Here is a 72,089-nt window from a genome sequence, read left to right on the forward strand (position 1 = left end):
GTTCAGCGGTAAAGAACCTGCCTGCCAATGCAGGAGGCTCAGGTTCCAATCCCTGGGTCAGGAAGATCCCCTGAAAGAAGAAATGGGAACCCACTCCAGTATTCGTGTCTGGGAAATCCCATGGAAAAAGGAGCCTGGTGGACTACAATCCATGAGGTGGCAAAAGAGTTGGAAGCAATTTAGAGACTAAACAACAACAGTTACAATTGCTTTATGACTTGTTATAAAGAAACCACAACTAAGCTTTCTCATGATCTATGCCATTTAGGAACGCATGTATGATTTGGTGGTAAATCTATGTCACTTGAACTACAGAAAATGCATCTGAGTTTAGAAAAATGCTGTGAAAAAACTGCCACTTGGCTTCACGTAACTTACTGAGTATCTGGCAGTTGTTTTAAAAAAAAGTTTCTGAATTGAGCCATCTAGGGACTTATGGAGTGACTCTGAACCAGAATAAGAAGAGAAAGCAGTATAGAGTAGCAGAAGTATGGGGAATTATCTACGCATTTTCAGTCTTCCTTCTAAATTAGACATCTCATTGGGTCTATTGTCACCAGGTGTCATAAACCTTAAATATGTGATTTAGTTTTTTTTTTTTTTCAGAGAAATTCGGGGAGAGTTAAGGAGAACTGGCAAGTCAAGACTTTAAGCATTCCGATCAGGTTTCCTCCAGGGTCCAGCTGCTGAAAGAATGTCTTATGGAAAAATTTCCAGTCTCTCGGTGGGGAGCATTTTGCATGAACCGACTCCCAGGAGAAAATGTTATTCCATAGAACAAAGCCCAGGCAGTGACTTATATTAAACTGCCTGGGATGGGGGAGGGGAAGCCTTGACCTGGAGGGAGTGGAATGGTAGGGACACAATTTACTTGCTAAAAACTGACTATGGCTCTCTGGGAAATGAAAAAATCCCTCTGAAGTCTCTGTGTTTCCCTGTGATGCTTTTATATAAAAAGTATTTGCAACGTGTTATAAGGATTTTCTAGGATGAAATGAAGATTCTCCGTCAAGGGAAGAAAAACCAAGACTGTCTTGTAAAAAAGAGGAACGGAACTGTCTTTCTCACCTAGTTATAGTATCAACCTTAATTGATAGGCTGGACATGGCTAATTTCATCATGCTGTTTACTGCTCACCACTAGAAACAAGACTTAAAAACCATGCTGACTTTAAAGGGGAGCCATTTCTTGCTTGGATTTGCATGATTTCAATATGACGCAACCTAAAAATGGATTCTTTTCACATTTGCTGAAACAACTTGAATCTCAAACGCCTTTCTTTTCCACCAAAGTTAGAGACGCACAGACCATCACTGCCCTGATGTTTCCTATTGTTGAGAGGCAGCTTTCTCGATGGAATGATACAGCTCTGCCATTCGATACTTTTAATTATCTTTTTTATTATGGCAACATGCACGGGGTCCTACACTTCCGAGGATTTATTGATAAGGGCATCTTCCACTTGTATTGTCTCATTTTCTTGCTGTTTTTGTAATGGTTTCTAACTAATAAAATGTTATCTCGTTCATTTTGTTTATGTATAATAAATCAGAAGCTTTTTCTCTTCTTCTGCTATGCAGATATGGGTGTGTGCGAGCAGGGGAGATTGTCTCCGTGTGTTAAACCGATGACGTCTTTTGCATACAAATAGAAATTAGTACAAGAGCATTTCATTAAGGAGAATATCGCTGTTTCTGTATGACCTAGGGAAAATTAATATTCTAAATATAAGGTCATGTGACTTGGGTTTTTTGCCTCTTTCCAGCAACTGAAGCTGTGAAGAGATGTCTGGAATGAAGCCTAGATTTCTTCTCTGTTCCTGTGAGCCATATTATTTCCTTGACGAAGGAAATAGATATGATGAAGAAAACAACAACAACAACAAAAGTGCGTGTAGATTTTAGGCAGCTCTTAAATCCCTGGCTGTTGTATTCATTCAAAAGATATTTATTAAACCCATGGAATGTGTTAGACACCTGTGTTAGGTGCTAGTGAACAACAGACATGGTCCCTGACCCCACAGAGCTTATATTTTTATGGGGCCATAGATCCCACGCGAATGATTTCATCACTGGGTATGTAATTTGAACTGTGATAAGGGTTGGGGAGGAAATGCTTGGGAGCTCAGAGAATATATTACATTAGGATTCATTCACTCTTTTTTCTTTGTTTTTTAAAAATTAAAAAATAACTATTATTGAGGTATAATTGATCTATAATCTTTATCTCTTTTGTTTTTAGAGTCACACTACCTGCTTTCGGAACACTGGCTCTGCCTCTCCTCCCGGGGGTGGGGGTAGGGTCGGGGATGGGGGCGGGGGTCTCCAGCGCAGGGATGGAGGAGGATCTGTGCGTACCCTTCATCGCGCCCCGATGGAGATACTGGGGAACTGCAGCTCTGGCCGCACGTTGGCTGGTGGAGCAAGGCGGGAGGTGCTGAGAAACGCCTGAGTCGCCATTCTTACTAGCTTTCCAGGCGCAGGATGGGACAGGCAAAAAGCAAGGGAGTGGATTAGCAAAGCCACACCCTCGGAGAAGAGTGAATAGTTCTAAGAGGCTAGGACCTGGGACAGAGAGTGGCTGGAGGTGAGCCTGGAAAGGCACGTCAAAGGTGAATGGCGATGGACGTTGCATTGCCAAGGCATTTGGACTTTGTTCCTAGAGTTGTGGGGAGCAGTCCTAGATTAAGGAAGAGTTACAGTGGACACAGTCAGTTGCCTGTGGAGCATCCACCCTGCCCATTACCCCTTCCTGAGTGTCCACCAGTTTACTTTCAGGCATCTATCCAATAGTTCACATGCTCCAGGGGAAGTTCAGCCTACCTCCAGATGCAGGGCTTGACGCTGTTAAGATTACCTGCCACCCCCTTATACTTCCCCAGACCTGGTTTGACCTGTAACTTTGGAGACAATCAACTCACATATTCATGTTGGCGACAGGGCTCCATTAGGAATAGAAAGAAAGTGAAGTCGCTCAGGCGTGTCTGACTCTTTGCGACCCCATGGACTGCAGCCCACCAGGCTCCTTCGTCCACAGGATTTTCCAGGTAAGAGTACTGGAGTGGGTTGCCATTGCCTTCTCCAAGGGATCTTCCCCACCCAGGGATAGAACCCGGGTCTCTCACATTGTAGACAGACGCTTTTAACGTCTGAGCCACCAGGGAAGTCCAATTAGGAATTAGGAATGGGCAGGACCAATTATAGGCATCCCTGGTGGCTCAGATGGTAAAGAATCTGCCTGCAATGACAGAGGCCCGGATTGGATCCCTGGGTCAGGAAGAGCCCCCAGAGGAGGGCATGGCAGCCCACTCCAGTATTATTGCCTGGAGAATCCCTTGGACAGAGGAGCCTGGTGGGCTACAGTCCATGGGGGTCACAAAGAGTCGGACACGACTGAGGGGCTAACACTTTCATTTTCTTGGACCAGTTCCTATAGATGGTAAAGGGGGGGTCCATGGCAGGGTGGGGGGGCATTCTAGGAAAGACATACATCTCTCTTAAGACACAGAGGCATTGAAAGGGATGACCTCTCTCCCCTAGGGAAGCCGTGAGGTGCAAATGTGAAGCCCTGATTGCTGTACCCTGCATGGTCGCCGGAGGGAAGTCAACCTGGAGTTGAACCCCTGGCATAAGTAAGGTGCAGGCTGCAGAGTTTGTACTCTAACTCTGCCTCCTCACCTGCCTGTGATCCTCGGCAAAGACCCTGGCTAAGCTGCAGCATCCACAGTGGAGATCTTGATAGTACTTTTCTCTTGAGGGCTTGCCAGAGTGCTTGGCTCATGGTAAGGGCTTAATGAATACTAGTTATTTTTATCCACCTATCAAATATTTACCAAGAGCTCTCTAGGGGCCAAGCACTGTGAAGCACTGAGAGATAAGTTGAGCAAGAAAGACATAGTCTTTGCCCTTGAGGAATTTTCATCACATGACTTAGCTAGTATTTGTCTATTGCAAGTATTTCATTACCCTCCATATTGTAGTTAGAGGTGGACGTGAGCTTTGCTACATGAAATGCACCCTATGATGCCTATGATGATGGTTTATCTGTATGTAGTAAGAACTCAAGGTGGCCCTGATCCAGGCCACCTGGCAATGTTCACAGAGAAGCGGTGCGGTGTAGTGGTGAGGGGCATGTGACAGACTTCCACTGAATTCTGGCTCTGGTGTTGACAAGCTGTGTGACCCTGGACAGATGACTCATTCCTTGCCCTAACCATGAGGATGCTGATGTTTGTCTCATTAGAGTTGTTATGTAAACGAGATAAGGAGGATTATATCTAGTACGTAATACATTTTTTTGCTCGCTTGTGTGCATGCTCAGCTATGTCTGACTCTTTGCCTGGAAGAAAGTAGCTGCTCAATAAATTATAGTTATTGGTTATTGGGATATTTCACTGACAGGATATTCATTTTTTATTCTTTCTGGGCATTTTATTTTAGCAGATGCTGTAGGCTTTAGTCATTTAGGCTGCCCAGCTTCTGAACACTGTCTTGTCGGAGCAGAAGCCCAAAGAGGCACAGGTGTTCTCTATCCCCATTGGCTAGTTGGTAGAGACTGGGCCAAGATGTAAGTGTGGCTAATCAGAAACTGCTGGGCTTCTATTTTGGAGATGATGACAGAAGAGACAAGAAAGTTAGACTTTATTAATGGCAGCTATGCTAGACTTAAGAGTTTGATGCAAAGGTGAGCGTCCAGGGTAACTGAGTCTAGCAGTGTAGGGCGTTGGGAGCAGGTGGTTTGTGGTGATGGGACAGGATCCTGGCTATTCCTAGTCCCTGTTAGTATCTCCTGTGCCTATTTTTCCAACATGTATATCCAGTCCTTGAATATCTCAATGCCTTCCTATAAATTCCCTTCCTATTTACATCAACTGGAGCTGATTTCTGTTGTGTGCAACCAATGACCCTGTAGAACAACAACTGTTAACGTTTTTAAATAAGAAATTTAAGTTTCATATTTTTATGGCATTGGTGGAATACTTCATCAACTATTGAAGGTTGTTTGTGTTATTAAAAAGTACACTTGGAAAAAAAATCAATATGAAATCTTGTGTCTTACTCTTCCTAAACCATTAAAAGCCAGATACCCAGCCATGAGGCTACCATAAAAAACAGCTTTTTATATTGCTTGAGCTTGGCTAAAATCCAGACATGATACTACTCACATAATGTTATTTTCAATGTGTCATTTTATTTCATGGCAATCTTTACTGTATGCGTAACTCAAGAAAATGTTGACTATAAGCCAGCCCGTGAGGCCAAATCAAAAATCTGTCCCAACTTTTCACTTTAGCTTGCCTTGGGAATACAGTCTTGGTCATAGGTACTGTCTTAATCTTAGAGAAGGGGGTCTTTTTATTGACAATATTTAGATGACTTGTAGTTAAAACATTATTTTCCATCTGGAAGGTAGTCCAGGATATCCCCGGAGTCTGAAGGCTTCCTGGTTCTTTCTTATGCTGCTGCTTTCAGATGACGTTGGGAACTTTCCTTGCTCGTGGTATCTTAGTGTGCCAGCCTATAGACACGGCAAGATAGACACAGTGATGGGATGTTAGAGCTTACTCAGTCTGGAGAAGTCAGAGAGCCTTTCCCATGCGTGCCAACTTTTTAAAAATCTTATTTTTAATTGAAGGATAATTGATTTACAAGATTGTGTTGGTTTCTGCCATGAAAGTGAAAGTTGCTCAGTTGTGTCCAGCTCCTTGCGAACCCATGGACTATACAGTTCATAGAATTCTCTAGGCCAGAATACTGGAGTGGGTAGCCATTCCCTTCTCCAGCAGATCTTCCCGACCCAGGGATGGAACCCCGGTCTCCCACATTGCAGGCAGATTCTTTACCAGCTGAGCCACCAGAGAAGCCCAGACACCTACATGAATCAGCCATAAGTACACATCTGTCCCCTCCCTCTTGAACGTCCCTCCTACTTCCCACCCCACTTCACCCTCTCAGTTGTTACAGAGCCCTGGTTTGAGTTCTCTGAGTCATGCAGCAAATTCCCACTATCTATTTCACGTACGGTAGTATATATGCTTCCTTGCTACTCTTTCCACCATTCTACCCTTTCTTCCCTCCTCACTCCCCATGTCTGTAAGTCTGTTCTCTGTCTGCATCTCCATTGCTGCCCTGCAAATAAGTTCGTCAGTGCAATCTTTCTAGATTCCATATATGCATTAATAGACAGTATTTGCTTTTCTCTTTCTGACTTACTTCACTCTGTATAATAGGCTCTAGGTTTAACTAATGGGTGAGGCTGCATGGAGTGCTGTCAAGAATATTTATGAAACTGCATCCAAGTTCCATGGGAAAGAATGCTGTGATCAATGAGTAATGTGTGTCATAGGAGTTAAAGTGGAGATTGGTGGCCCATGTGCCAATTATTTGCCCAATCCCTTCATCTCACTGAGGAAGGAAGACAGAAGCCCAGGAATGGGAGGAGGTTCTCCGTAGCTTATTAGCTTGGGGTGTTCCTTTTCTCAGATGAAAGCCTCATTTGCTCAGTGATTCTTTGTAGAACATGATTTCAAGTTCACTGCATACACTTCTCTGCATACACCCTGGTCTGTTGTCAGAGGATGGCTTATGATCCTCAAAGATGTCGGCTGTGGCATCAGGACACACCTGGGTTTGAATCCCAGCTTGTCTGCTCCTTAACATCCTCTGAAACATAGCTTCTCCAGCTTAAAACAAGATCAATGACTATTCTGCTCCCTTTGAGTTGTAAAGATTCTTTCCCTCATTTCTCAAGTATCTCTGGTGAACTTGCTATGTGTAAGGCATTGGGGATAGAATAGTGAAAAAAACAGGCAAATATCTTGGCCCCCATGGAATTTCTAATATCCTGGATGAGATTTTATTTGTGTGTATGTGCATGTGTGCATGCATGTGTATCTCCCTATACAAGTGCCTGATATGTAGTCATACCTGATAATCACTAGTTTCCTTCTACGTCTTGCTGGCCCTTAACTATCCACTGCTCTGGTGTGGACTGAGGAGGCCTGAACCTGATAATATCATCTTCATCAGGGACATGACCTAAATTTAGTTAAGAGCAGCCTCAGTTTCAGAAGAGCTTTTGGGGCATTTTCCCTTTGCTCTGGGGGTCCTTTCCAGCTTGAGTGGGGTATCATTAGCATCCAGGGGTGGCCACAAGCCACTGCTGCCCTCTCTTCAAATGGTGAATCTAGGCAGAGTTCTCTGCTACAATGAGTTGGGCACGGATTTCTTTTTCTCTCTCTTTTTTCTAATATTCACTTTTATTTTATTTTATTTGGCTGTGCCTGGTCTTAGTTGTGTAAAGCAGGATCTTTGATCTTCACTGTGGCATGCAGGATCTAGTTTCCAGACCGGGGATCTAACTTGGGCTCCGTGCATTGGGAGCATGGATTCTTAGCCACCGGACCACCAGGGAAGTCCCGGGCACGGGTTTCTTTGTCTCTCCTTCTCCTAATTCTCTCCCTCTTCACCTCCTTCCCCTCCACACAGCAAGGGAGGGATGAAACTCATGATGGATAAAGCTCATCAGCTCTTTGAAAACCTCTCCCTGTCTCTTTTTCTTATTTGCAGGAAGGAGGACTCCAGCTGCCCACCTCTCCTGCTTGAGCTCTAAGGGGATTCCATCGGGAGCAAAGGTCAAGGCAGCACCTCCCTCCCTCACCAACCCATCCTGCAGCTGTGATGTGCATGCATGCTCAGTCGTGTCTCTTTGCAACCCCATAGACCATAGCACACCAGGCTCCTCTTTCCATGGGATTTTCCAGGCAAGAATATTGGAGTGGCTTGCCAAACCCTTAACCAGGGGACTGTGCATATCTCCTTCCAATCCTTGTTCAGCAAGCTTGGGAATATCAAAGGTAGCCAAACATCAAGAAAATCTAGGTAGTTTCAGTTCTTGTTGGGAAAAAGGAACCTAAATACAATAAATTAAACTGACAAAAGATCTCAGTGGATGATTCCTAGATTCTAGAGAAATATATATGTACAGAAACAGTTCAGGTAATATGATCCAGAATGGAATGTGTCTCCTCCCCTCCTATATTTGACTATTTTCCCCAGGTGGCCCCTGCTCTCACGTAGTGAAGAGCTAGATGCCAAAGGAAATTTTTGGTTCCGTCTCTTTCCTGCTGGTTTTGGGTGTGCCATGGAAAACAGTGCCTGTGGAAAATTTTGTTGTGTTCTGTTACCTGTGGTGGGCAGCCCAAGAAAAGCCAGTTGGAAATTAGATTTCTGTTCAGCAACTGGACAGATTTTTTTTTTTTCTCCCTCCAATGCAAAGATAATGATGCTCTTGGTGGAGGGAAGTTTCCTGGGCACAAGTATTTGGGGGCAGGCATGATGTCTGAGAACAGTTTCCACATCTGGTTTTTCTCTTCTCCATTGTGTAAGCAAAGAAAGCAGTAGGGCACATACCTTTCATACCCACGATGTCTCGCATGTGTGGAAGACTTTATAAGCTTCCCATATGTTTCACCGCCATCAGCTTATTTTGAATCCTGTACTGGCCTTTGGATGCAAGTGGGTAGACACTGTTTTCCGGACTTCCGGAATTTGAGAAAATCGAGAGACAGCGGAGCAAAGTACAGCGTTCATGCTCATGGAGTAAGATGGAGCAGGGCCAGGGCTGGAGCTCACAGCTCTTGCACTGAGATCAGGTCTCGTGTGGCCTTTTTCTGCTGCCGCTTCTACACAGGTTCAGGACTGGGAGGCCCCAAACTTCTTGATAGTTGACTGAGCTGTTGGTCTTAGCCTTAGGTGGTTTGCCATCCAGTCAAAGGGCTGAAAATTGGAAAGAGTTGCCAGTTCTTAAAGCTGGACCAAACATGGACTTCTCTCTGTCCAACCAAGCCCCCACAAATAAAAGAGGTAATTTGGACTTTAAGTCACACACTGATCACAGGGTCGTAAGACCTGGATCTTCCATTCACTGGTCTCATACAAGTTGACTTGTTGAAGTTCCAGTTTTATTATGTATGAAGTAGGGATGAGAACTATTTGCTTCATGGGGTTGTCCCGATAACTAAAGGAGAAAAGTAATGTGAAAATGCTTTGCGAAGAATAAAGTGCTGCATGAATGTAATTTATTCATGTATTACATAGCCATTACTGTGAGTCAAGCCCTGTTTCAAAATCTCTACAAATATTAGCTCAAGTAATCTTCACACTAACCCTGTGAGGTAAGTTTTATCATAATAACAATCCTCATTTTACAGATGTGGAAACTGCTTGTCCAAGTCACACATTTGGCAAAGGTAGAGCTGGAATATGAACCAGGCAGTTTGCAGCAGACCTGAGTCTCCATGTTTGTCATGACCCCTGCCTGTGATTATTAATATCATGATTACAGATGCAGCTAGATTGGTGTTAGCTATGAAAGGCACAGACAGAGACCACTTTTTTCTCTTTTAAAAGCCTGTGAAAATTAAATTAAGCAAAGAATGAATTGAGGAATCCTGAAGATAAAAGCAGAAATGAATACATTAGAAAAGAAAAAATGCAGAAATGATAGATACTTCAAGAACTGTTTTTTTGAAAATAAAAAACACATAAAAGAAGGAAACTTCTTGAAGTCTAATGAAGAAAAAGAATAAGTAAAAGCACAATGACAAACATGAGAAATGATCAAAGATATGATCACAGATAGGGAGAAGGCAGTATATGTATGAGTATATTATCTGCAATTCTATATAGCAAAGCGTGTGACAACAATGTTCTTAGATCAACTTCCTAAGTTAATTGTGGCAATTTAGATTAATCGATCTAGGAATTCTTTTTTCATATTTTCTTGGACTAGAACATCCAGTATAATCCTTAATGATAAAACTTAAAGGGATTCTCATGAACATGAATATTTTCATTGCCATCACTATATTTCAATTTTGATTTGGCAATAAGGAAAAAAATAAAACAATTTTCAGAAAAGAGAAAAATGTTTGCAATGACATTCTTAATAATGTAAGCATCACAGGCTAAGAACCAAATTAATAGGAATTCAGCAAGGTGGTATGTTATGTCATTGTTCAGTTGCTCAGTAATGTCCAACTCTGTGACCCCATGGACTGCAACATGCCAGGCTTCCCTGTCCCTCACCATCACCCAGAGCTTGCTCACACTCACGTCCATTGAATTGGTGATGCCATCCAACCATCTCGCCCTCTGTTGTCCCCTTCTCCTCCTGCCTTCAATCTTTCCCAGCATCACGGTCTTTTCCAGTGAGTCAGTTCTTCGCGTCAGGTGGCCAAAGTATTGGAGTTTCAATTTCAGCATCAGTCCTTCCAATGAATATTCAGGACTCATCTCCTTTAGGATTGACTGCTTTGATCTCCTTGCGGTCCAAGGGACTCTCAAGAGTCTTCTCCAACACCACAGTTCAAAAGCATCAATTCTTTGGTGCTCAGCCTTCTTATGGTCCAACTCTCACATTCATACATGACTACTAGAAAAACCATAGCTTTGACTATAAGGACCTTTGTTTGCAAAGTAAATATCCAAAGTTTAAGTTTCTTGCATACTGTTGTTTAGTTGCTAAGTCATGTCTGACTCTTTGTGACCCTGTGAACTGCAACCCCTCCAGGCTCCTCTGTCCATGGGATTTGCCAGACACGAATATTGGAGTGGGTTGACATTTCATTCTCCAGATCAAACCCGGGTCTCCTGCAATGCAGGCGGATTCTTTACCACTGAGCCATTCTTTACCACTGAGTTCAGTTTGTTGCTGGAAAGCCAGCAACAATTAATTGTAAATGACACAGAAAAAGCAGCCCATTAATAATATCAGCCCAAATTTTAGAACAGTTATGAAGAATGAAATAAAGAAGATATGTGCACTACAAGACTAACCTATTAAGAATACTAACCTATTAAAAATGCTAAATGGCCATGGAGGGTCTCCTCTCGGTGCTTCCTCCGCGCCTTAGAACTTGATGCCTGTATCTGCCATGCCTCGGGCTGGATAACTATCCACCTGATGGAGGCCACGCCCCCGGCTGCTCCCAGCAAATGAGCGAGCCCGGTAGGGTACCTAGCTACTTGCAAACAGTTCAAGGCTAATTCTGCCAGATGCGGGTGCCTGCTAAAGTTCAGTCCTTGCACTGAGTCTTCCTATCAGCTCGATTGAGACTTTCTAAAAGCTTCGCGGCAGTCAGAGGCTCTTTATACTCATTTCCTCCTCCCTCTGTGTTCCTTCTTCTCTTTTTTTTTAATGGGCATCAGATTTTCATTGTTGTCTGAAGGTGTTTCTGCCTTTTCCAGCTACTTCATTCTTCATGGGCTCACCTCTACCGCCCCAATCTCTTAACATTGATTCTCTTAGCATCTGCTTCAAAGAAAAGCTAAATGAAAACCATCGACAATGATATTTCATATTTCCCTTCCCAGCTTTATTTTTTTTCTTTCATTCTTACCACTATTTAATAAGTTCTATTGTAGTTGTTTATCTTGTTTATTGTTTTTCTCTTCTTAGAATATAAGCTCCCTGAGAGCAAGGAATTCTGTTTGTTCTTTATTATATCCTCAATATATAGAAGGATTATTGGCTCATAGAAAATAATAAATACGTCTAAGTGAATTAATGGAGAAAAGACATAAAATAAGACTTGAATTCTATTACTTGGAAAGATGAAAATCCTAATGGAATTTAAAAATTCAACTTGAAAAATAAATACTAAAAATAGACAAGAAAATGTCTCAAAGAATAGCAGAATATTACACTTATACATTACATCAATACAATATAAGATATTGAAGAGTATAAAGATACAATAATAAAGGCAGCCTGATACCAATTTTGACATTGACAGATTGGTCACTAAGACAGAAGTCCAGTCTCAAAAATTCTTCAGAACTTGTGGTATGGATAAACGTGGTATTTAAAACTTGTATGGAAAGGAAGGATTTTTCAATAAGCAGTGTTAGAAAAACCAGCCATCTGGGGAAAAAATAGATCTGAACTTTATTCCATATTCAACTTATATACCATATGGATCAGAGATTTAAATATAAAAACAAAATCATAAAGTACTAGAAAAAAAATGTGACTATTTATATTTGAGAGATAAAGAAGATATTTATAACATGCTACTGGAGGCAAAACCTTAAAGAAAAGCAGTAATAAATCTAATAACTTGAGAAACAACACAATCAACACATCTGTATATTAAAAACACATAAATAACAGTGGAATTTTTCCAACCAAATTAATGGTTGGAAAAAGTGTACAGAGTGCATGTGGCAAAGGTTAATTTTTAATGAATGTATCATTGTTTCATTAATATTTATAATTATATACTTAACAAGTGGAAAGATAACAAGAAATCAGTAAGAAAATGATTTTTAAAAAGTTCACAAAAGAGAAAATACAAATAACCTATGCAATTATGAAAATGTATGTAACTCATTGAATTGCAATCGGAAACCATAGGGCGCCATTTTCATCTTTAAAAGAAAGATGACTAGATAGAGTATATTATGTCAAATAGATAAACCGTCTATTCTTTATACATTGTTGATTTTGCCAATAATCTTTTTTTAATAGGATGACTTGGCACTATATTTTAAAAAAACACATGGGCTTCCTTGGTGGCTCAGACGGTAAATAACCTGCCTGTGATGCAGGAGACCTGGATTGGATCCCTGAGTCAGGAAGATCCCCTGGAGAAGAGCATAGAAACCCACTCCAGTATTCTTGCCTGGAGAATCCCCATGGACAGAGGAGCTTTGTGGGCTACAGTCCATGGGGCCGCAGAGAGTCAGACACAAGCTGAGGGACTAACACTTTCACTTCCATGGTTATTTATGTCTTCTGACCTACGGCTTTCTTTTCTATAGTTGCAACATAAGGAAATAATCATAAATAAAAGCAAAACATGACTAAAAATGTGTTCCTTACAAAATTGGTTATAATTGGGAAATAATTTAAATATTCAACTATACGAGTCTAGTTGAATTCATTATAATAAAATATAATTCTACCTTTTAAGGCTCTTTTAGTATAATGTTTAATGTCAGAACACTGCTAAAGATTGTTTTTGTGGGGATAAACTCAATTATGCTGCAGTAACAACCCCTGAGTTTTTAATGTCTTACAACAGAGACCATATTGAGCTGGTAACTCTCAAGGGCAGCTCTTCTCCATGTGTTGACTTAGCATTTCAGGATATTTCCACCTCCAGGTGGCATGTGAAGCTTCAGCTTCCATTTCATTTGCCAAAGTCAATGGCTGCATCCTATGTCAAAGGACAGAGAAGGAAGTCATCTAGTGAGTCAGAAAGTAGAGGATAACTGGATATTGATGAATACTAGTATTGCTTACCATAAAGATGTATTGTTAAGAGTCTAAAATGACAATACAGTTTGTAAACTGGGTTTAAAACCAGTTTAAAAACTGGATGTTTGTATGTGAATGTGTAGATATAGATAGATAGGTAGACAGATATACAGATAGATAGAGACAAATGCAAATGTGCATCTATGGAATCCACAGAGAATCGCTCAGGGTGGCAAGACTATGAATAATTTAAATTTGCCTGCTTTTCCTTATCTGTATTTTCTGAATTTTCTACAATGAGTAAATGTTATTCCAACAGTGTCATTGACCTTGAAAAGAAAAAGCACCAAAAAACCTGTTGGATATGTTTCTTTCCCTCGGTAAATGTACACAATGCTCTATAGACAGAAGCCCAGATATTACAGGTCTTTTGAGAGAGTCAAGTTCTTTAAATTTTACTCTCTGCCATTTTCGCTTATCCCTCTCTTTCTGTACTGCTTTGCTTGGGTCCTTAAGCAGAAGAAATTGTTAAACTTCGGTTGGAGATGATTGTCCTTAATTTCCATCCCATTCCAATAAGATGGTGCTCCACTGGTGAGACTGAACTGTGATGACAGTAGCATCACTCCTCTTAAGGAGACACATGGAAAGAACAGATGGAGTTAAGTGTATTCTTATGGCAAGTGTGTAATTGCCACTAAAGACACTGAAGATAATGACCTTTTCTCTTTTATTCTCAGCCATGACTATTATTACAGGGGAAAAAAGGAAAAAAAAAAAAGATAAGGAAGAACTGTGTGCATCTGGACAATCATAGCTCCTGACCTCATTGTACAAGGGTTGAACCTGTGTCTCCTGCCATCTCCTGCACTGGCAGGTGAATTCTTACCACCGTGACACCTCTTCCCCCCTTAGAATTCAAATGTCTGCATTTGCTGAAGGTGAAAACCCTGACTGACTTAGATCTACCTGCAGTGCAGGAGACACAATTTGGATCCCTAGCTTGGGAAGATCCCCTGGAGGAGGGCATGGCAACCCACTCAAGTATTCTTGCCTGGAAAATCCCATGGACAGAGGAGCCTGGTAGGCTACAGTCTATGGGGTTGCAAAGAGTTAGATGTGACTGAATACATGGCAATGGCAACAGAAATGGCCCTAGGACTCTAGCTGAGCAGGGCCCCTTCAGAGGCTGCTGGTCATTGCTCTGAGCTTCCGGAACTGTTCTGCAGGCTGTAAGGGTGGTGCTTATTGTAAAACATTAAGATTAACATGTTGAATCTGCCTTTGATGACAGGGTCTCCAGCATGCTTCCAGACCAGCCCACACACAGGACTGCTTATGTGTGTAAAGCGGACTCCTTGCAGAGATATATTTGGACTTTCACACATTCTGATAAGATCCTCGCTTTCTTTCAGATTTGAGGATCCAGGAGGACTTCTGGGTATATAAGCTTGCATCTCAGTTGCTCCTGGAAAATGTTGCTAATCTGTCTATTTTGAATCCTGACCTTATGATCTTTTCATCAGAATCTTTAAAGTAAACAGATCCTATTCAATTTACCCAAGCAATGCCTCTGCTGTCAGTCCTTCAATCCGAGCCAACAATTTACATTCATCAATAAGGAGGTCATGGAGGAGCAGAAACCATCTTGAACTCAGGTGCACATAAAAAAGATTTCCTTTAAGGATATACAGTTTTTATTGTTTGTTGTTTAGTCACTAAGGAGTGTCTGATTCTTTTACCACCCCATGGACTTCGGCCTGCCAGGCACCTCTGTCCATGGGATTTCCCAGGCAGGAATACTGGAATGAGTAGCCATTCCTCTTCTCCTGGAGATCTTCCTGACCCAGGGATTGAACTCACGTCTTCTGCATCGGCAGGCAGGTTTTTCATCACTGAACCTTCAGGGAAGCCTGGATATACACAGAGACACCCAAAATTTGTGTTCCAATTCTGGAAGAGAATCAAAATGGTGTTTCTTGAGTCAGAGGACTTAGGACTCAGTGGCTAATAAGCCAAAGCTTTGGGACAGTGTAGTGAATACAATTGTATCAGCTGATACCCCCAGTGGAGGATGGGAGGCACTTTTCAGATTGTGGATTTCTAGTAAATTACTGTGCAGTGAGCGTGTTATTGAGAACACTCTAGAGGTTCTTGTGGAAGGGATACCAGTGTCCACCAACGTCCAGTCCTTTGCCCATTCCTGGTGTATGGACTACTGTACTCCTCAGCTCCTTTGCAACTAAGTGAGACCATGTGATGTGTTCTGTTGTGGATGGAAGTGAAAAAAGTGTCAGTTCTTGGTGGAGGCAATAAAAGGACCAAGTGTCATTACCCAGTTTTGCTCTCCCCTGCTGAATTAACCAAGGGGAGGTGGGTGCAGATAACGGTAGCATTTCAACAGCCTGGAATTTGAGGTCATCTCGTGGAGAATGGTTGCCCTAAAAGAGATACCTGGGCCAGAGGCTGAATTTTTTTTTTTAATCAGTGAGAAATGCAGCTTTGTGGTCTCAGTCCACTCAGATTTGGGGATTGTTACCGCAGCAAAGCTAATGACCTCGATATACTCCTTCTAATCCATGGGAAAATTATAGGATTCACAAACAGTGAGGTCCTGCACGGGTGTGAGGTACTGGCAAGGGATCTTTGTGTTTTAAATGTTTATTTATTTATTCCTGATCTTCACTGCTGCGCGGGCTTTCTCTAGCTGTGGTTCTTATTGCAGTGGCTTCTCTTGTTGTGGAGCCTCGAGGGCACGCAGGCTTCAGTAGCTGTGGTGTGTGGGTTTAGCAGTTGGGGCTCCCAGCTCTGAGCACAGGCTCAGTAGTTGAGGCTCACGGGCTTAGCTGCTCCATGGCACGTGGGACCTTCCTGGGTCAGGGATCGAGCCCACATCTCCTGCATCAGCAGGCAGATTCCTCACCACTGAGCCACCAGGGGAGTCCTAGCAAGTCATCTTTCGAAGCTCTGGCACCAGGCTTTCTAAGCCTGGGCCTTGAATAATCAGCTAAATATCCATGCCGTCTCCTCCAGGAAGGACGTCTGAGAAAGGCAGGGCTTCTTGGTGGTGGCCTGGAGCAGTCCCCTCCACCTCCTCCCCTGCCTCCTCACAGAACAGGAAAAGCTTGTTCCATCTTATCAGATTTCAGAGACGTGGACACGGTACAACGTTCCTGATTCAAAACTGTCGGCTAAAAAGAGAGGGCTGAAGTCCCAGGTTAGTAATTTGAAAAGATATTAAGTGAAAAGAGAAGAAAATGGTTGCAAGGCTGAGGGAGATTCTCCAACGAGAAAGGCCTCTGTGTTTCTCACCTATTATCCTTATTAAAAAAGAAATTGATTATGCCTCAGTACTCTCCTTGAAGAGGTCACTGATGTGACTAGTTTGAATGGAATCGGCTCGGGGTTTTCCTCTGAGCAAGGAGAAAGAGGCAGATGGGGATTTTTTTTTTCATTTGGATATGAAAATCATGTAAAACCTTGATATATAAATGGGCAAAGGAAACAAATGAAAAATTCACATCAAAGGAAATTTAAGTCATAAACATGCTAGAGCAGGTTCATCTTGCTTTGCATAGCCCACCCAGCAGTAGCTATGGAATGGTTAAACTGTCAGCCCCTCAGCTGTGCAGATGGGGAGGGTTTTTAATAAAGTTTCTGGGGAAATGCCCCTAGGATCCACATTCCTGCCAAGTTCAGCTTCAACTATGACTTCCCTCTCCTACCTTCCTCCTTTGGAGCTAGGATTACCTTCTTCTGGCAAGCCCCTCTGTTTCGAACCAGCTTGTCACTTGGAGCTCTTCTTTCATTGCAAATCAACTGCGGTCGTACCAGCTCTCACCTGGGGCCCACATTTCATATTCTAAGCATTCCCTTTTAATTTCATTGCCACCACCACCTACACTATAAGTCTCCCCCTCCTCTTCCTCTAAACTCTCTTCCTCATCTTCATCTTCTGTAAGTAAGAAACCAAGGCATGGAGAGCAAGGCGTTTGCCTAAATTTATAGAACTGGGAAATGCTTGAGCTGGGATTCGAAATCAGGCAGGTTTTCCCAGGTGGTTCAGTGGGAAAGAATCTGCCTGCCAATGCAGGAGATGCAAGAGATGTGGGTTTGATCCCTGGGTCGGGATGACCCCTGGAGAAGGAGATGACAACCCACTCTAGTATTCTTACCTGGGAATCCCACGGACAGAGGAGCCCAGTGGGCTACAGTCCACGGGGTCGCAAAGAGTCGGACACGGCTAAGCGCACGCTCACAGCAAAGGCAAGGCTGACTTTGCAGCCCACACTGTGCTTCTCTATTTTTAGCCTCTGTACCTTTTCATTGAAATCTCTTTCCTCCTTCTTACATTAGTTCTTCTTTCTGCACTTGCCATAGGACACCTATCTTGTGAGGTTGACTTGGTATCTCTCCAGGACCATGATTTGGTGGTCAAATTAATGGGAAAACATTACAACAAAAGACGTTTTGACTTTTTTCCTGAATATTTTAGTTTGAGCATGCTTCTCCTAGAAGAGGGTCAGTCGTGCAGTATATCTCATACTTACCTGATCATGAGCTCTTTCATTTATTTGGTTGTACATCTCTAACACCTGCAGGATCTTCTGCTGTGCAGGGCAGGACTAAGGACCCCACGGTACCCCATAGCAGACGGACCCGGGAGGACATGTACTTCCTCTTTGACTGGAGGCTGAGTTATGTCCCGCACTTCGTGCCTCGTGGGGGCACAGGTTTGGGGGAAGTTCTCCTTGCAGCTTCCAGACCATTACTCTTTGATCTGCATGGAAATAAAAGCCTTCTTCCTTTGAAGCTAATGGCATCCATCCACACCACTCTCTACCACTTCTCATTGTCTTGATTCGCTTCACTTCTGACCTCTTTTCTTCTTCACGGAGACTTTGGCAATTACATAGCTGCTTTCCTCTCCACCCTAATTCCTCCAATTGTCATGGGCAACATCTCTGTAGATGAGCCACCCAACAACAGCCAGACCTTGGAGCTCTTTTTTCTCTGTGACTCTCCATGACCTTGCTTTATTGCCAGGAGTCCTACACTGATAAAAATGTAAACTCTGGCAGCCACAAATGACCTAATTTCCCCCTCCTTCCAGATTACTCCCTTCTTTATGATGCTTCTTATTCTTCCCACCACGACAGTCACAAACCTCCCTTTATCACATGGTCCATCACCCCTCATCCCAATATTTCCCTCTCTACCTGGTCTAGATCACGTGGTTCACAACTGCAACTTCACTGCTGGGATCTTCTATTTTTTTTATCCCTTTTGTTAGACCTTTGGAGTTTTGCTTGGTCATTCTTTCAATCCTGCTACTAAAGATCTTCTCAGTTCAGCAAATTTTGCTGCTCGGAAGGGCAAAGGAGGATGGTACTTATTACTCTCTCTGTCCAAATTGGGATGTTCTGCTCCTTTTCTTCAAATCTATTCTAGTCACAGTAGTTACGGTTAGCTTTCCCTCCTTTTCTATATCCTCCCAAGGTTATCAGAAATCATCACCAATAGTTGTACCTTCTGATGCCATCAGTTTTTGACATGAATGTTTATAATAAACTTCTTTCTGTAATCAGAATATCACAGGTTAGCACTGTCAGACTTTCTGCCTTCTTCAACAGGCTTCATATTTTCAACATGACTTTTCATTACAGTTGGCAATGGGTTGAGCTTGTCCCTTCCACAAGCATCTATATTGCAGAACAATCTCTGTTCCTCCTAACACCTTTTGTTGCAAGCCAATTTAGGCCAAATTAGATTTCTCCTGATTTAATTAAAATCCCTGCTGTTCAGGAGACATTTTGTGATGTGCAGCCAACCTACCCAGCAGAAATCCATGTGTGTGGATGTGTGTGTATGGGGTGGGGGGCGGTGTACTTTTGTGGGTTACAGCTTCTGGGTGCTTCCACTTAACAAAAATCACACAGGATCCTCCCAGACTTGGTATCGGAATACGGAAATACCTCGATAGTTCTTTATTTTAGGATTTTACAAAGATAATAAAAAGAATAGTTGAATAGGACTAATCCTTTATTATGGAAAAGGAACCAAATACAGATGATACAACAGGCGTGAGTACCAGGATGCTCTGATATCAATATGCAGGTCCTCCTTTGTAAGGCTCTACAAGGAAGCCTGATCCAACTGGATCAATGAAGCATCTCTTATACTGGCCTCACTTAGATTCCTTCCTCTGCTTTTCTGTCTCCTGTGGTTGATTCCTCCCATGTGTGTCCTATATCATCTTGTCCCCATGATTTTATTCTCAGCCATTACTTCTGTGATTCATTGCTGTTCACTTTAAACAAAGTCTTTTTCCATTTATTTTAATGTTAGTTTTGTTTGCCTTTGACATGCTCTCTAGAATTTTGGGTGCCTGCTCTTTCTCTAACTCCAAAGAAGGCTTTTGTTGGCTTGCTTGGTGCTGCAACCCTCTCTGTAACCTGAGTCCTGGGTCCTACCCAAGTTCACTCTCCTGGAGGGGTTTCAGATGGTGGGCATTTATTCTCATTGGTTGGGTAAGAGAGCTGTTTGAGATGGGAGCTTAGAATGGACGCTTGAATTGTTCAGAGCCAGAAGAGACACTAGCTGAGCATAGTAGTTTTCTGAATATTATCGGTATTCTGCTTGGGTCCCTCTCTAGTATCAGGGTCTCTATCCCTGGGAACTTTGCTTGTCTTACTCCAACTGCAAAGTCAGAGTGAGAGGTAAGCATGAAATGTCCAGAAATTAACAACCTCCAAGTTACCCCCACAAGTCAATGACACTTGTGTTTGGAGTATAAATACCCAAGCTTCCTCTCTCCTTGAGCTAGATATGTGTGTGGGGGGGGTGTGTGCTTCCTTTTTTCTGACTCTGCAATCCCAGGAACTGTAGCCTGCTAGGCTCCTCTGTTCATTGGATTTCCCAGGCAAGAATACTAGAGTGGGCCTCCATTTCCTCCTCCAGAGGATCTTCTCAGCCTAGGAATCAAACCCACATCTGCCAAGTCTTCTGCATTAAGGGCAGATTATTTAGCACTGAGCCATTGGTGAAGCCAGATACTTGTGAGCAGTATGTTTTGCATCATTTCTCAGAGTTTCTCCTGAGATGAAACTCCAGGCACCCTCCAGGGTAGCTGGCTTAACTGCCCGCTCTTTGTTGACCATCTTCTCTTCTCTCTATTATTTCCCCTGGCCCCCTACTGGGATGCCCAGCACACCCCAAATAAGCTGTCTCACTCAAATGTTTGTCTCAGGGTCTTTTTATGAAATATCCAAAATTGAAATAAGCATTACCTGTCTTTAAAGCATTAACAACTTTGGGGGCCTTGTATTTACACTGGCAAAGGATTTTGAGTTTCACTATTTTCCCCGATAACATAAAATATACAATCCTAACATTTTAGGGGTACAGTACAGTGGTATTAAGTACATTCATATTATGGTACAACTATCACCACATCTATCTCCAGAATTCTTTTCCTCATAAAACTGAAAATCTGTGCCCATTACACAATAACCCCCTATAACCATGTCCTCACCCCCCTGGAAACCAATATTCTACATTTTTTTTATCTCCCCTTTCACTCATGTTCTAGCCTCTGGTAACCAACATTCTACTTTATGTTACTATGAGTTCAGCTTTTTTAAAAAAATCCACATGTAAGTGAGATCATATACTTCAAAGATTTAAGTTTTCTGCCAAGTAGCCCAAGAACCATTCTACCTAAGGAAGGGTTCTATTTCTCTAGAGGGCCTCAGGGTCTGCTCACCCCTCTAAAGTGGGTTCTCAGGCCATGAAATACACAGCCATTCCTGGAACAACAAATAGTGGGTTTAATTCTTAGGAGGAAAAGAGAATCAAGAAGATTATATCCAATGATTCTGAAATTATTAGAGGAGAGTAGCAGTGTGAAATGTTTGAAATGTGGTTGATTAATGCATTATAGATTTAAAACAATTCTATCGAATTATATTCTGAGCAGCCTAAAAGTAAATGTATTCAGTATAATGAGAGCAGCTTAGTGGTCCGGAAGAAGGTATTCAAATGCTTCCTGTTAATGGGGAAATTCTTCAAATGTAATCTATTCATGCATACATTCATTTATCTATTCTGCCAAAAATATTATCAGGCACTTCCCATGAAAAGCATTAAGAATTGGAAATACAGAAATGAAATTCAAGATTCTCTCCCCTCAAGAAGCTCAGCATCAAGCGTAATGCACACAAGAAAACAATTGCAGTTGAGAATAGAAAGATGTAGGAGGGAAGTAAAGACAGATTAAGGATTCCTCCCCAGATTGGGTATTTAGGTGGGGTTTCCTTGAGCTGTGACATCCCAGCTGATTCTTGAAGGATGCATGTGAGACAGCAGAGAGAAGGGAAGGAAAAGACACACCAGAAAGAAGTATCATCAAGAGGACGATCCTGCTTGGTGCCTTGTTGTAGGGACTTCAAGGACTTATTTAAGGATTTACTTTTCCTGTGGTATAAAGGTGACGCCACATGAAAAATTTAAGGTTGGAGAATAGGCCAAATGGGTTTGGATGAGCTACCAACCTGTTTGTACTTAAATCATTTAATAATAATTCAAGAGAGAAGCAATGCAGAGTTCTAAGCATGGGAATAACATAAAGGTTTTCTTTAATCTTTAATTTTTTATCAAAGTATAGTTGATTTGCAATGTCATGTAAGTTTCTGGTGTACAGCATGGCAGTTCAGTTACAGTCAGTCCCCTACATACGGACCTTCAAGTTGTGAACTTTCGAAGATGAGGACGTGGGTTTGCATGTCCAGTCATGGAAGTTAGCTCGTGTGTCTGGTGTACACTGTCATGTTTATGCATTCTCTACAAGTGGTTGTGTTCTGTTCTTTTGTATGAAAAATATTATAACCCTATTACAGTACAGTACTATATAGCTGATAGTGTGAGTTAGATACATAGGTTAACTGTGTTGGAATTATGAACCAAGTGGACTTATAAACATGCTTTCTGAACGGGATTCCTTTGGATGTAGCAGTCTTACTATATATAACTGAATATATATGCAAAACGAAATATATATATAACTTGATTATGCTTTTTCAAATTCTTTTCCTTTATAGGTTATTAGCATAATATTGAGGAGAAGGCAATGGCACCCCACTCCAGTACTCTTGCCTGGGAAATCCCATGGACGGAGGAGGCTTGTCGGCTACAGTCCATGGGGTCGCGAAGAGTCAGACACGACTGAGCAACTTCACTTTCACTTTTCACTTTCATGCACTGGAGAAGGAAATGGCAACCCACTCCAGTGTTCTTGTCTGGAGAATCCCAGGGAAAGAGGAGCCTGGTGGGGTGCCATCTATAGGGTCACAGAGTCGGACACAACTGAAGCGACTTAGCAGCAGCAGCAGTAGCATAATATTGGGTATAAATGAAGTTCATGAAGCTATCTTAAGCTATCATGTGACAGTTTGTATTTCTTAAGTTTGTTCATAAGGACGAATACATTAACAAAGGAAAAATGCCTTTTCTCTATGGAGAAGAGCTGAGATTTTCCATGTGATATAAAACCTATGCTGCAGAGAAAAGCAAGGCATCTCCAACCACCTCTATCTTTCTCCTTCCACTCTTGCTCCTTTAATCTTGGTTTTCTCAGGAGGACTGCATGTGCTGCTCCTTCTTGCTGAGATATTCCTCCTTCAGATCCTGGCAGGGCAAGCATTCTCCACGTATGCAAATCTCCTTTTAGAAAGCCTGGTCTTCCCTTGTGATTCAGCTGGTAAAGAATCCACCTACAGTGCGGGAGACCTGGGTTCGATCCCTGGGTTGGGAAGATCCCCTGGAGAAGGGATAGGCTACCCACTCCAGTCTTCTTGGGCTTCTCTTGTGGCTCAGCTGGTAAATAATCTGTCTGTAATATGGGAGACCTGGGTTTGATCCCTGGGTTGGGAAGATCCCCTGGAGAAGGGAAAGGCTGCCCACTCCAGTACTCTGGCCTGGAGAATTCCATGGACCATATAGACCATGGGGTCGCAAAGAGTCGGACACGACTGAGCGACTCACTTTCACTTTGTTCAATCAGCACCCTCCTCCCTGGCTCTCCATCCCCTTTTCCTGCTTCCTTTCCTCCACTGCGCTTACCTCCACCTGATGTTTTCATCTGTCTATTTACCAGTTGGTCTTCCACCTTCCCCACTAGGATGGGAGCTCCGTGCAGGTGGGCAGGAGTTTAAGTGTTTTTCATCACTTTACCTTCAGACCCTGTAACAGTGCTTGATACCGCTCACTATCAGTTGAATAAATAAGTGAATAAAACCCAAGTTCTCCTCAAGCCAGTGACAAATAACTGACTAAATGGACGTGAAAATTCTAGCAGAATACGTTGTTATAATTTCACAACTATTTGAAGGACTAAGCTGGCTTGATACTGTTACAGTCACACACACACACCAAATGACTAGCAATTTCCATAATAAACCCATTTTTCACAGACATGTGCCCTTTGCTTGGTCTTGTGGGCTGGTTACAATAGGCATAATTAAAGCAATAAATAAAAATGTCACCAACCACACGGGACCTGGAGTCCATTCCTAAGGGGATTCTGTGGTGTTTGACCCCTGTTTCACTAAATATAGACTTCAGTAGAGGAAGGAAAGTGCTCATAAGTAAGGAATGAATGGGCATGTGTCCACTGGCTGCCGTTCTCCATAATTCAAGGCCACAGGTTGTTTGAGGTCCGGGTCCTTCTACTCTATGCACCTGAAAATGATGTTCGCAGTCATTGTTTCTAGAGACCAGAGCTGCGTATAACTTGCCTCTTTTGTATGGTTCACGCATAGCCATAGAACCGGTTCATCTCTTGAATGCTGATGAAACAGGGGGTTTTGGGAGATAGTTTTCCACAGAGGTTTTGCATTTCTGCACAGCTTGCAAACAGAGGTAGTGGCAATCATTTGTTCTGAGCTATCTTCCTGATAAAATTTGGATAGCAAAAGACCTTGAAAGAGAAAGATAGCATCACCCTTTGGAGCAAAGTTAGTTAGGTTTGTTTGCACTCTATTACAGAAAAGATGGGGCTTCCTAATCTTATGGTTCTTCTTCTATAATACAGCCCACCATGATTTCACATGTTACCTGCTTCCCTTCAATTCTCTTTGGGGCAACTGGAGCTCGGAGAACTGGTACGGTAAAATCTTGCTACTCTGGCCATTGCTCTTGCTGTTTCCATCTCAAAACCAGAAGTCTCCTATCTTTTGCCAGCGCCCACGAAACAGTGGCAGGTTAACTTATTTACTTGCGAAGAGTATAAAATTTCACACCGTTACAGTCTTGACAGTTGATACTTGGCACATTCTTGTTGATTAAGCAGAACCTGTAATGATGATATTTACAAATGCTGGTAACCAGGATCAAGTACCAGAAAACCACATTTCGTAAAAAGCAGTTGAATGGACCCAGAGTTCAGCCCAGAGAACAAAAGTCCAAGAACGGGCATGAGGATGGTCTTATACTCTGTGAAGAGTAATAGAAAAGAAAGAAGTCTCTTTGGCTGGACTGTTACAGAAGACTCAGTTCAAATCAAATCAATATAGGGAAGATTCATTGTAGTGAATTTCAGCCACTGAGTAAGGGGATACAAGGAGCCACAATAATGCACAGGGGTGAATTGGATTTAATTACAAAGGCTCAGAGTCAAATTGTTGTTGTTTAGTTACTAAGTTGTGTCTTTTTCTTCTGAGACCACATGGGCTGTAGCCTGCCAGGCTCCTCTGTCCATGGGATTCTCCAGGGAATAACACAAGAGTGGGTTGCTGTGCCCTTCGCCAGGGCATCTTCTTGACTCAGGAATTGAACCCACAGCTCCTGCATTGGCAGATGGATTCTTTACCACTGAGCCACCAGGGAAGCCCAAACTCTAATGAGGCATGCTCAAAAATGCAATGGCTTTCTTTAATCGGTCCTGTTTTAAACACACCTCTGGGATCATGTATAAAGAACCCTCTCAACCACTAGATGACTGATGGCATCTTAGGTTTCTTGAACAAGCTTAGATTCTTGAAATTTTTAGTTCTTTCCCTGCTCATGAATGCTTTCTAGACCACAGACCCAAGGAAGTCAGATTGCTGTTTTCTGTGTGGACGTGCCTGGAGCTTGAAGCCATAATATAGATTTTCCTTCCATACTATTGTGACATCTCATAAAAGTAGAACTCCAGTGTAGAAAGGAACTCTAACCAGAGATGGGAAACCTGGATCAGTCACCAAGTCATAATGTTGACTTTGGCCTGTGCTCATCCTCCCACTGTGCAATTATGTAGCATCCGCTTTATCCTAAACTTTGCACTGGGTGTAGAGATATGAAAACACAGCTCCTTGTCCTTGACAATTTCAGATCTAGTTGGGGACACAGATAAGTAAATCGACAAGTAAAGTATATTTTCCTGAGTGCTAAGGCAGGTGTAAATCCAGACTCCTGTAGGAGCAGAGACAGGGAGCACATGAAACAGATAAAAAGAGGGTTCTGGGATAAAAAAGAGGGTTCTGAACAGTTTCCAAGAAGAGATTACGAGTGAGCTGAATCTTGGATGACAAAAAGGGATTGAGCAAATTCAAAGGTGAGGTTGAGGTGTAACCTTCATAAGAAAGGCAGGTTGTGAGAGTCCCTATAAGACAACAATTCTGTTTCATCAACAGATTTCAAGGGAAGGAGAAAAAAGAAGAGACAATGAAGAATTAGAAGAGACTAAGGGACTTATCAACCAGTTGCAATATGTGGATATTATTTGGATCTTGAGTTAAACTTTAAAAAATAAATTCATGAGACCAAAAAAAAAAAGAAAAGCAAGTTGTAAGACACAGTAGAAGGTGTGAAACATCCCTGTGAGTTAAAGAAACCACAGTAGTATGGTCTATCCAAAGCCAAGGGGCACATGAACAAGTGAGCCGGCTGGAAAATAAAGCAAGGGCGAGATCACAAAAGCCCTCGTGGGACAGACATGAGTAGTGACAGCTAGTCACAGCTAGACTGTGATTTCACAAGGATGACTCTGCCTGCAATGAGCAGAGGAGGGAAGGACCTGGCGTTGGGAGAGAATCCATGAGGAGGTGGTTCCCCAGAGAGATGTTGAACTTGAACAACTGTGATGAGCTGCCCTCTCAATTACAGGCACAGAAACCTCCTGGACTTGCCTTAGACATTCTTTACATGCCCTGAGTAGTTCTAAATCCTGTCTTGGACTCTGCACCCTGCTCAGGTCAGGACTCCAAGACAAAATAGGCGGGGCTGGTCCATCACCTGCAGCAGGTAAATCACTCTGGGAGAGCAAGGGCCAGCCCCACCCATCCTCATTACTCTGGGCTTTTCTAGCTCCTCTAAAGGCATTATGGGTGCTGGCTGCATCCTTCAATGTCTATGCAGAACATTGCTAGACCTGTGAGAGGGAAAGGGCTTGGTTGCTAGGAAACTGATGACCCGTTATTAACCACACCTACAGGGTAGCTCCAGATGAAGTCCTTTCTCTTTAGAAAGGAATGGCTAATTCCTCCTTTCAGTTGCCATTGCCTACATATTAATTTCCTTTCGGGGTTCAACAGCCATCTGGCCCATTAACAAAGGGTTTCTAACTGATTATGCAAAGTGTTCAGAGCTAAAACCTGGCCAGATGGGAGTCTTTCTTTTCTGCACTCCTCCTTTGAAATCAGAAAAAAAAAAAATTAGGCAGGTTTTTTCTTTTTAATTTCTTTGGGACTAAGAACAAATGACATTGTGACAGTACTGTTTAAAGTTTTTACCTGCATTTCTTTTCCTAAGTGATTTCTACTGAATATACCTACCACTCCAAGCAAAGAACTGGGTGCATCATGGAGGCAGATAAGAGGGAGATGTGGACATTCCCTCCCGATAAGTCATGATCCGTTGGAGAGAGAAGGTGCCAGGCAGGAAATGTGAGCAGGAGGGGCAGGTGGTGCTGACTCTTGTGCTGTGACCAAGCCCCGGCATCACTGCAGTGCCCGGTCCTTGGTGGGCACTAGATATGGATTTGGAGCAGAAAATAAATCACAAATCAGAACTGAAAATGTCCACTCCCCCTCGGCACACGCCCTGGGTTCCTAACAAAATGAACAAAAAGTCAAAGCAGTTCAACCACAGTCCAACGACGTGAGCCCCAGAGAGAAACAGGTGCTCCTAAGGGCAGCCACATGGAGGGAGCACAGTGGTGACCGCCTGACCAGGCTCTCACTCCAAGAGCATAACCAGGAGGTCAGCTAGTCTCTCTAATAGTTCTGGTCTGCATTGTGTCCCCTCCTCCTCCAATTCACATGCAAAGCTCTAACCCCCCGTACCTCAGGATGTGACCTTATTTCAAGATCTTATCTTAAAAGAAGTGATTAAGTTAAAATTACAGTATTGGGGTGAGGCCATAATTCAATCTCATTGTCGTTGTTTGATTGAAGTCGCTCGGTCGTGTCTGACTCTTTGAGGCCCCGTGGACTGTAGCCTACCAGGCTCCTCTGTCCATGGGATTTTCCAGGCAAGAGTACTGGAATGGGTTGCCATTTCCTTCAGTTGTGTCCAACTCTTTGCAACCCCATGGACTGCAGCATGCCAGGCTTCCCTGTCCTTTGCTATCTCCCAGAGTTTGCTCAGATTCATGTCCATTGAGTCAGTGGTGCCATCCAACCATCTCATCCTCTATTACCCCCTTCTCCTCCTGCCCTCAATCTTTCCCAGCATCAGGATCTTTTCCAATGAGTCAGCTGTTCAAATCAGGTAGCCAACGTATTGGTGCTTCAGCGTTAGTCCTTCCAATGAATATTCAGAGTTGATTTCCTGTAGGATTGACTGGTTTGATCTCCTTGCTGTCCAAGGGACTCTCAAGAGTCTTCATCAGCACCACCATTCAAAAGCATCAATTTTGTGTGACCTTACAAGAGCAGGACGATACCCCAGGGAAGCCTGTGCACAAGGAGAAGACACGTGAGGACACAGCAGGAACACAGCCTTCGAGAGAAGCTTCACATGATCCCAACCCTGCTGGCAATTTGATCTTGGACTTCTGGCCTCCAGAATGGTGAGCAAATGAACATTTGCTATTTAAACCACCTATACTGTGGTACTCTATTATGGCAGCCCCAGCAAACAAATATAAGAATTCTTACACAGACCATTCAAATCTATGGAGATGCAAACTGAATCTTCTCCTTTCTCTTTTCTAATTGAGAATTAATGGTGAAAGCTTTTAAGATGGGACTCGTGAGACACAGAAATAAAGGCATCAGAGGCCAATCTGCTCTGATGAAATACAGCTCCAGGGCTGACTCAGGAATGAAGCTAAAGGTATGTCTTTTCCAACACAGAATAGCTCACTTTCCTCTACCCTCCGAGTAAGTGGGCACCGAAAGAGGATGTTCACCACAAGCTCAGAAGTGGGAGCATCTGCCCCGGGTTCTAACAGTTTCTGTCTAACTGACAGAAGTTTCCACACTGGTCAGCTGATCTCCCTTCCTCTGTATTCCTGCCCCTTCTCCTTGCCCATCACCATCCACAACCTCAGGTTCCTGAAAGTGAAAGTCACTCAGTCATATCCGACTCTTTGCGACCTGATGGACTGTAGTCCGTGGAATTCTCCAGGCCAGAATATGGGAGTTGGGTAGCCTTCCCTTCTCCAGGGGATCTTTCCAACCCAGGGATTGAATCCAGGTCTCCTGCATTGCAGGTGAGTTCTTTACCGGCTGAGCTACAAGGGAAACCCAAGCATACTGGAATGGGTAGCCTATCTCTCCTCTAGCGGATCTTCCCGACCCAGGAATCGAACCTGGGTCTCCTACATTGCAGGCCGATTCTTTACCAACTGAGCTATCAGGGAAGCCTGAAAAGATACACCAAAAGCAACACTCAGGAGCTATTCTCAAAGTATGCCTTTGAACAAAAAAATGAAAAGTCACTAGTAAAATATCAGAGCAAAAGGAGTTCTGTCCAGAGCCAGTTTGTTTTTTAAAAAAAACAAACAGATTGTTTTTTTTCTGTCAATGCAGGAGACATAGGAGACTTGGGTTCAATCTCTGGGTTGGGAAGATCCCCTGGAGGAGGGCACATCAACTCACTTCAGTATTCTTGCTTGGAGAAATCCCATGGACAGAGGAGTCTGGTGGACTCCAGTGCATGGGGTCACAAAGAGTCAGACATGACTGAAGCAACTTAGCAGGCACGTAGCAACTATACGAACCATATAAAAAAACAGAAAGGAAAATGCATGCAAAGGATAAACCGAGAACCCAGTCTAGAAGAAAACATAACCCAAGAAACAGAAGGCAATTCGCCACCAGTGTTCGTAGTTATTGAGGAGTCTAATGAGAGTGTGAATTCAATACAAACAAGTGTTCAAAGATGACATAATAACGCAATAGAACATGATGAAAAGGGATGTTGTGGCCTCAAGGAAGAAAAATATAGTCAAATAAAATATACTTTCATTACAGAACCAAAAAATAAAATTAAAAAAGGAAGAAAGGGAACAGACATTGTTGAAAATTCAATTACCGAAAATGTGAAAAGACTTAAAACATGTGTATTGTCATATGTGAAACAGAGCACCATTCCATGTTCGATGCATGTGACAAGGGCTCGGGGCCGGGGCAGTGGGATGATCCAGAGGGATGGGAGGGGGAGGGAGGTGGGTGGGGGGTTCGGGAAGGGGAACACATGTAAACCCATGGCTGATTCTTGTCAATGTATGGCAAAAACTATTACAATATTGTAAAGTAATTAGCCCCCAAGTAAAATAAATAAATTTATAAAAAAAAAAAAAAAAAAAAAAAACAAAGAAGTACCAGAGGAAAAATAAACATCTCTGAGCTAAAAAAAAAAAAAAAAAAAAAAAGACTTAAAACTAACACAAGGAAGACAGATTAAAAAGAGAAAAAAAAAAAAAAATCAGATAGCTGCTAACAGATAGGGAGAGTGAAAAGGATAAATCCAATGTTCATTCATATTCATTTTACAAACATGGAGTCTATCCATGTGGACAGTCTCTGTCTTCAGTGCATTTACAAACAATAAACAAACAAGTCAACATGTCAGATGGTGATAGATGCTGAAGAGAAGCAGAAAACAAGGCACTCGGGATGGAGGGTGTGGGGGTGGAGGTGTTGCTATTATGTGCAGATGACCAGAGAAGAGCCCTGGGGTAAGGTAACTCTGCAGGTGAGACCTGACTGAAGGCAGGGAGCCAGTCCAGAGTTCTGGGGACAGAGAACACAAGTATAAAGACCACAGGGTGGTTGAGAATGTGCCCAATCAGTATGGAAGCACAAAATGGCCTCTGCAACTACAATGGACTCATCGATGGGGCTGATGCTAGGACATGAGGCTGGAGAAGAGGTAGGAGCCAGGTATGCTTTACTCTGTTGGCCATCGTGTGTATTTGGTTACAGAATCCATAGAGGGGTTTGAGTGGAGGAAAACAGCATCACGCTGACTGATGTGTTGCAAATAGAGCGTTGTGGAGCGAGGGTAAAAGCAGGACACCAGTTCAGTGGCTACCGCCAGACCTGCAGCAAGAGGTAATGGTTTAGACCAGGGTAAAGGGAGGCTTGTAGAAAGTGGTCAGAATCTGATATATTGAAGGAGAAGGTAACAGGATTTGCAGAAGGATCAGATATGGGGAACTTCCGTTTGCAAGAGAGGAACCAAGGATAACTCCAAGGCTTTTGACTTGAACATCTGGAAGGATAAATTTCCCATTTATGAGACTGGGGAAACTGGGGCAGGAGCAGGCTTGCAGTGGGAACTAGAATTTGATTTTGGGTGTGTTAAGTGTGTCTCTTAATTCAAGGAGAGATACGAGCAGGTGGTTGGATATCTAATTCTGGAATGCCAAGGAGAGGTCTGGCTTTAAAGATATGAATGTATGAGATGTCTGTATGTAGTTCTTGAGGTGGAGCATACACCAAATAGAACAGAAAAAAATATTCAAGGATATAATTTAAAGAATCCATGACTTTGCAGATTAAGAGAACTTGCTCTGCTTCAAGGAAATTTCATGCAGGATATCTAAGCACCAAGAGTGTGCAATTGCAGAGACATATCCTGATTCAGTTGCTGAAATTCAAGGATAAAGAGTGAGCTTTTTGGGCACCCAGGAAGGAAAAGGAAGCCCCAGAGGAAGGAGACAGAGGCTGATCATAGCATTATTCAATAGTCAAAGGTAATAGACCAGTGTCGATATTTTCTGGAGGAAAGTGTGATTCAAGAATACCAGGCATAACCAAGACATTGTTCAAGGACAGGACAACAGTAGATATTCTTAGGTAACTCACATAGCTCAGGAAATATTGCACCCCTGAGTTCTTACTGGAAAAAAAAATTACTTAAAAATGAAATCAAGTCACTTAAGAGATGAATCAAAGTATATAGAACTCAGGAATGGAGGATGTGGTAACAGTGAGCATTGAGTCCAGTTATATATAGACCTGATACTAAATAGTGGGGAAATGATTCTTACAAAGCAGAATGCAAATACTACAAACATTGACGGTGTAAAAATGAGCGTCTAACTAACAAAAATCAGGAGGTGGTAGGAGAGATGGTGGGAGGAAGTCTGTGAGTGCTAATGGTTTCATCATTTATGTGAGTCAATCAATGCTGCTGAAAATTGCAACTTGTAGTTTAAAATCACCTAATGTCTCTAATTATGACTTTCATAATTTTAATTCTTAATACCAGAGTATTTTAAAATATCTATTATGGTAAAGATTCAAGATTAGCAATTCCTTCTATTTTGTTTTAATTTCTTTATTTTGGTAAATTTGAAAAAAAAACACTTTGAATGAAAAATGGTACTTTATAGTATATTTTTAGGAAAACATCTTATCATTCTATTATCTATCTATATTTCTATATAGAAAAAATATAGAATGACATTCACCTAAAAATATTGATGGTTAGCTTTGAGTGGGCTAATTTGATGTGATATTTTGTTTTGTGTACTTTTCTATATTGCTTGAATTCACAATGAGCATATATTATTTTTTTCAAAAGAAATACTATATTTCTTTTTTAAAAAAGTAACCATGAGAAATGGCTTGCAAGCAGCTGCGACAGAAAAATGACAATGGGATTGTCCTGTAGGAGGCTTTCTTGGAGGAGGGGCTTGAAACAGAACATTTACCAATGGGAAAGAGCTGGTTTGCCTAAGGAAAATAAAATATTTGAATCTGTGGAATCATACAGAAAAGGCTCAGACACAGGTATTGTTTTATTCAGGGAATAATAAAGGCTTTCTTACATTCATTGCCTGCTATGTGTTAGAATACAAATACTGGTCTCAGGGTGTTCAAGTTCTGCACCTACCAAAGAAAGGAACAACCCTTGACCTGCTTCCGGGACATAATGTCTGAATCCTTGGACTATCCTACCTGGTAAGAGTGACTTTGTGTACCTGACCATGGCTCACACCAGCTCATTTAGATAGCTTATGTTAATGGTGTGATGTGCGGTGGACCCCAGTTTCTGTTCTCCAGCACCTATTCTATATGAGTACAAGCTCTGGGGAGCCTGAAGACCTGGTGAAGGTCAGTCATGTGGGTGCACCATGACAAACATTAGCCTATGGTGATGGAACACCAATCAAAACCCTGGACGCCAAGGCTCAGGTGAATTTCTCTGGTTGGCAATAGTTTGTCCATGCTGTCACACATCATTGCTGGGATGGTTAAGTGCTATTTGCATGACCCCATTGCTTCCACTTTTTCCCCTTCTATTTGCCATGAAGCGATGGAACTGGTTGCCAAGTAGGGATGTGAGAGTTGGACCATAAAGAAGGCTAAGTGCTGAAGATGGATGTTTTTAAATTGTTCTGGAGAAGACTGTTGAGAGTCCCTTGGACTACAAGGAGATCAAACCAATCAATCAATTCTAAAGGAAATCAACCCTGAATATTCATTGGGAGGACTGTTGCTGAATGTGAGGAGCTGACTCTTTGGAAAAGACCCTGATGCTGGCAAAGACTGAAGGCAGGAGGAGAAGAGGGGACAGAGGATGAGATGGTTGGATGGTACCACTGACTCAATGGACATAAGTTTGAGCAAACTCCTGGAGATGGTGAAGGACAGAGGAGCCTAGTGTGCTACAGTCCATGGGGTCTCAAAGAGTCGGACACGACTTAGCAACTGAACAACAATACATTTGATCCCACTGCGGGGAGGGCAATAGGAACCTGACACTGTCTCTCCTGGATTCTGTCTTAAGCACCTTTTTCCTTTGGAGACTTTAATCTGTATCTTTTCACTCGAGTAAACCATAACCACAAGCATAACAGGTTTCCAGGGTTCCATGAGTCCTATTGCTGGCATATCGAGTGCAGCACTTTCACAGCATCATCTTTCAGGATTTGAAATAGCTCAACTGGAATTCCATCACCTCCACTAGCTTTGTTTGTAGTGATGCTTTTCAAGGCCCACTTGACTTCACACTCCAGGATGTCTGGCTCTAGGTGAGTGATCACACCATCGTGATTATCTGGGTCGTGAAGATCTTTTTTGTACAGTTCTTCTGTGTATTCTTGCCAGCTCTTCTTAATATCTTCTGCTTCTGTTAGGTCCATACCATTTCTGTCCTTTATCGAGCCTATCTTTGCATGAAATGTTCCTTTGGTATCTCTAATTTTCTTGAAGAGATCTCTAGTCTTTCCCAATCTGTTGTTTTCCTCTATTTCTTTGCACTGATCGCTGAGGAAGGCTTTCTTATCTCTCCTTGCTCTTCTTTGGAACTCTGCATTCAGATGGGAATATCTTTCCTTTTCTCCTTTGCTTTTCACTTCTCTTCTCTTACCAGCTATCTGTAAGGCCTCCTGAGACAGCCATTTTGCTTTTTTGCATTTCTTTTCCATTGGGATGGTCTTGATCCCTGTCTCCTGTACAATGTCACGAACCTCTGTCCATAGTTCATCAGGCACTCTGTCTATCAGATCTAGCCCCTTAAATCTATTTGTTACTTCTACTGTATACTCATAAGGGATTTGATCTAGGTCATACCTGAATGGACTAGTGGTTTTCCCCACTTTCTTCAATTTCAGTCTGAATTTGGCAATAAGCAGTTCATGATCTGAGCCACAGTCTGCTCCCGGTCTTGTTTTTGCTGACTGTATAGAGATCTCCATCTCTGGCTGCAAAGAATATAATCAATCTGATTTGAGTGTTGACCATCTGATGATGTCCAAGTGTAGAGTCTTCTCTTGTGTTGTTGGAAGAGGGTGTTTGCTATGACCAGTGCGTTCTCTTGGCAAAACTCTATTAGCCTTTGCCCTACTTCATTCTGTACTCCAAGGCCAAATTTGCCTGTTACGCCAGGTGTTTCTTGATTTTCTACTTTTGCATTCCAGTTCCCTATAATGAAAAGGACATCTTTTTTGGGTGTTAGTTCTAGAGGGTCTTGTAGGTCTTCATAGAACCGTTCAACTTCAGCTTCTTCGGCGTTACTGGTCGGAGCATAGACTTGAATTACTGTGATGTTGAATGGTTTGCCTTGGAAACGAACAGAGATCATTCTATCATTTTTGAGATTGCATCCAAGTACTGCATTTTGGACTCTTTTGTTGACCATGATGGCTACTCCATTTCTTCTAAGGGATTCTTGCCCACAGTAGTAGATATAATGGTCATCTGAGTTAAATCCACCCATTCCAGTCCATCTTAGTTCGCTGATTCCTAGAATATCGACGTTCATCTTGCCATCTCCTGTTTGACCACTTTCAATTTGCCTTGATTCATGGAACTCACATTCCAGGTTCCTATGCAAGACTGGAAGGGGTCAGTTTTCTTTCCAATCCCAAAGAAAGGCAATGCCAAAGAATGCTCAAACTACCGCACAATTGCACTCATCTCACATGCTAGTAAAGTAATGCTCAAAATTCTCCAAGCCAGGCTTCAGCAATACGTGAACCGTGAACTTCCAGATGTTCAAGCTGGTTTTAGAAAAGGCAGAGGAACCAGAGATCAAATTGCCAACATCCGCTGGATCATCAAAAAAGCAAGAGAGTTCCAGAAAAACATCTATTTCTGCTTTATTGACTATGCCAAAGCCTTTGACTGTGTGGATCACAATAAACTGTGGAAAATTCTGAAAGAGATGGGAATACCAGACCATCTGACCTGTCTCTTGAGAAACCTGTATGCAGGTCAGGAAGCAACAGTTAGAACTGGACATGGAACAACAGACTGGTTCCAAATAGGAAAAGGAGTATGTCAAGGCTGTATATTGTCACCCTGCTTATTTAACTTACATGCAGAGTAAGTACATCATGAGAAACGCTGGGCTGGAAGAAACACAAGCTGGAATCAAGATTGCCTGGAGAAATATCAATAACCTCAGATATGCAAATGATATCACCCTTATGGCAGAAAGTGAAGAAGAACTAAAGAGCCTCTTGATGAAAATGAAACAGGAGAGTGAAAAAGCTGGCTTAAAGCTCAACGTTCAGAAAACTAAGATCATGGTATCTGGTCCCATCACTTCATGGCAAATAGATGGGGAAACAGTGGAAACAGTGTCAGACTTTATTTTTTGGGGCTCCAAAATCACTGCTGATGGTGATTGCAGCCATGAAATTAAAAGACGCTTACTCCTTGGAAGGAAGGTTATGGCCAACCTAGATAGCATATTTAAAAGCAGAGACATTACTTTGCCAACAAAAGTCCGTCTAGTCAAGGCCATGGTTTTTCCAGTAGTCATGTATGGATGTGAGAGTTGGACGGTGAAGAAAGCTGAGCGCCGAAGAATTGATGCTTTTGAACTGTGGTGTTGGAGAAGACTCTTGAGAGTCCCTTGGACTGCAAGGAGATCCAATCAATCCATCCTAAAAGAGATCCATCCTGGGTGTTCATTGGAAGGACTGATGTTGAAAGTGAAACTCCAATACTTTGGCCACTTCATGCAAAGAGTTGACTCATTGGAAAAGACCCTAATGCTGGGTAGGATTGGGGGCAGGAAGAGAAGGGGATGACAGAGGATGAGATAGTTGGATGGCATCACTGACTCGATGGACATGGATTTGGGTAGACTCCGGGAGTTGGTGATGGACAGAGAGGCCTGGCGTGCTGCAGTTCATGGGGTCGCAAAGAGTCGGACACGACTGAGTGACTGAATTGAACTGACGAGTCCTTTTGGTGAACCATCAAACCTGAGGGTCATCTTGTGGATTTCAATAGGACCCCACTTTACAGGTGAACAACTGAAATTCAGAAAATTGTATGTGACTTGCTCACACTTACACAGCCAAGTAATCGAATCCAGTAATCCAGATGAGATTTAAGCCCAGGTCTTCCTGGCTATAAAGCATTATTTTTCTCCCTGTAATAGAAGTTTTCAAACCATTTTTCTTTTTAGCACTTTTTAATACTTTGGGAGATATGTAATGAAAATTTAACAGAACCCTAGATATGCAAATCAACTACTAAAAATAGGGTAACTTCACTGAAGTGTGGGTGGAAGGTTTTGGATTCTTTCGTCTTGTCCCACACACCCAAGCCCCTGAGGCGTTTGATGCTAAACTAGACCTCTGGGGATAAGGCTATATACCTTCACCAAGCACATTTGTTGCTTTAAGAGTGACTGCCCACCTTACCCTTCTCTACCCACCTGACTCCTCTATGGTCATCTCAGGCTTCACATCTTCCTAAAAATTTCTCCTTATCCCTTAGGTCATAGTTCAGTGGCTTAGGATGACTACCTGCTCTGCTTTGCCTGAGTCCATCTTGGTTTTGGCTCTGTACACCCTAACCACTGGGACTGTTGATTATCTCTTTCAGTCTTCTGTTGCAGTGCCCCTCAAACTTGACTGTAGACACAAGTCACCTGAATCTTGTTAAAATGCAGACTCTGACTCAGTAGGTCTGATGGGACCTGAGATTCTGCATTTCTAACAAGCTCCCAGATGCTACTGCTGCTGCTGGTGGCCTCTCTGGAGCCAGGACCACACTTTGAGTGGCAGGGGATGGGAGCACGCTTTGTTTTCTGTATCTCAGTAATTTTTGCAATGGATTGTAATTTCCTGTTTGTTGGTTTCCTCCACTAACCTGTGAATTCTCCAACAATAGGAACCATGTTCCAAGTCTGTGTATTCCCAGTCCTAGGAGGGTATACAGCACAGAGTCTGTGCACAGAAGGATTCCTCTTGAATGCACAAAGAGTGGAATTCCTGGAGAGGGTCCCAGGATTCATGCCTGAGGGCCAGCTGGAATCTAGTAACCAAAGAACCTTGTGTGGGGCCATGAAGGAACCTGATGGACCCTAGAAATGGGGATTGTCTAGCCTGCTGTCTTCCCCGTCTCCTCACACTGAGTCACACCTTGAAAAGTATCATGGGCGAGGGTGACCGAGGCTAGAAATATGAGTACACATGTCTGAGATGGGATGAGTTAACTTCATTCAAATGCTCCACAAAAGTGGATGCTCCACAAAAGTGCCCTCTGGTTGTGTCATTAATTAAATACACTGGGGTGCAAACTGCTTTCTCCAGAGCAGTCCTCACGCTCTGAGATGCTGCTTCGTGGAAGGTAAATGGAGCCTAGGCTACTTTGACTCTGGTTTTGTGAGACAGCCTATTGACAGAGAAGGGAAAGGCTCTGAGAAGTTGAGCAAGTTGCCTAAGACAATGGCAAATGAGCTGCTCCAAGTGGATATACTTTACTGATTCCTTGTCTAGAGCTATTTCAACTGCAACACGTGGAATCCCAGGGTAAAAATTCATTGTGAGTGTGCCTGCCAGGGGGATGCATGATCGTGCCCCCATGACAGCATATTCAGGGAATCTGTGAAATGGCATCATTACACTCACAAGCAGAGCTATCAAAAGTTTTAAAAATTCAACTATATAGATTCCTAAAAGAAATGGCCTTTTGGCCAATGACCTCTGAATTGAGCTCTGAAATGACTCTGTAGGGGGCATTGCCTGGAGCCAGCGGGACTGCAGCCTGACATAATTCCTCATCTGTTCAAGGGATAAAGGGAAAAGCAAAGTTTCCCCTTATCTGGGAATCCCCCGTATTTGGAGGATTTTGACTAGACCTTGATGTTAATTAAATTGTTTCTCAAGCTTAATGTATTATATGTAATGTTTGCTTTTTAATGACCACCAGATGGTTTTTCAATGCTAATGAGTGGGGTATAATGACTCCCAGATTCCTGGTAGAAGCTGTAGAAGTCAGCATGCTGTCAGCCAAATGGATGCCCTGGGCAGACTGAGCATTCCCCTGGGACCACCACCAGTCCAGCACTCGGGCAGCAGTGGGAAAGGGGGTTTGCCACACTGGTGACATCACATCAGGCTCACAGCAACAAGGGATTGCCCAAATGATGCTGACCTCAGCGTTAGCACATGGTAGGTACTACACGGAGCATGCTCGCAGAACTAAGTGCATAATAATTGAGCTGGATCTCAAGAGTCCAGAGTTGCCCACCTTTCATCAGTATGATAAGAAGCTTGTGGAAGCTTCCTGTTGGGAGGGGCTGGCTGTGGGGGAGTCTGGGTCTTGCACTGATGGGCGGGGCCATGCTTAGTAAATCTTTAATCCAATTTTCTGTTGAGGCCAAACTATGGTAGGGGTAATTGAAGCAATGGTGACCTCCTTCAAAAAGACTTATGCCAGTGTGCCACAGCTCCTAGAAATGTTGTATTCGGTGCCCCTGACCTCACAGCAGGCCATTGTTGACCCACACCTCCACTGGAGACTCCTGGACACTCACAGCCAAGTCTGGCTCAGTCTCTTGTGCGGTCACTTCTCCTTTCTCCTGAGTCCTGGTACGCACAAGTTTTTGTTTGTGTCCTCCAAGAGGCTGTTTCCCTAGTCCTGTGGAAGTTCTGTAATCAAGTCCCACTGGCCTTCAAAGTCAAATTCCCTGAGGGTTCTCAGTCCCTTTGCCAGATCCCCAGGTTGGGAAATTTGTTGTGGGCCCTAGAAGTTTTGCAGCAGTGCGAGAATTTCTTTTGCATAATTGTTCTCCAGTTTGTGAGTCATCTGCTCAGAGGATCTATGGTGGAGCTAATAAATCCTCCTCCAAGAGGACTTATGCCACTCGCTGCACCTCCCAGGTCTGCTGCAGCCAGAGCCTCTGTGCCCATGGCAGGCCACTGCTGACCCGTGCCTCCACAGGAGACACTCAAATACTCAAAGGCAGGTCTGGCTCAGTCTCTTGTGGGGCCCCTGGGTTCTGGTGCTCACAAGGGACCCTCGTTTATGCCCTCTAAGCATCTCTGGTGGATATGGGTTTTGATTCTGAATGTGATTTTGCCCCTCCTACCATCTTGTTAGGGCTTCTCCTTTGACCTTTAATATCTTTTTTTGGTGGGATCCAACATTCTCCTGTTGATGGTTGTTTAGCAGCAAGTTGCGATTTTGGAGTTCTCACAGGAGAAGATGAGTGCACGTCCTTCTACTCTACCATCTTATGGCAGGATCACTTCATGACAAATAGTTGAAGAAACAACAGAAACTGTGACAGACTTTAATTTTCTTGGGCTCCAAAATCACTGCAGATGGAGACTGCAGCCATGAAATTAAAAGACGTTTGCTCTTTGAAAGAGCAGCTATGACAAACCTAGCTGCTGCTGCTAAGTCGCTTCAGTCGTGTCCGACTCTATGCGACCCCATAGACGGCAGCCCACCAGGCTCCACCATCCCTGGGATTCTCCAGGCAAGAATACTGGAGTGGGTTGCCATTTCCTTCTCAAGTGCATGAAAGGGAAAAATGAAAGTGAAGTCGCTCAGTCGTGTCTGACTCTTAGCGACCCTGTGGACTGTAGCCTAACCAGGCTCCTCCGTCCATGGGATTTTCCAGGCAAGAGTACTGGAGTGGGGTGCCATTGCCTTCTCCGATGACAAACCTAGAGAGCATATTAAAAAGCAGAGACATTACTTTGCCTACAAAGGTCCATATAGTCAAAGCTATGGTTTTTCCAGTAGTCATGTATGAATGTGAGAGCTGGACCATGAAAAAAAGCTGAGCACTGAAGAATTGATGCTTTTGAACTGTGGTGTTGGAGAAGACTCTTGAGAATCCCTTGGACTGCAAGGAGATCAAACCAGTAAATCCTAAAAGAAATCAGTCCTGAATATTCATTGGAAGGACTGATGCTGAAGCTCCAACACTTTGGCCTCCTGATACGAAGAACTGACTCATTAGAAAAGACCCTGATGCTGGGAAAGATTGAGGGCAGGAGGAAAAGGGGACAACGGAAGATGAGATTGTTGGATGGCATCACTGACTCAACGGATATGAGTTTGAGTCAACTCTGGGAGTTGGTGATGGACAGGGATGCCTGGTGTGCTGCAGTCCATGGGGTGGTGAACAGTTGGACACGACTAAGTGACTGAATTGAACTGTATCAGTATGATAATCGTCCTTGATTATTTAAAAAATAACTTTAACTTTATTATTAAAATCATGAAAAACTTATTATTAATATCTCTGCAGAAAAATTAGGAAGTATAGGTAAGGAAGAAGAAAATGAGGAAGGAAGAAAGAAATGAAACAAACAAACCAAAACACAACAGATCAAGAAAGAATTGGGGAAAAAATAGATTCATTTGCCTAAATCTTGTTTGGCTCAAATACATTTGTTTTATGAGTTATGTGTCAGTTCATGTGCTTGTCTAAAATTCAACATCTTTTGCATCTTTTTGGATCTTACTCTTTTCTTTCCATCTTTTTGTTATTTAAGTATTTTTAACAAAATGTTACTTCTAACTTCAGAGCAATCTTGATTTATTTTAGAGTATCTAATTAGGGTTTATCAAAATCACAGTTTTATAAGTAATGAAAAGCATCTGAAAAAGGGATAATTTTAGCAAACTGCTTGTAGATATTTATAGCACTGGTCTAGGAAAATTGGTTTTAGATGAAGTGGCTGTTACCAAGCTCTTTACCTGTGAGTGACCAATCTCCGCATTGGTCTTTGGCCAATTGTTTTGACATGAGTTCACTCATTACTGTAGCATAAAATAGACACACACACACATATACATGTACATATTACATTAGATATATTAAATGTATCTTACAGGCATACTTTATATCACTATACTTAGAAGAAGATTTTAATTTAAAACCTACTCAATTAATGAAAACGATATGTCGCTAGAAATTTTAGTATAGCATGACTTTAAATTCCTGAGTACTGTTGAGAATTGGACCATAAAGAAGGCTGTGAGCCAAAGAATCGATGCTTTCAAACTGTGGCGCTAGAGAAGACTCTTGAGAGTCCCTTGGACAGCAAGGAGATCAAACCAGTCAATCCTAAAGGAAATCAATCCTGAATATTCATTGGTAGGACTGATGCTGAAGCTCTAATACTTTGGCCACCAGATGTGAACAGCCAACTCATTGGAAAAGACCCTGATGCTGGGAAAGATTGAGGGCAGGAGGAAAGGGGACAACAGAGGAGAAGATGGTTGGATGGCATCACCGACTCAATGGACATGAGTTTGAGCAAGCTCTGGGAGATGGTGAAGGACAGGGGATCCTGGTGTTTGGGTCACAAAGAGTCAGACATGACTTAGTAACTGAACAGCAACAGCAACTATTGTGTTGGCCAAAAAGTTTGTTTAGTTTTTCTGTAAGATGTTATGGGAAAATCCCCAACAAACTTTTTGCCAACCCAATATTTGTGTCCCCTGTGAAGTTACCATTGGACGTTGCCGTTGTTTTCACTGTTCTATTATAAATGATACATTCTATTGCTGGCTTTCCTTTGTGCCCTTAACAATAAAGTATCTCAAGCAGCTTTTCATGACCTTAGTATAGAGGATTCTTTTGGACAGTTAGTTGTTTATGAGAAGATGCTGCATAATTTTTAAAAACTATTCCTTATTTATTAGGTCTAAACTTGTGTGGATATGCATTGTATTTCCTCCTATTTAATTCCCAGAGGTGGTATGAATGTTTTTTAAAGCTTTCAATCACATATATTCCCAAATATCCCTCTAGAAAGGAGGTGCCAATTTATATTTCCATCAGTGGGATATAATAATGATATAATAATAGCAATTTCCCTACAACTGCTCACAACTCTAGGTTTTCTTTTCTGTTTCCTCACTTTAATTCCAAATATAATGCATGCTCATATTAAAAAGAAACACAACAAAGCAACCCAATAGTACAAATTTATAAAGAGCAAAGGTGGTGCTAGCAGTAAATAACCTGCCTGTCAATGCAGGAGACTTAAGAGACACAGGCTCGATTTCTGCGTGGAAAAGATCCCCTGGAGGAGGGCATGGCAACCCACTCCAGTTTTCTTGTCTGGAGAATCCCATGGACAGAGGAGACCAGCAGGCTACAGTCCATAGGGTTGCACAGAGTTAGACATGACTCAAGTGACTTAGTACACACACACACAAAAGGGACAAAGGCCCTTTCTTTCACTTTATTTCTCCCCTGACTCCTGTATTCAATTTCCATACCAAGGAGCACCTCTGTTAAAATTTGTTTGTGAACTTGCTTCCAGAACACGCCCTTATGCGTTTAAATTTCACGCACTTGGTCCTAAGTGGAATTCACTCTATTCCCTGTGTTCCTTTTTCACCTAACATATTTCAAACATCTTCCCATGATAGTCCCTATAGATGATTCTTTTGAACAATCCCATAATAATACTCTACTGTCGCAATCTTTGGAAACTACTCTTAATTAACAAATATTGCAGTTCCATATACATATTTACTATTCATAATGTTAAGAAAATTGGCCAATTTGATTAGTAAGAATATTTTTGTTTCTTTTGTCTTAATATCCATTTCCCTGATGTCTAAATTTGATTTCTCATCTACTTATCAACCATGTGAATTTCTCTTGAAATTTGGTAGGTCACGTTTTGAAGCAGACATTTCTAATACATTAAGTCCCCTACATACAAACGAGTTCTATTCCAAGAGTGCATTTGTAAATCCAATTTGTCAAGTCCAACAATGTTAGCCTAAGAATGCAACTAACAATCAGCTATATAGTACTGTACTATAATAGGTTTATAATACTTGTCATACAAAAACACGTAACAAAGACAAAAAGCAAAGAAAACATTTTTAGTCTTATAGTATAGTATGTTGAAAAATACAGTAGTGCCAGCTACATTACCTCTGCTGTTACACTTGCTTCTGGACATCTTGGGCTTGAAATAAAGACACTGTACTCCTGTACTCTACACAGTCCTGCACTATAAGGTACCAACCACTTGCAGAGGATGCACGCAGGCGACAATGCACATCAGGCACGTGAACTAACTGACATGATTGGACACGCGAACATGGGTTTGCGTCTTTGCAAGTTCCCATCTTGAAGGTTTGTATGTAGGGGACTTACTGTGATGTGCTACCCCACACTTGCTAAGTGGGGCTAAGGGGCTTTTTCTTTCGGAGTAAATGTGAATGCAGAAGAAAATGTGTATCTTTCCCAGTTGAGGCAGTTAAGGGTAGCGGTGTCCCACAGTGGGAAAAGGAGAGGATGGGGCGAACTGAGACAATAGGGTTGACATATACACACTATCATGTGTGTAAAACAGACAGCCAGTAGGAAGCTGCTATATGACACGTGGGGCCCAGCCTGGTGCTCTGTGACAACCTAGAGGGGTGGGGAGGGGAGGGGAGGGAGGAGATGTACATAGAATGATGACCGGATTCCGTTGCTGGATGGCAGAAACCAGCACAGCACTGTAAAGCAATTATCCTCCAATTAAAAATATGAAAAAAGGAGTAGGGCTGTCCCAGAATCCAGTGAAGCCACAGTTGGAAGGGGCCTGGGTCCCTGAAGACCCTATGGACCAGAGCCTCCCATAGACTCCTCACACTGGCCTGGACTAGATACTAGGAACAAGTGAGCTCAGTGCTAAGCCACTGAGATTGGGCTTGTTTACTACAGGAATCAGCATTACTTACCGTGAAAACCATATGTGAGCTCTTTTTTATCTTCAGAAATGATCCCTGGCCCTTGAATTACAGTGGTTTTATTTTTAGTGTTTAGGAATAAACATGTTCAAATCCATCGGCTCGGGGCATTTTTACTGCTGTCCCTGCTGGGAACATTCCTCCCACGCAGCTGGCTGATGCCGTCTCATCTCTCAGCCTCAGCTTGATCATCGCCACCTCAGAGGGGCGGGCCCTGACCACCAGTCCAAGACAATAGCATCCCCACGCCTTAGTCTTTCTCACAGAGAGATGGCTATTTTCATAGCACTCCCAGCATTGTTCCTTTCTACGTGGCCTATGTGTTCATGTTTGTCTCCTCTTCTCTCTGGGAAGTCCATGAAGGAAGTTACTGGGCACAGAGCACTTAGCAGAGGGTGTGAGTTACAGTGGACATTCAGTAAACGTTTGTTGAAGAATGAATAAAATTCTCCACACTCTCTTCATAGATTTAAGTGGTGCAGATGAACCTATTTGCAAAGCAGAAATAGAGACACAGAGGTAGAATACAAACATAGGGACTCCAAGGGGGGAAGCAGGGGTGAAAGGAACTGGGAGACTGGGACTGACAAATATACACACTATGCATAAAATAAATAACAAACGAGAACCTACTATATAGCATGGGGACTCTACACCATGCTCCGTGGTGACCTAAATGGGAAAGAAATCCAGAAAGGAGGGAATAGACATATACATATAGCTGATTCACTTTGCTTTGCAACAGAAACTACTAATAACACAACACTATAAAGCAGCTACACTGTGTGCTTTCATGCTCAGTCGCGTCTGACACTTTGCAACCCCGTGGATTGTACCCCGCCAGGCTCCTCTGCCCATGGAATCTTCCAGGCAAGAATACTGGAGTGGGGTGCCGTTTTCTACTCTAGTGGCTCATTCCAACCCAGAGATGAAACCCACATCTCCTGTATCTCCTGCATTGGCAGGTAGATTCTTTACTACTGCACTGCTTGGGAAGCCCTATACTCCAATAATTTTTTTTTAAACAGCACTGCATATAAACATAATGGTGCTTCCTAGGTGGTGCCAGTGGTAAAGAATCTGCCTGCCACTGCAGGAGATATAAGAAATGCAGGTTCAATCCCTGGGTCAGAAAGATCACCCAGAGGAGAAAATGGAAACCCCCTCCAGTATTCTTGCCTGGATAATCTCCTGGACAGAGGAGCCTGGTGGGCTACAGCCCATGGGGTCCCAAAGAATCAGGTACAACTGAAGCGACTTAACATGCAGGCATAGGCTTTAGTTCCCAAATGGCTGGATTTCTTGATTTCTTATAGTAATTCTATCACTTCTAGGAATTTGGGGTCCATGCTTCACATCCTTGCTATGATCAGAAAAATTCATTTAGCAAAGAGCAAAACTGAAACCCAGAAAGAAGTGACTTGTCCAAGGTCACCAAGAGAGTGATTGCTTAGCCATGACCAGACTCTGGTTCTTCTAAAACATACAGCAGTACAGAGCAGTGACTAAAACTGGCTGTGAGACACTTTCCTTCAAATCCCACCCCCCAGCTCTGTCAGTTACTTGTCTTGTGGCGCTTGGTAACTTGTCTAAGACTTTTCCCTTTGTAAAAAGGGGACAATAATATCCTGGTGTCAATGGGGTTTAAATAGGTCATGTATGTGAGGTTTATTATCATAGTCAAAGCATTCCTTTCTAAAGAGGTGCTCAATAAACAATGATGATGATCATAATTTGTATTTAGGGGACTTTACTCATCATTTATGTAGTCAAAGCTATGGCTTTTCCAGTGGTCATGTATGGATGTGAGAGTTGGACCATAAAGAAGGCTGAGCATTAAAGAATTGACACTTTTGATCTGTGGTGCTGGAGAAGACTCTTGAGAGTCCCTTGGACTGCAAGGAGATCAAACCAGTCTGTCCTAAAGGAAATCAGCTCTGAATATTCATTGGAAGGACTGATGCTGAAGCTGAAGCTCTAGTACTTTGGCCAACTGGTGCTAAGAGTCAACTCATTAGAAAAGACCCTGATGCTGGGAAAGACTGAAGTTAGGAGGAGAAGGGGACAATAGAGGATGAGATGGTTGGATGGCATCACTGACTCATGCGACACGAGTGTAAGCAAACTCTGAGAGGTGGTGAAGGACAGGGAAGCCTGGCATGCTGCAGTCCAGGAGGTCACAAAGAGTTGGACACAAGTTAATGACTTAACAACAACAATTCATCAGTCAGTTTGTTTCCTCATTCATTTATTGACCCACCTTTGTTTTATTGTCAGATTCTTACTGGATATTGGGACACCAAATACATGTAAGACATTATCACTGCCTTTGTGAGCATCGAGGTCTGATGACCTGAGGAAGACTGATGAGCAGGTGGCTTGATAAAGCAGGTTGGTGTCACACGCAGGTACATTCGAAGGCAGTGCTGGGCTCTGTGATGGTGGGTCTGTAGTGTGGAGAGAACTTTATTTGGTTTCTGTCTCTAGACAGTGTGTGCCGTGTCTCTACAAATGCATCATTTTCTAGGTGAGTGATGTAAGAAACAGGAGCCCATCAAAGATGTGACTGTGATATTTGGAAGCGACTTGAAAGTTTGAAGACTCTGGATACCTCTTTACAGACACACATGAATATACACTCTCTTTATATCACTGCCACAGCTGGGGATTCACCAACTTGAGCATCAGAATCACCTAGAAGCCTCTCTGTACACAAACCCAAGAATTTCTGACTCAGTGGGATGGGGACGCAATTCAAGAATTTGCATTTCTCAAAAATTCCCAGGCTATTCTGACATTGTTTGTCAGGAAGGCAGACTTTGAGAACCACAGGTCCGCTATTAATACAATGACTCTCATCCTGGCTGTTCATTGAAATCATCTGGGAAACAAACAAGCGAAAATTATGTAGCAATGCCAGAACCTGACCTCCCAAATATTTTTTCAGTAGATCTAAGATGGAGCTTAGATGTGGGACTTTTTATCTTTTTAAACTTTTATCTGTTTCTTTTAAAAATTGTAAGCAGATTAATGACTTTTTTTGAAGATTTTTTAATGTGGACTATTTTTTAAGTCTTTATTGAATTTGTTACAATATTTCTTCTATTTAATGTTTTGTTTTTTTGGCCGTAAAGCATGTGGGATCTTAGCTTCCCAACTGGGTATCAAATCCACACCCCTTGCATTGGAAGCTTAAGTCTTAACCACTGGACCACCAGGGAAGTCCAAGATGTGGGTATTTTTTCAAAAGCTTTCTAGGTGATCCTAACATCAGAACTGAAAATTATTATTTTACAAACTGGCTAGGCTTCTTTCAGGGAACACAAGCAAGGCAAGATTGGAGCTATCCATAATATTTTATCTATTTAACTCTTATCAGTTGATTAGTTCACCCAAACTTCCATCCTCTTTCAAGCTTCTGGTCAATATGTGCAAAAAACAATATATTTCTATAAAGTCAAGCTTTGTTATCTCAAGCAAATCCTATCTTTTTGTCACATCTCAGGAGATGGAAACAATCAGTGTGCTTGGATGAATCTGACAGGGCAGAGGCATTGCACTGCAGTGTGGTATCAGGGTCCTAGGACCTCAATTTCTTCTTAAAAAGATCAGGATTTGTTCTACAAGCTGGGTTGTGGTGAAAAGTGAGTTGCAGGCAACTAGGCACTGCCTGATTCTCTTTTCTTTCTCCTCAACATATAACACAGAAATGTCAAAGTTGCCCATTGTGAAATTCCTGGATTCTACAAGTTTCTAATTATAACTGTAGATACTGGTGTCTAAGCTCCCATCATTTGTTGACCCCATCACCAAACCTCACCACTTTTAATAAGATATTTTCACTCTTTGCTCACAGATGGAAAACTGAGACTCAGAGAGATTAGCTATTTTCTAGAGTAGAAGTTGCAGAGCTGAGATTCCTTAATGTTGCCCATCAGTGCTTCTACCTTGGTTTTTGGTCCAACATCCTTTAGACACTCCTAAGTCCCATCACAGTCAGCATAGTTGGAAATTCCAGGCTGCATTCAAGGCTCACTGTGATTCAGGGCCATGAATTTAATGTGAGATTTGTCAGTTTGGTTATAATTTTCTCTTAGTATGTCTGGCTCTCTGGGTGCAAGCTTAGAGTAGGCAAAGCATTGAGCACAAACAGCAATGACGTTCTGCTAGGCTTAAGACAATGAAAAAAATAAAGGGAGTAGAGGGGATATACATGGAGGATAATCTAATGATGGGCTTTGATATCCAGCCTGGAAAGCCAATGTGTGTGAGAGTGAAGGAGAATAATAAGGAGATGGGATCAATGAATTGGAGGTTTCCATGGGGTTGAAGAGTTGTTCCTTTTTATGGCTGAGTAATATTCCATCATATATATATATATCCATTATATATTCCAGTAATATTCCATTATATATATATATGTACGTATATATGTATATATATATATATGTATATATATATATAATATCTCACATATTCTTTATCCATTAGAAGCACAGACATAGAGAATGTATGTGCAGGCAGAGGGGGAAGGAGAGGGTGGGATGAACTGGGAGATTGGGTTTGACATAAGTACAGCACCATGTGTAAAATAGATAGCTAGTGGGAAGCTGCTGCATAGCACATGGAGATCAGCTCAGTGCTCTGTGATGACCTAGATAGGTGGGAAGGGGTAGGATGGGAGGGATGTCCAAGAGGAGAGGACTTGTGTATGCATATCTCTGATTTATTTTGTTGTACAGCAGAAACTATCACAACATTGTAAAGCAACTATACTCTAATTTTAAGAAAAAAGGAGTTGGAGAATAGAGAGAATGAGCTGGAAAGTTAGACAAAAAGAAGAATGGAATAGAGCATGGTGATTGTGGGGGGTGTACAATTCCTGATAAGGACAAGGTCGGGGGTGAAACCAATGGTGTGAGGTATTAGGTTGGGTGATTAATCACTCAAGTGGAGTAAGTCAAAGAATTCAGTGGCCATCCCATGAAAGACTCTTCTAGAATGAAAGCTCACAAACTTTGCTTGCATTACCATCACTGGAAGCCTCACCTACACCCTGAGTTCCCCCCACATCTGTCGCAGTCCAAGAATCTGCACTCCAAACATGTTCCTGTGAGATCCTCCTGCTGATGTTCTGGGACCACACTTGGAGAATTATCCTGGTGATCTACAAGGATATTGAAATCATGGAGAATCGTGTCAGGAGTAGAATCTTAACTATCAGGAAATCAATTACAGGTCCCTTGCCAGAATACATTTTATCACCAATTAGAGAAACATATGGTCTAGGCCAATGAGTCTGAAATTTCATTGTGCATCACAATTATCTGGGTAGCTTGTGAAAAATACTAAGTCCTGGAGAATCCCAGAGATTCTGAATCAATAAATTTACTGTGATATTCAGAAATATGTATTTTAACAAATGTCAGAACGGTTTCCAAATCAAGTGGTCAAAGGGCCACACTTCAGAAACATTGGTGCAGAGTTAACTTTGCAGTTCAGCTTTGTCCCATGGGGTCATTTATCAACTCCTTTGAGGTGTAGATTTCTTGTCTGTCAAATGGAAATAACTAATTTGCCCACAATGCTATTTTGAGGGTTAAATGGAACACATGTGAAAGATTTTTTAAAACATTAATCTCTATCAACTGTTGAATTCTAATTAATATAAAGAATATTTTGTTGGGAGAACTTTATCTGGTGCATTAGTTTTAAAGGGAAGAAGGATGAGAAGAAAAAAAGAATGACTAGCTACTATATGTGGAGGAACTGTAGTAGGTATTTTACTTCTGTTTTTTAAGTTTTGTCCTCACAGCAAACAAGAATCAGGTAAGGAAACTCCTGGAGTTTACAATGGGAGTAATCAATCAGAATGTTCTTCCTTTTCAATTTTTAACCAATTGAGAATAAACACAGAAACCACATGAGAATAAAATGCCTTAATGATAAAAATCAGACTAGAAGTAGAGATGAACTTCCTACTTCCCACTACTATCTCTCTTTCTCTTTCACACACACACACTCACACACAACCCTTGTGTCAATTATTAATGCCTCCTTGGTGACTCAGACAGTAAAGAATCTGCCTGGAATGCAGGAGACCCAGGTTCAATCCTTGGGTCAGGAAGATCCCCTGGAGAAGAGAATGGATACCCACTCCAGTATTCTTTCCTGGAAAATTCCATGGACAGAGGAGCCTAGTAGGCTACAGTTCATGGGGTCACAAAGAGTCAGACATGACTGAGCAATTGCTTTCACTTTTCACTTTCAGAGATGAACTTCCTACTTCACACTGCTTGCTCTCTCTCTCTAACACACACCACTTGTGCCAGTTATATGCTATTGTCTCTTGGCTCCAAATCTACTCTTTAATACCCAGCCCTTTGGTGCTGGGGCTGGGACTCTGCGTTTGTACTTTATCAGCTGCTCCCTGTTAGGATCTGCCAATAGAGGGCACTAGAAAGAGAGAGTAGGAGGCAGGAAGGAAAAGGAAGCTCCCATCTGTTGGCTTCCTGCCTTCTTCCTATTCCTGTGAGCATCCCCCAGCCTCACTTCTTTATTTCAGTGGTGGGGTCTTCCTACAGCAGCAGTTGAATCTAGTTTGCAGCTTTTTTAGCACTTTCCAAAGCAGCCTTATGACAGTCCCCAGCCCCCACCCCTCACACTCCAGTCCCCAAAACCACTAGCCTAGCAGGTCCCTCCCCAGAGGTCTGGGTCCTGGCTCCCCGAGCCCTCCTCCTCCAAGCTTCTAAGTTTAATAATTCAAGTCTCTTCCTGCTGTTCCCCCAGCCCTATGGGTGGTAGCTGCTTCTGGCAGTTACGATCTCTGTGATACTCTTGAGTTCTCTTTTATCCTTTCAGTTTCCTAGGTAACAAGTTTATACTTAGTTAACAATTCTTTATATTAAATTCCCTCTTTTCAAATAACTGGTGTGATTTCTGTCCCCTGAATGAGCTTTGATCAACACACACACACACACACACACACACACACACACACACCAGGCAGAGCAGATAAACATATCCAGAACTCCTCCCTCCACTCCCCAAACCCAGGGTCAAAACCTGCTCCAGAGAGCTTGCCACATGGAGGAATGTGTGCATGGGTAGGTTTATTCCTTATTCCAAACAGGAAGTGGGAGCCAGAGAGGAACAGAACCACACACTTCCAGTTCCCTGGTGAGGACACTGCTGATGGTTTAAGTCACTCTTTCCCTGGTGGATTTTCTCAACATTGAAGTCTTCACTCAATAACACCCTTACCCCAGCCTGTCATTCACTTCTTCTCTGTGAAGTTGCAGTTGGCATAGAAATCGTCTCCTTAGCAAAGACTTACATAGGTTACATCCCTACCTCAAACGTATAGGTAAGTGACCAGCTCAGGCTCCAGTATGTCTGATGCCAAGTCCTAATTTCCCCTTTAAATCATGTGACATTTCTCACCAGCTTAAGTTCCATGACTGGGGATAGGGGCCAGATGTCAGCCCACATTTCCGAGGTGTATTTTCATCCTTTAGGAGGAAGAGAATGATCTATGACCTGGAGAAGAACTGGCTTGCCTTGTGCATCACCCACCCCAGACAGAAGTACCTCCTTTTCCAGGGTTCCCATTTTCAGCAATGGCCAAGCTTTTCAAAACCAAGTTACTTCTGATTGTTCAGCATTGGGGCTCGGGGGTAGGTCTTACAGATCACTGAGGTTTTCATCTTTTCCTCTCTCTTCCCCGCCTCTCAACTCTCTCCTACATAGACTACACGACAATAGGGCTCAGTATGTCCCTTCAGTATTGGTGTTGTTGTTCAGTGGCTAGGTCATGTCCAACTCTTTGTGATTCCATGTACTACAGCTGAAGAATTGATGCTTTTGAACTGTGGTGTTGGAGAAGACTCTTGAGAGCCCCTTGGACTGCAAGGAGATCCAACCAGTCCATCCTAATGGAAATCAGTCCTGAATATTCATTGGAAGGACTGATGCTGAAGCTGAAACTCCAATACTTTGGTCACCTGATTAGAACAGCCGACTCATTGGGAAAGATCCTGATGCTGGGAAAGATTGAGGGCAGGAGAAGGGGATGACAGAGAATAAGATGGTTGGATGGCATCACTGATGGAACGGACATGAGATTGAGCAGGCTCTGGGAGTTGGTGATGGACAGGGAAGTCTGGCATGCTGCAGTCCATGGCATCACAAAGAGTTGGACATGACTGAATGACTGAACTGAACTGAACTGAACTGTACTACAACATGCCAGGCTTCCCTGTCCTTCACTATCTCCCAGAGCTTGATCAAATTCATGTCCATCGAGTCAGTGATGCCATCCAACCATCTCACTCTCTGTCGTCCCCGTCTCCTCCTGCCCTCAATCTTAACCAGCATCAGGATCTTTTCCAATGAGTCGGCTGTTCTAATCAGGTGGCCAAAATATTGGCGCGTCAGCTTCAGCATCAGCCCATCCAATGAATATTCAGAGTTGATTTCCTTTAGGATGGACTGGTTGGATCTCCTTGAAGTCCAAGGGACTCTCAAGTGTCTTTCTCCAGCACCACAATTTGAAAGCATCAATTCTTCAGTGCTCAGCCTTCTTTAAGGTCCAACTCTCACATCCATACATGACTACTGGAAAAACTATAGCTTTGACTATATGGACCTTTGTCGGCAAAGTGATGTCTCTGCTTTTGAATACACTGTCTAGGTTTGCCACAGCTTTTCTTCCAAGGAGCAAGAGTCTTTTAATTTGGTGGCTGCAATCACCATCTGCAGTGATTTTGGAGCCCCTCAAGGTTGATTTATATTTTTCCCATTTTTGTAGATTTTTTGCCACACTCTTTCAGCCAGTCCAGTGGAACTTGGCATCTCATAAAATCTTTTGTTCAGGTGTATTTTGCCTCTCAGGAGAATGAATTTCCTTGGGGGCAGGGACTGCCTTTTGTTCATCTGTGTATCTCTCTGCCTCAGAAGTTCTTATCCAGGGTTGAAACTCATGGGGTTGGGAATTTGAATAGAAACAGAATATATCTTTATTTTCACTTATCTCTGACAGAAATTCAGGATGTCCTTCAATTGTGAATGTGGACATGGGTCACAATAGAATCATATAATAGTAACTGTGACTTTGCCACAGTTAGAAATCCCAGAGTGTGTTTTTCTATCATATTACAGGTTATTGCAGACATCTCAGAATACGCTGGGCTCATCACTGCTCTGAAACTATGGTAGCTATTCAGTTGCTACTTATGCTGCAAGATTGTGTTATGATGTTTAAATAAAGAAACATACATATTACTTGCGTTGAAATTTTTTAGTGTTTTGAAAACTGTATTTCAATATAATTGGTTTCTTTTGTAATTCTCTATTTTATTTTATGAATTTAAATACATTATTCTAAGCAAGGAATCCATAACTTGACCAAACCAACAAAAGAATCCTTTTCTTAGTGTCTAACTCTGTGCCTTGTTCTGTTTGGTGAATGAAGTATATAGTGAATGAAAGAATTAGACTAAATAATTTTTCTTTCAGCAAAGACTATCTGATCTAAATTGGTGTGTAATATTGGTGTAACAGATATAATTGGGCAAATCAATCCTTTTAAATTCATAGTCCTCACTATATATCAAAACAAATTCAAGTGAATTAAAGAGTTAAATATATGTTATGAATTAAATGAATTTGATTCATTTACTCTTCAGTTCATTTTTTGGGTGTCTGCTACATGCCAGACACAGTTCTAAGAAATAAGATACAGCAATAAATAGAAACTAATTCTTGGTCACACTTGGTACTGGAACAATTGAACTTCCGAAATACAGTTTACCCCAATCCGTGTCTTGTACCACATATAATAATTAACCCCAAATGGATGACATTCATAAAATTAGATCTTAAACCTACAAACTTTTAAAAGCAATCATGGCAGAAAATCAGTGTAACTTTAAATTACAAAAGAATCCACTAAAAATTTTATAACTTGGACTTCATCAAAATTAAAAAAACTTCCACTCTTTGGCAGACATCACGAAGAGAATAAAAGATATCACAAAGAGAAGATATTTGCAAATCTGATATCTGATAAAAGACATGTCCAGAATAAAGAACTCTCAAACTCATAAAAATAAGGAAATAAGCATCCAATGAAAATTGGCAAATAATTTAAACAGATATCTCACCAAAGAACACACATGGATAGGAAATATGTTCATAAAGAGATGCTCAGCACAATTTGTCATTGTGTGGTCGTTGTTCAGTCACTAAGTCATGTCCAACTCTGCAACGCATGGATACAGCATGCCATGCTCTTCTGTCCTTCACTTTCCCAAAGAGTTTGCTTAAATTCATGTCCATTGAGTCGGTAATGCCATCCAACCATCTCATCCTCTGCTGACTTCTTCTTTGGCCTTCAGTCTTTCCCAGCATCAGGGCCTTTTCTAATAAGTCAACTGTTTGCATGATGTGGCCAATGTATTGGAGATTCAGCTTCAGCACCAGTCCTTCCAATGAATATTCAGGGTTGATTTCCTCTAGCATCGACTTGTTGGATCTCCTTGCAGTCCAAGGGAGCCTTAAGAGTCTTCTCCAGCACCATAATTCAAAAGCATCAATTTGTCATCAGGGAAATGAAAGCTAAAACCACAACAAGACACCACCATTTGCCTATTCTGATGACAAAGAAAACAAAAAAAACTGACGGTTGACAACAGCGATCACCCAATGCTAAGAAGGATTGGATGAACAACTGGAACTCTCATACATGCTGTTAAGATGTAAAATAGTCCAGTAATTCCGGAAAATAACTGGGCACTTATATAATTAAGCATGTACTTACCATATGATTTAGCAATCTCACTCCTTGGCATTTACCTAAGAGAAATGAAAGCTTATGCTTACCAAGCAGTGTGTGTGCAAATATTCACAACAGCAGTCTCAATGAAAAACAACACAAATGCCCTTAAACTAATGAATGAATAAACAAACTATGGTAAAGCTGCACAATGTCATAATTATTAGCATTTAAAAGACAGTATTACCTAGACATGCAACAACATAGATGACTCTTCATTGTATTATGTTAAAGAAAACAAACCGTAAAGGCTAGAGGCTATGTAATTCCTTTTGTATGACAGTTCTGGAAAAGGTAAAACTAGGGAAACAGAAAACAGATCAGTGATTGCCAAGGACTGGAGTGGGTAGAGGAGCTGGCTACAAAGGGCACAAGGAATTTTGGGGGGGACTGTTTCATATCTTGAGAATGGTAGTGGGTATATGACTATGTATTTGTCAAAACTTACAGAACTCTACACTTTAAAAAGGCAGATTTCATTGTATGCAAATTTCACTTTAACAAAAATGGAAAAATAGGCAAAAAACTAAACAAATCCCCAGCTTTTGTGGGGAAAATGGATTAAAAATGGCACAGATCGGGTCTGCCCTGGCGGCTCAGTGGTGAAGAATTCACCTGCCTATGCAGAAGACACGGGTCTAATCCCTGGTCCGGGAAGATCCCACGGGCCAAGGGGCAACTATGAAGCCTGTGCTCTAGAGCCGGGGAGCCACAGCTACTGAAGGGACTTCACCCGAAAGCCTGTGCTCTGCAGCAAGAGAAGCCAGCGTGATGAGAAGCTCATGCACTGCAATTAGAGAATAGCCCCCAGTCACCACAACTAGAGAAAAGCCCGGGCAGCAATGAAGACCCAGCACAGCCAAAGATAAATAATAAAATAAGTAAATTAAATTTTAAAATTACACAAACCATTAGAAATCAGGTGATGCGGAAGACTGTAAAGAAGAACAGAGGACCAGAAGGAGGTTAGAAATGCAGGGCGTGTGTTTAAGTTTACAAAGGCCAGTCAGGGGTGCCCTGTCTGCTCTTGTGAGTTTAGGACAGAGACTGGAAGAGAGTTCATCGCATTTCTAAAATTGCAGAACGAAGAAAGTGAATCTTTATGAAATCTCTGCAGGGGTGATGCTTTTCTAAACTCTGATGGCAGAAAAAGATAAGTAGATATTCCTTTGTGGTGTTTAAAAAATTCTGAAAAACCCAGCCCCTTAACATGTTGTAGAAGATTACAGGCAAGGCAACTGGTGCTGGGGTGTGTGCCTTAGTGTGTGGCTTAGAACTTGACCTGAGAGGGGGTCTCAGGTAGAACATGAGAAAGAGGGAAGGAGGAGGGCACTGCAGAGAAAGAAGAGCATCATGATGGGATCTTTGGGAGGTCCCCTCGTGTACCCTAATTCAGAGCCCTGATCGCCAGCCCCAGGGCCAGCCATCACAGCCTCCACACCCTCCTGTCTCTGATTGGAGTCTGGGAGGTTAAATGAGTCATTTCTCTTTGCAGGTGCTGTGATCAGGTGCCCTTGTTCTATATATAAAACTCCAATGCTCCTGTGCAGATATCCAGAAAGCTCAATTAATCCCAAACATCCATTCCCACAGAGATGTCCCAAAATAAAATCTTCAGCACGTGTAAAGTGGCTTAACTGTTTCCTTGATTGAATGAATGAATTTAAGTTTATGAAGGGTTTTTTGTGAGGAGGATACTGAACTTTATCCCCTGATTTCACAGGCAGCTGAGGAAGAAGACAGGTGCTCACGTTTAAGCTGAGGAGTTTGTGGCTGGACAAAGAGAAGAACTTAACTCACTAAGGACTGAAATGGAAGAACCGGCTGCATGGAGCGGTTAGGGAAGTTCCATCTACAGATGTTCAAGGAGAAAGGAGATGTGTCAGCTGTCTCATTGAGCCTTGTCGATAGAGCAGAAAATATACCCTATCATATTCATCTTGAACTCTAGATATCTAGCATAGTACCTGATACATGGTAGACAAGCCTGCCTGAAAAACATATTTAAAAAAGGGACTAGGGGAATGAACTGGTGAAACAGTGCCAGTGATGCAGCAGATACAGACAATAATAAGATGTGATGATTCCCTAAAGCATCTGTCTCAGGGCTCTAGGACCACAGTAATGCCACATAACAAACAATTCCAAAGCTTTAGGGAGGGTACGGCAGTAGACATTTAATTCTGCTTATGATGAGTTTGAGCAAATTCCAGGAGACAGTGAGGGACAGGGAAGCCTGGTGTGTTGCAGTTTATGGGGTCATAAAAAGTCGGACACGACTTCACGACTGAACAAAAACAATGAATTAATGAGCTGAGTGGCACGGCTGATTCTGCCTTGGACCTTTCTGTCTCTGCTGGGACAAACTTTGCTCTGTAAGGCCACCCAATCCGCCATCCTCCATGCTTGTTTTCACGGTGGACTCAAGGGCCCGAGAGAGCACAAGTGTGTAAGAACCCCATTTCTTCTGCCACATTCCTGACCAAAGCAAGTAGAAATCTAGTCCAGATTTAGGGTGTTTGGAAATAGACTGGCCCTCTTAATGGGAACATCATATTGCAAAGCTTGGATGGGTGTTGGGAGACTTAAAAAAAAAATGAGGACTTTTTTGCAGTCGTACTATAGCACCTCCTTTCTAGTCATTCTCTTCTTTAAAAAAAAAAAAAAAGGTAAATTTTAAAATGCTACCATAACAAATTTTAAAAGTAATGAGGCATATATAAAAATGTAACTACATTGAGTTAAAAAGAAAAATTGATGTAGGAGGTGGTATAGACCGTGCCTTAAAAGGTAAATGTTTTTGGCAAAGTTGAGATGAGTCACAGAGGAATAAGCAGGAACGTAGGCACAAAGGTAGGAAGAAGCATGATGTACTCAGAGGTGGGGAGAAACGGGATCCAGGGAAACAGCATGTAGGGCATCAGTGGTGGGAAGAGGAGCTAGTTAGTGTAAGGTTGTACTATGCAAATATCCAGCTTATTTACATTTATTTGCTTACCATTCATCTTTCCTACTGGAGTGTAAGCTCCATGAAAGTAAAAAACTTCATTTCCCCAGCACTTAGAGCTCTGCCCGGCACATAGCCGGGCTCAGAAAGTACTCGTTGATTGAATGGATGAAGAAGAGCCTTGTCAGCCTTGTGCGGGAAGTTGGACTTTACCCCAGGAGTATTGGAAAGGGCTCCATTGTTGATAAGCAGTGAAGACTGTGAGAAGATTTGAGTTTCAGGAGGATAGCTCTGATGCTAGAAGAAATGAGGACAAATGGAGTTTGCAGTCATGGTGATGTTGCTGGAGGCAAGGGCAGCAGGAAACTGGTTTAGAGTTTCACAAAAGAAAGGGCTGCAGATAGATCCTTGCTTTCTGGTGTGAACCTAACAGCTGAAGGGATAGCATGAAAGTGAACACTCAGTTGGGTCCGACTCTTTGCAACCCCACGGACTGTAGCTCCCCAGGCTCCTCTGTCCATGGAATTCACTAGATAAGAATACTGGATGGGTAAGCATTCCTTTCTCCAGGGGATCTTGCTGATTCAGGGATCGAATCCAGATTTCCTGCATTGCAGGCAGATTCTTTACCTTCTGAGCAGCCATTGCTGATCTACTCAAGATTTTATGAGAAATTCAGCGAGAACTGTTGACTTTTTTCCCTTTGTTAAATACTTACCATTCAACGTTTAGCTTTCATCTGGTATGATCTGGAAACTGCTGCAATACACGACTTTTATTCCTCGATGTGCAGAGATTTTGATGTGTGTGTGTGTGTTTTCTCAGTGTTAATGGTGAGCCTGATAAGCTGAGTGCGTGGTTATTAGAGCGTTGAAGTCAAAATGACTGCATTCACGTTCTGGCTTTTCTACATGTTAGCTGTGTGACTAAAGTGCTTTACCTCCAGCTTCTTCTTCCTCATTTATGAAAGAGGGCTAATTGAACACATCCTGTCGACTTCAGAGGCTCATTAAAATAATCACATGGGATCCTGTAGGGAAAACACCTAGTATTTATTAACTACCAGTTACTCTGCTAAGCACCTGACATGCATGTTCTAATTTAATCCCTATAACTATATACGAGGCACTAGAATACTATTATTATAGTACTATCCCCAATCTACAGATTACATGACTGAGGCTGAGATCCATTAAACTTAGTTCTGTTTCGTACACTGTAATGTGCTATTTTAAAATGTTACTATGACTGCTACCTTTGCTTTAGGGAGAAAACATAATGAATCTTCCATATGCAGATCCCACTTCTGAGGTTTGAGTGACTGTGCAAATAGCTGAACAAAATAAAACAAACAACAAAAACAGCCAGGCAAAGGGAGCATTCCAGTCAGGATAAGGCCATTATCAGGTCTTGGAGCAAGAGAAAGAGTGAAACGGGAGGAGTTCAGGAAAGACATCTGTTCACAGCTGCTGTAATGGACACGATTACTTGCAGAGAGACAGGTCATGTCCCTAGATTGTTTACCCATCACCTGCAACCTTGCGACAGCAGGCTGGGCTGGAATGTGATCTGTAGCTTCTCTCTACCCCTCCTTGAAATTGCTTCCAGGAGAGCCTGGGGGCCCCTGGAGCGTGGAGGGGGACTCCTGCTCTCTGTGCTCTCCCCCTGATGAGACATGATCCTGCAGGATCCTATGTGCAGCCCCAGAGAAAATAAATAAGGACTCAGACGTCCTCCTTGTGTATTAGTCATAGTTCTCTAAGAAACAGAACCAATAAGATGAATGAAAAGTAAAACTGTTAGTCGCTCAATCATGTCCAACTCTTTGGGACACCTTGGACTGTAGCCTGCCAGGTTCCTCTGTCCTTGGAATTCTCCAGGCAAGAATGCTGGAGTGGGTTGCCATTTCCTTCTCCAAGGGATCTTCCTGACCCGTGGATCGAACATGGGTCTCCTGCATTGCACGCAGATTCTTTACCGTCTAAGCCACCAGGGAACCCACATGATATAAATAGCTAGAGAGAGAGAGAGATTGATTTTAAGGAATTAGCTCATGTGATTATGGAGATTAGCAAGTCCAACATCTGGAGGGTCGACCAGCAGGCTGAAGACCCAGGGAGCTTCCAGTGCTATAGTTCAAGTCTGACGGATGTTGATGGTGGAATTTTCTCTAGCTCAAGGAAGGTGAGTCTTTCTATTTAGGCCTTCAACTGATTAGGTGGGGCTCACCCACATTGTGGAGGACCATCTGGTTTACCCACTGATTCAAATGTTAACTCATCTAAAAGCATCCTGGTAGAAACAATCAGAATAATATTTGACCAAATATCTGGACACTAAGGGCCAGTCAGGTTGACATGTAAAATGAACCATTACACCCAGCTTTCAACTGGAATCTGCAGTTGCCACAGCTCAGTTGCTGAAAGACCATTAGGTGCTAGGCTTGTTGCTGGGTCAGAGCAGGACTCATGGGTGGGAATGTCAACAACAGTCAACCGGCTGTCTAGAGGCTTCTCACCCTAGAGCCTGGTCAGGGTGGATTCTGGTCAGGGCCATGCAGAGTCCTGGCCTAGGTGACAACAAGACTTCACACCAACTGGCTCTCTGACTTGGGTCTCCCTTTGAAGCCAGTTTATTCCTCCTTCACACCCTGCTGGAAATTCTGGGCTAAAAGGCAAGTCTTCTGTGTACATGTTGTGTTACAATCCTTCAGGAGGATCCAGGTACATGCTACAAAGTCTGCCCTAGCCCCACATCCCTCTCCAGCCTCCTAGCTGCCCTCATCCCCAACCAGGAACCCTAGGAAATCCTGATGCATGGCAGCACCTGGCTGTTGTTCATGCTGTTTCCTCTGCTGAGACTGGCTTTGGTCGCTTGGCAGGAACCTCCCCCAGTTCAGGGCTCACCCTAAGTGGTCCTTATTCCACAATCTTCTCTGATTTCCCCAGTCACCCTTCTCTGAACATACAATGGACTAGCTTCCTCCACTATTTTTTCTTTTTATTTATATTGGAGTATAGCAAAGCAGAGACATTACTTTGCCGACAAAGGTCCATCTAGTCAAAGCTATGATTTTTTCAGTACTCATGTATGGATGTGAGAGTTGGCCCATAAAGAAGGCTGAGAGCTGAGGAATTGATGCTTTTGAGCTGTGGTGTTGGGGAAGACTCTTGAGAGTCCTTGGACTGCAAGGAGATCCAACCAGTCCATCCTAAAGGAGATCAGTCCTGAATATTCATTGGAAGGACTGATGCTGAAGCTAAAACTCCAATAAGTGGCCACCTGATGCGAAGAACTGACTCATTGGAAAAGACCCTGATGCTGGGAAAGATTGAAGGCAGGAGGAGAAGGGGATGACAGAGAATGAGATGGTTGGATGGCATCACTGACTCGATGGGCATGAGTTTAAGCAAGCTCCAGGAGTTGGTGATGGACAGGGAAGCCTGTTGTGCTGCAGTCTATGGGGTCTCAGAGTCAGACACGACTGAGTGGCTGAACTGAATTGAACTGGTAGCCAATTTGCAATGTTGTGACAGTTTTAGTTGGACAGCAGAGGAACTCAGCCATACATATACATGTATCCATTCTCCTCCAAGCTTCCTTCCCATCCAGGCTGCCACATAGCACTGAGCAGAGTTCCCTGTGCTACACAGTCAGTCCTTGTTGGTTATCCATTTTAAACAGCAGTGTGTACATGTCAGTCCCAAACTCCCTCTCGTTTATAGAATCCATGACACTTTACAGTATTTACTCATTTGTTGATGCATCTCTCTCACTTGCTGACTGAGAATTATGCTTGGCACCTAAATGGTGCTCAGTGTTTGTTTACTAAATGCAGAATGAATGAATGCGCAGGAATGAATGGCGTACAGGGTTACTGCACTTAAGGTAATAGCGCTGGGATCTGATCTTACATTTGTTTGACTACAGAGCCTTAAAACAATCCCTCCACAATGACCATCTGAAGATGGTGCTGGGATGGCTATATCTGAATCTCCAGGGCAGGTGTTTGGTAAAAATACAGGTTCCCAAGAGCCTCCCACATCCAATAAATTGGATCACTTGGTGGACTGAGTTAGAAGGGAAAGAAAAGGTGTTAGAATGCCTGTGTTTTTGGTTTTTTTTAAATCCCTCTTGGACTTGTACCTCTAGGAATCTGTCCTTGGAAATAATGCGCAGATGCACATGGATGTGGTCCATAGACACTCTTGCAATTTTATTTAAGATAAAAAGAAAAAATTAGAAGCAACCTACATTTTCATCAAAAAAGGGGAATGGTGGCCAAATGAATTATGTTAAATATGTATATATATCCTCTGGAATACCAGGGAGCCATCGCAAGAGAATGAGTAAAATGAACCTCCTTAAAAGGATCTCTGAGACACATTTTAACTGAAAAAGGCAGGTCAGGGAGGAAACGTGTGTTACAATCTTATTTCTCTTAAATAAAAAAAAATTGGACACATAGGTAGCTCTTATTCACTTTTGTAAGTACATAAATACATTAGTAAAAGTGTGGAAAAATATACACCATCCTGTTAACAGTGATTTCCTCTATAACTTGAGGATAAAATGATTTAAAGTCAAAATCAGAATGAGAAACTTCCTAGGCATGAGGGAATATTTTGGGGTGACAGAAATGTCACACTTGGATTGCATATACAAATTTACTAAAATTATAGAATTGTGCTCTTAAAAGGAGTACATCTTATGATATATAAATTATACCACAATGAAAGTTGTTTTAAAAACAAGCTTCCCAGGTGATTTTGATGTGCACTTAATTTGGGGAAGCCCCAGCTGTAAAATGCCTTTTCCATGCCTTTCCTTTTTCCTGAACCCTATCTTCTTTTCTTAAATGAATATGTGTTACCCTTCCTTGGGAAAGGTAATCAAGAACACAGTAAAAATCAAAACGTCATAAATACTTCCACAGAATTTCTGCCACTTTGCATATTTGAGGATTAGTGAAATGAAAGCCCACCAGAATTAGAATCCCTGAGAGAATTCCTACTCTTCTCAAATTCACATTCAACAGAGGGTCTGACCTTGAACTTTACCACTGAAGTCTATGGCTAATCACCACCCTTGAAAAAACTGTGCCCACAGGGCTGCATTTTGAAACATGGGATTTAATAATACCTACCTCACAGGGCTGTGTAAGGTAAAATGAAAGAATTTTGCATTTGATAGGAATCTACTGTACTCTGTATACCTGGCCTGCCCTGGTTCCCAGTCAAGAAAGCTGACCTGTGGCCGATTCATGTTGATATGTGGCAAAAAACAAAACCCGTCACAATATCGTAAAATAATTATCCTCCAAGTAAAATAAATACATTCATTTTTTAAAAAAGAAAGCTGATACCGGGATCTTCAACTGCAGACCTCAGTGTATTGATCGGGGTGAGACTTTGGTTCACTAATAGTTGGTTTAGAATTGGCAAGAGCCTGGGTGGGGGGCTTCCCAGGTGGCCCTGGTGGTAAGGAATCTGCCTGCCAATGCAGGAGACTCAAGAGACTCGGGTTCGATCCCTGGGTTGGGAAGATCCTCTGCAGGAGGGCATGGCAACCCACTCCAGTACTCTTGCCTGGAGAATCCCATGGACAGAGGAGCCTGGCAGGCTATAGTCCATGGGGTTGCAGAGTCTAACACAACTGAGTGCACACAGAAGCATCAAGAGCCTGGGTGAGTAAAATTTAACTGCCAAGACCCATGTTGACTCAGTGAACTAGTAAAATCTTCTTTCTAGTAGTATCTTCTTTCTAGGTACCTAACTACAGAGAGAATCGATTCATCACCCTCACAGTGGAGCACAAGAGCTGGGAGGGGTGGACTAGCCTTTTGGCCGTGACTGTCATGGGATGGCCCAGGAGAGCATTTCCCATTGTTGTGCAATGTTCCAGCCTGCAGTAGCCTGGCTGAGCACCTCATCCCTGTTCTTCTTCATTTCCTGTGCACTTTATGGGAAGCTCCTCTTTCTGGAAACCTGACGAGACTCTGCGCTTTGCAGGCAAGGTGGCCTCAGTCACCCAGCCCAAGAAATGGCCCAAGAAGTGTGTGTACTCAGTGATGTCCAACTCTTTGCAACCCCATGGACTGTAGCCCACCAGGCTCCTCTGTCCATGGGATTGCTAAGGCAAGAATCCTGGAGTGGGTTGTCCTTTCCTTCTCCAGGGGATCTTCCCAACCCACAGATTGAAACTTCTTCTCTTGCCTCTGCTGCATTGGCAGGCGGGTTCTTTACCAACTGTTCCACCTGGGAAGCCCACCTGCCCAAGAAGGGTGGTCAGTAATGCTGGCACTCTATCACTCATGCTGCCCTCTCTATGTGCACCAGGCTGTTTGAAACATGCCACACACTTCAACTCCTTGACTCCTCCCTGTCCATCTGCAGTGGGTACAATTTTTATCATCATTCCTATTTCAGAGAGGAGGAAACTGAGACATCGTTAGGTGGGTCACACAGTTAAGAGGTGGGGCTGGGGTTAGAACGCCTCCCTTCACCACCATTTTGCTGTGCCATTTTGCTCTCCATCAACAATAGTTCCCTTTCCCCTCCTAGTTTTTCTTTATAACAAGATCCTTAAGAGTCTTATGAGGTCAAACTAGGTCACTGCTTCATCTTTCTATTTGCCTTTAAGCCCAATGATTCAAGAACCTTCACCATCGCAGATTCTGCCTTTTTCCTGCTCTCTCTTTCCCCCTGATATTTGCATAACAGAGCAGCTCACATTTCTGGTGCTTTAACTCAAGGGAGCTAAATGTGCTCAGCAGTAGAAAGAGGCATAAAATAGAAGGGAAAGTATAGACAGAGGATAACTTCAGTATCTGACCTATTTTCTTTTTGGTGTTGGAGACAGGTATTCCTTTCAAAGTACAAAGTGTAACTTGAGGGACCATGGAAACTTTAATCACTCTGGTACAGTTTTTCTTCCAGTAGAAAATGTTTTCTTTACCTTGAACATGAACTTTTTTTTTATTTAAATGTAAATGTCCTTGAAGAAGAAATGCACGTGACAGTGTGAAAGAGTTTATTTCTGGCACAAGGACCTTGGTATCTGGTCTCTGTTCTGCCATTTGCTGGCTGAGTGGCTTTGGGTCTGTCAGTTGTATTCTCTGAGCTTCAGATTCTTCATCTGTAAGATGCTTTCCTTATGGGACAGAGAGGGTGATACTACACAGGCATGATGTTCCACCCACAGGATTGGACACCACTAGATGGTGTCTTTTATTGCAAGCAGGAGTCATCCTATGTTCCTGGGCTTTATTCTTGCACTTAATTGTACCTCACCATCAGTTCAGTTCAGTTCAGTCACTCAGTCGTGTCTGACTCTTTGTGACCCCATGAATCGCAGCACACCAGGCCTCCCTGTCCATCACCAACTCCCAGAGTTCACCCAAGCTCATGCCCATCACCATCAGAAGCCAAGAAAACTCTCTTCGGGGTGGGGGTGAGTTTCACATTCTTTGGAGGATTGTTTACGAGGATCAAATAACAGTGATGTAAAATAACTTTGGCAGTCTAACTTGCTCGTAAATGTAATGGATTATGAGTTCAATACTAATCCTTCATTCCAAAGATAGTTTTGAGCAGAAAACATACCCAAGTCAGAGAGGGCATCATGTCTGCTATGGCTGTTACCTTATTGTGGGGGTGGATGTGATGGTAGTAAAAAATGCTGGGGCTTCCCTGGTGACCCAGTGGTTAAGACCCCACACTTCCACTGCAAGGGGCATAGTTCGATCCCTGGTTGGGGAACTAACATCCTGCATGCTTTGTGGCCAAAAAAAAGAAAGCAAAAAAAATTCCTTTAACTGAATACAAATGAAAATACAACATGTCAACTTAAACTTTTCTAGTTGAAAAAAAAAAGAAATGCTAAAGACTCGAAAGAAGAGGTGAGGGTCATCACAGGGAGATGAGGGAGACTGGAGATACAGAAGAATGAACGGTAGACAAAGGTGGTTGAGGGTAGATAAGTGTAGTTGGAAGTAGACAAGGAGGGACAGTGGTTGCTCTTGTTGTTGTTTAGTTGCTCAGTCATATCCAACTCTTTGCGACCCCATGGACTGTAGCCCATCAGGCTTCTCTGCCTATGGGATTCTCCAGGCAAGGGTACTGAAGTGGGTTGCCGTGTCCTCCTCCAGGGGATCTTTCCGACCCAGAGATCGAACCTCCATCTTCTGCATAGGCCGGCAGATTCTTTACCACCAAGCCGGCTGGGAAGTCTAGACAAGGATAGTCAAGGGTAGCTAAGGGTAGGTGAGCATCGTGGGGCTTCCCAGGCGGCTCAGTGGATAAGAGCCTGCCTGTGATGCAGGAGGCACAGCAGACTCTGGTTTGATCCCTGAATTGGGAAAATTCCCTGGAGGAGGTCATGGCAACCCACTCCAGTATTCCTCTCTGGAGAATCCCATTGACAGAGGAACTGGGTGGGCTACAGTCCATGGGGTGACAAAGAGTCGAACGTGACTGAAGGGACTGAGCCATACATGCGCAAGCAACAAGTGAGCAAGCATTTGGAATTAAACCAGGAGCATTAGCTAGACTGGGGAGGAAATAGAGAATTGCATCACTGAGGTCATGACCTCAGTGGGGTAATGGGAAGTCAAGAGACCAGGGGACTAGCATGTGGCCAGTGCTATAGACCGAATGATCTTGTCCCCTTAGACTCGTGTGCTGAAACCTAATCCCCAATGGGAGAGTATTTGGAGGCGGGGTCTTTGGGAAGTGATTCGGTCATGAGGGTGGCACTCTCATGATTCTGATGCATATCCATCTCTCATCCCTCATCTCTTCCACCACGTGAAGGACACAGCAAGAGGACAGCCACGCTGGAACCAGGAAGCAGGCTCTCACCAGACACCAGGTCTGAGGTGTCCTGATCTTGGATTTCCCAGCTTACAGAACTGGGAGAAGTGTCATTGGAGCCACCCCATCTGTGATAGTCTGTCATGGAAGCCTAGACAGACCAACTCCCCAGGGGCCTGCACCTGAGAACAGGGAGGTTGCAAAAGCCAGAATCTATTTCTAAGCGATGTTGTATCACGTTGCTATGCTTCAAGCACCAAAATAGCAGCTGTTTTTTTTCTTTTTTCCTTTAATTTAAATATTTCATACTGTTATCGATTGACCTACCTCTTATCTGGGCTCTAAGAGGGAGGCAGATATGATTTGTCTATAAATGGCTATCTGAGCTTCTGGAATGATGAACTGACAGCTTCCTGCAGATGAGCCAACAGACAGGCATGGTTATGGTTGCTTCTCCTTTTATTTTTTAAGTTTTATTATTTAAAACATTTTTATTAGAGTATAATTGCTTTACAATGTTGTGTTAGTTTCTGCTGTGGAGAAAAGTGAATCGGCTATATGTATACATATATCCCCTCTTTTGGGGACTCTTCTCCGCTGTAGGTTATCACAGAGTACTGAGGAGAGTTCCCTGTGTTATACAGTATGTTCTCACTAATCATCTATTTTATACATTTGCTAAGTCACTTCAGTCATGTCCGACTCTTTGCGACCCTATGGGCTCTAGCCTGCCAGGCTTCTCTGTCCATGGGATTCTCCAGGAAAGAATACTGGAGTGGGCTGCCATGCCCTCCTCCAAGGGATCTTCCCGACCCAGGGATCATACCTACAGCTCTTACATCCCCTGCACTGGCAAGCAGGTTCTTTACCACTAACGCCACCTGGGAAGCTATTATTTTATACACAGTTGTGTGTTAATAGATGCGTCATTCTCAATCTCCCAATTCATTCCACCTCTGCTTTCCAACCCTGGAGTCCATGGGTTTGTTCTATACATCTACATCTTTATTTCTGCTTTACAAACGTGTTCCTCCATATCATTTTTCTAGATTTCAGATATATACTTTAATACGATATTTGCTTTTCTCTGACTTACTTCCCTCCATATGACACTCTCTAGGTCCATCCACATCTATGCAAATGGCACAATTTAGTTCCTTTTTATGGTTGAGTAATGGCAACCCACTCCAGTATTCTTGCCTGGAGAATCCCATGAACAGAGGAGCCTGGTGGGCTATAGGTCATAGGGTCGCAAGAGTCGGACACGACTAGGAGAGAGAGAGAGACTATTTCATTGTATATATGCACCACATCTTCTTTACCCATTCTCCTGTTGATGGACATTTAGGTTGCTTCCATGTCCTGGCTATTATAAACAGTGCTGCAATGAACACTGAGGTGCACATGTCTTTTGGGTTTCTCTGGGTATATGTCCAGGAGTGGTATTGTTGAATCATATCTTAGTTCTAACTTTAGTGTTTTACAGAACCTCCATACTGTTTTGCAGAGTGGCTGCATCAATTTACTTTCCTACCAACAATGCAAGAGGGTTCTTTGAAGGGGGATCTACAACAGAAGACATCTCCCTAATCCTGACAAGCCTGGGGCAGTGCTAAATCACATGTGAGAGAATAAGGCTGGGAGAGAAGGTTTCCTCTCTCTGAAAGTGTCTCGGCACTTCTGTCATGTATGTAGAATAGCCAATTTCCCGTAAAAATTTAGAACAAATCATCTTAGAAGGGTTCATTTCCTGGGATTCTTGCTAAATTCCTGTTGTTGTTGAGTCACTAAGTCATGTCCGACCCTTTGCAACCCCATGGTCTGCAGCACAGCAGGCTCCCCTCTTCTTCACTGTCTCCTAGTTTGCTCAAATTCATGTCCATTGAATCAGTGATGCTATCTAAGAATCTCATCCTCTGTCATCCCCTTCTCCTGCCCTCAATCTTTCAGCATCAGTCCTTCCAGTGAATATTCAGGGCTGATTTTCTTTAGGTTTGACTGGTTTGTTCTCCTTACTATCGAAGAGACTCTCAAGAGTCTTCCCCAACATCACCGTTCAAAAGCACCAAGATTCATGCTAAGATTAAGTCACAAAAGTGCCTTTAAAAAAAAGCATAGATCTGATGACAGCACTGCCTGCTCTGAAACCTTCCTTGGCATCCCTCTGCCCATAAGTAAAGTTCAAATTCCCTAAAATAGTGTGACCTGACCCCAGACTGCCTCTTTGGGTTTCTCTACCGCTCTTCACATCTCAGACTCCTAACCTGATTCCTGACTCCATCACCATTTCCCAAACAATCTGTGTGATTTCTCGCCCCATGCACTTGCCTCCCTACTGAAAGACCATCCTCTCAGCCCTGGTGGATTTTACAGCTGTCCTTTGATACATCTTTCACAGGACAGTGCATCCCACCCCAGGGACTGGCAGTTTGTAGTGATCTGATGCCTTTATCTGCCTGGGCTCACACAGTTTTGCTGATGAGTCTTTATAAAGGCAGGTGAGTATTTGAGTTTTATACTAATTTACAACTTAAATGTTCCTGCTTCAAATAGAAAGCATTTTGAGATGACCACTGTCGATTTTTTCCTGTCAAAACAGAAACCCATCTCCCTGCTACAAGAGTACATTGCCCTTGTTGAGTCCCTGTGGTGGTTCTAATCTTAATCAGTACTGAGAGCATCGTTATCTGATGGCTCTGCTCCTGTTTCTCACAGATATTCCTGACCATTTCCCTCGAAGCAGCCTGCTTGCTGACTCACTGGGAAGCATGTTCAAAATGGAAGGACTCCTTTTCCCACATGCCTCACCTTTCCTGGATTTTATTACAGTTTCCAAGGAGGAGCCATAAATCTATGTCCTTCAGTTTGAAGAGGTGCACAAGGAATTCAGCAGCTTGGTAAGGGAGACTAGAGAAAGGGTTTCCGAGGCAGAAACGAGGTGTATAGGCACAGAATCAGGAGGAATCCACAGGGCTGATGATTTGCGTGTTGGATTCCTACAGCGTTTATAGACCCAGTGGTTCCATTTAGGAGACAGGAGGGAGAGGCATCTTCCTGGAATGCAGAAATAACACACGGCCATATATTTCTTATTCCAGGATAGAGGGGCAGGCAGGCTCTGCAAACGACCTGAATTTCTGCTGGCTAAGCAACAAAGAGAAAGGCAACGGCTGCCTCTCCTGGCTCGGATGCACTGGGACTCAGCTCCATGACCTCAACTTCCAGAACTGGATACGTCTCTGCATTTCCAGGGACTCTGCCCCCCAACTTTGTTCTAGACTTCCCCTCAGCTTGTGATTCTTTGGTAATGCTTTGTGATCCCCGCCTGGGGGTTATTCTGTTGGATTGATACACAGCAGTATTGCAATTGAGCGAGAATCTTTGTTCAGAGATATATCATGTTTCCATGCCAACGAACTCCAAGAGGCAACCAGTATTTCTCCCTTACTCCCTCTCTGCCTCCTTCGACCCCTCCCTCCCTTCCTTCCTTCTTTCTTTTTCTCCTTTCCTTTCTTCTTCCTTTCACCTTCTTTCTTTCCTTCTAAATGCTTCATGCAGTATTCAACTTTGCATGTGCGGGCGTGCTCTCAGTTCAGTTCAGTTCAGTCTCTCAGCTGTGTCTGACTCTTTGTGACCATGGACTGTAGCCCCCCAGGCTTCTCTGTCCCTGGGATTTTCCCAAGCAAGAACACTGGAATGGGTTACCGTTTCCTTCTCCAGGGATCTTCCCAACCCAGGGATGAAGCCAGCATCTCCTGCACTGGCAATCGGGTTCTTTATCACTGAGCCACCTGGAAAATCCCACTCAATTTTGTAGGTAAAGGTAAAATGCAATTGCCAGAGGAAGGAGCACAAAAGAAAAGAGAAGAGACTGCAGTTGTCGTTCAGTCGCTCAGTTGTGTCCGATTCTTTGCAATCCTACGGACTGCAGCCCGCCAGGCTTCCTTGTCCTTCATCATCTCCCAGAGTTTACTCAAACTCACGTCCATCGAGTCGGTGATGCCATCCAGCCATCTCATCCTCTATCATCCCCTTCTCCTCCTGCCTCCATCTTTCCCAGCATCAGGGTCTTTTCCAATGAGTCAGCCCTTCCCATCAGGTGGCCAAAGTATTGGAGCTTCACTTCAGCATCAGTCCTTCTGATGGATATTCAGGTCTGATTTCCTTTAGGACTGACCGGTTTGATCTCCTCGCAGTCCAAAGGACTCTCAAAGAGAGACTGTAGGGAAGGTTTTTTCAGATTAGCATTCTATCTGCATGCTGACCTTCCAGCTTGGAGTTTTGTTGTTTCATATATACTTACAAAGCTAGTCTCCAGGGGACTGGTTTTGTGTGATATTGGGCATAGGGAGGCAAGGACGCTGGGGAGCTCTCAGACGATGGTGTCCATTTTCTCTTTGGGATGGGAGATGGCAGCAGGCCTGGAGAACACGAGAGAAGGTGGCAGTGGAGTGGCTCTGGCAGAGGCAAAGATAGGAGGTAATGTCACCTTTCCCCCCACCTGCATGGATGCTAACTGCTTTAAGAACACAGACCGTCTTCTTAACTCTTTACATCCGTTCTCTCCTGCCCAATCTTGCTCCCCACGCTTCCGCCCCCATAGCAAGCCCTTTATGAATCTTTGCAGAATTGAATTGAGACATCCCCTTATCCTTTCCCTCCCACATTGGCCTCCTGCAGTGCTGCTCCCCCATCCCATCCCAGTTGCATCTGTTCTTATTCACCTGGGCTTCTTAGGACATCAAGGACACAGGGACTGCATAATGAACTTTGGTCGCAGGTGACAGAAACGCAGCTCCAATTGCCCTGAGGAAGAAAAGATGAGGATCGTGGTGGTATTTTTTCACAAAACTGCCAAGTTCGGAGACAGAAACTATCAAAAGGACCAAGCAGTGATATCAAGAGAAAGATACTTTGTCTCCTGGAGCTCTGTGTCTCTCTGGATGGGCTACACCCTCCCTCCACATAGGGCCCTCCAGCCCTTCAAGTTCACCCCAAATGTCATAAGTCCCTTATGTATGAATGAGTTCTGTACGGAGAGCACATTTATAATTTGTTCGTTAAGTCCAACAAAGTTAGCCTGTGTACCCGACTAACACAACTGGCTATACAGGTACTGTACTGTAATAGGTTTATAACACTTGATACATAAAAAACAAGCACAAACAAATAAAGAAAACACTTTTAATCCTACAGTACAGTACCTTAAAAAGTACTGTCGTATGAACTACATCACCGCGGCTGCTTTTACACTTGCTTCTGGGCACCCTGGGCTTGAAATAAAGACACTGTACTTCTGTACTGTATACAGTTCTGTACAGTAA

General features: G+C 42.9%; 2 long non-coding RNA genes across 2 annotated transcripts in view; both read left to right on the top strand.

Annotated features, from left to right (window-relative positions):
• The window catches only part of LOC145521219 (uncharacterized), an 8,398-nt gene extending 6,870 nt beyond the window's left edge, over positions 1-1,528 (top strand). The window contains exon 3 of the long non-coding RNA XR_014065242.1: positions 607-1,528. This is a non-coding gene — a long non-coding RNA (uncharacterized LOC145521219). The remainder of the gene's footprint in view (positions 1-606) is intronic.
• Positions 1,529-26,295: 24,767 nt separating this feature from the next.
• On the top strand, positions 26,296-56,944 carry LOC145510055 (uncharacterized). Its single transcript, XR_014056651.1, has 6 exons — positions 26,296-26,544; positions 28,110-28,312; positions 28,463-28,578; positions 38,418-38,617; positions 46,449-46,562; positions 56,729-56,944. It is a non-coding gene; the product is annotated as an uncharacterized LOC145510055 (long non-coding RNA).
• The last annotated feature ends 15,145 nt before the right edge of the window (positions 56,945-72,089 follow it).

The sequence above is a fragment of the Giraffa tippelskirchi genome, chromosome 1 (genome assembly GCF_054371585.1).
Source record: "Giraffa tippelskirchi isolate mGirTip1 chromosome 1, T2T-mGirTip1v1.2.pri, whole genome shotgun sequence".
NCBI classification, from domain to species: domain Eukaryota; kingdom Metazoa; phylum Chordata; class Mammalia; order Artiodactyla; family Giraffidae; genus Giraffa; species Giraffa tippelskirchi.